The sequence below is a fragment of the Callorhinus ursinus genome, unplaced genomic scaffold (genome assembly GCF_003265705.2).
Source record: "Callorhinus ursinus isolate GAN/ISIS: 27379988/994484 unplaced genomic scaffold, GSC_fseal_2.0 scaffold54, whole genome shotgun sequence".
NCBI lineage: Eukaryota > Metazoa > Chordata > Mammalia > Carnivora > Otariidae > Callorhinus > Callorhinus ursinus.
In genome coordinates, this window is record NW_027397116.1 from 11,899,007 (window position 1) to 11,971,095 (window position 72,089).

A 72,089-nucleotide genomic window follows, 5' to 3' on the forward strand; every position below is an offset into this window, starting at 1 on the left:
AGCACTGGGTTTTATACGCAAACAATGAATCATGGAACACGAAACCAAAACTAATGATGTAATGTGTGGTGATTAATATAACATAATAAAATAAAATTTTAAAAAGAAAAAAAAATAAATCATTCAGTCCTTAAATAAATAAATAAATAAATGAGCATGGAGAATATTGCAGTGCTAGAAAGTGAAGAAGTGTTCAAAAATCTACAGTGATGGTGTATGTCAAAGGGTCACAGTCTGCAACTGAATGAGCTCCCAATGGCCAGAGCAGAAACAATTTGAGCAAAAAGTAAGTAACATAACTCAAAATACAAAATAACACATAACACAAATATATGCTTAGATAGATGATAGATGATAGATGATAGAAGATAGATGATAGAAGATGATGATAGATGGTAGATAGATAGACGATAGATAGATAGATAGAACATCTCCCATGCAGAATTCAAAATAATTTTGTAGATACTCAGCCTCAAAGAGGAGCAGCATAACTTCCTACCCCCTAAGTGTTGGTTTTGCATAGTGACTTCTTTCCAGAGAGTACAGTAATGAAAGGTAGGAAAAATAATAACTTTACAGTGGGAAATGTGATAAACACCAGCTCAACAAGGTGATCAAGGTTAACATGCAACGCGATATCATGTTGATACCATGTGCCCTTGATAAGACGTGATGAGAATGGTCTTCTATGTCCGTGATCTTCCTCCACAAAACCCATAACCCCTGGCTTAATTGTAAGAAACTCATCAAACAAATCCCAATCAACAGACATTATACAAAATACTGGAGCAGTGGTCTTCAAAACTGCTAGAGTCATCAAAAACTAGGAAAGGCTGAGAAACTGTCACAGTCTAGAGGAGCCTAAGTAGCCATGGGATTTTGTGGAAATAACATGCTGGTGTAGCGGAGCCCTAGTTTAGAAAGCTGTAAATACACAGAGCAGCTGATTCCAAGAGCTTAGGTAATGTCTGCACAGAGCTGGCAGCCACAGCAAAAAGACCAGGGGATTTTGGATAGGCATATAGTTAGTTATCCCATACAATTTGGGCTTATGTTTTTACCTCCAAAAACTTGATAAAGCCTTTCTTTTTCAGTCTCTCTTAAGCAGTGTTGAAAATAGCTGTCTTGTCCCTCTGTAAAGTTATTATGTAAACCAATTCAAATAATGTGTAATGTTTTGCATACATTAAACTGCTATGCAGATATGTCTTTTGATATAGCATTATTTTATTACTATTTTGTTTTGCTTATCAGAAACACTGACTGCTATCATCCTGATATCTTCCATATTTCCCCAAGATAATGTGATTCTGACTTCTGTTTTGCTGTTCTTGGGATAGATGTTTCTGTAAGTAACTATAAAGTTATTGCAGATGTATCTCTTATTGGATGTCCCTCCTTTCACTACTTTTATTACATCTTTATGACTATAACAAAGTATCAGAATAGGCTACTTTTGCTTATTAATAATTCCACCTTGAAAACTTTTTGGAATTTTACTAAATCCTTAATGTGAAAATATTTTTTTCCCATCACAAAATATGCACGGGCTTACTCTTCATATAATGATGATTATAAATACATTCCAAACTTTGATAGTTACAAAAATTATTTTGATATGCTATATGCCAGAATAATATTGACATGAATTTAAAATGTGTCCTTTAACTAGTAAATCACATTGAAGATTTTAAGAATCTGTAAAACTCTCACATAGATATACATTTTATAGGTCATCAAACTTGCATGGATGAAAGGGATATTCTCTTCTTGGTTTTTGTGTGACAAGTTGATGTACATTAATGAAATGTATTGGCTAAGAACCTGGGGCTCTCCAGCATTTGCCAGGTGATAACATTTTGAATATATGAATAAGGAATATGAAAACCTCCAAATACAGGGATAGGTATGCACGTGGGTAAATATATTTAGATATTTAAATACAGGAAGTTGAGAACTGTGGGCAAAATTTTAACTGTGAACAAAAAATGTGGAGATTTTAATATAGTATAAAGACAGCATGTTCTAGAGATTTATTCTCATCTCCATTCCCTATTTCACTTAGAAATTATTGAAAAATCAGTGCCCCCCCCAAATTCTAACTATCTTCTATTATGGGATCTTTTCACAGTGTAGTTATCAAGTGCTTACTATGTACAGACATGGAGTAACATTTTGTCGAAGAGAAAGTGGGGTCCTTTATTCCAGTATGGAAGCTGTGGTAGAGTAGGTACATGGCAACCAAAATCAAGACAATGTCTTTATAGTCTCTCTTCTTAAGAAGCACTGAATTTTTTTGCATATATGTACAAATCCAATATAACAAAGATGTCCTCATGCAAAAAACATTAAACAAATCTGAATATAAACACTCAGTAAAAAATTGGAATAAATTATATCCTCAATGTGTCTTTGTGGAAACTCTCAGACTGATCTCTCTGCTTTATGCTATTTTTGAAGGAGCGATTTGGTAACAGAAATAAACACTCAAACATGTATACAATCATAAATTATGACAACTTTTTTAAAGAAAAAATCCCAAATTTCTAGTTAACAAACTTTTAGATAATAAATATCATTTAAAGTGACCAAATTGTGATGATATTTATGTATAAATATATTTATATTTGTATAATATATGTATAAATATATTTATATACCATATATATTCCCCAAATATATATTTTTTTAAAACAAAAGGCCTGAACTTTATTAATTGTTCCACCAATACCCCTGACCAAGGCCCTCATGGAATATCCACCAAGGTCAGTACACCTCTGGGGCTGGGCATCCTGAAGTATCTCAGAAGCAGCTTGTGTTTCTCCAGGTCCTACCACCTGGAGCATGTAGGTGATGGGACATAGGGCTGATGCTGATGAAGTCTTCGTGCAGGCTGCCATCAGGGCGCTGGCACTGGGTCCAGAGGCACGAGAAGCGCTCCTTCGGGGCGTTCAGGTAGGACACTTCTTCATACATCTCTGATCCTGGGCTGGCAGAATTCACACACAACTCCCTGGTTGCTGAGGGCAGTGCATCAGCAGATGCAGCAATTGTGGCGAGGGCCAGGAGGCCGCCCACCGTTTGGATGAACTCCATCCTTGCAGAGCCTCTGGTTCCCGTGGGGCCCTTGCCCAGAAAGGGCTCGAAGAGGCCAGGAGCTGCCTGGCGTGTCCTGCACGTCCATGGGTAGGCTGTGGTCCAGCACGACGACGAGTGGTCCACATCCTTGGCAGATCAATGATCACATAAAGTCGCCCAGGCAGGTTGGGGTGGGGGGCTGTCCAATATGTGGGCCACTGTACCTGCCGGGCCTCTGTAGACGCGCACACAGTGCAGCAAGGTGTCACGTGGTTGGCCGCTGTGTGTATGTGCATATCTATATCTATATCTATCCCTATCTATCTATCATCTATCTATCTATCATCTATCTTCTCTCTATCTCATAATAAAATATCTCTCTCATTTTAAGTATAAGTTATTTCTTGACTTGTTTTGTTTAATATTAAAATAGCTTTCCAATTCTATAAGGCCACTGATTAATTCATGATTAATTCATTTAATTACTAATGTGGTTGGATTCCTGGTGCCACCTTGCTATTTGATTTGTCTTTTTTTTTCCTTAGATTTCTTCATTTTTCTTAAGAAAAAAAATTTTGTATGTATCCTTTTATTTTCATTTATTATTTACTTGGTTTTTTTTGGAGTTTTTTTCCTTAGTGGTTATTCTATAATTAAATATACATCTGAGCTTATTACAAACTGCTTTAGAATAAAACAGCATTAACTCTAGAAAGATACACCAAATTTAATAGAGTTCCATTTCTTCATCCCTCTTTTTTATTACTATCATATCTTTTACATCTTTGTTTTATTTTTATTTTTTAAAGATTTTATTTATTCATTTGAGAGAGATAAAATGAGAGAGAGAGCATGAGAGTGCAGAGGGTCAGAGGGAGAAGAAGACTCCCTGCTGAGCAGGGAGCCTGATGTGGGACTCAGTCCTGGGACGCCAGGATCATGACCTGAGCTGAAGGCAGACGCTTAACCTACTGAGCCACCCAGGTACACTATTTTATTTATATTTTTTTAGAGAGAAGGAGAATGTGCACCAGCAGGGAGGGGCAGAGAGAGAGAGAGCGAGAGAAACTCAAGCAGGCTCCATGCCCAGCGCAGAGCCCAACTTGGGGCTCCATCCCACCAACCCAAGATCACCACCCCAGCCAAAACCAAACGTCTCACACTCAACTGACTGAACCACCCAGGCGCCCCCAACTATATTTTATTTTATATTATTACAAACCCTGGTTACTGTGTAATAATTATTAGTTTAAACAATCCTAGTTTTAAAATACAGTTAGGTGGTCCTTATTCTTTCCTATAGATTTGAATTAGTGCCATTTTTGTCCAGGCTGAAGACTTCATTGTTTTTTTTTTAGGGCAGATCTGATACCAACGATTTCTCTCTCTCTCTCTCTCTCTCTCTCTCTCTCCTAATGAAAAAAGCTTCATTTCTCTCCCTCTCTCTCTTTCTCTTTTATTTTTTTTTCATTTCTTTTTCATTGGATATAGAATTCATGTTTTCTGTATCTAGCCAATGTTTCTTTCATGCATTTCCTTAAGAGAGTGAATGCTTCTTTTTTCTGAATATTTAATTATCCCTTACTCAGAATCTTAGAATTGCAGTGTGCTTTTTTTGTTTGTTTGTTTGCCTTTTACTTTGATTCGAGTTCCATTTCCTTTCCAATCTATTTTGGATATCTCTGGCTTTATCTTAAGTTTGGCCCACTTCTGCTCCATAGGAAATTTTCATACATCCTTTGTTCACAACCATTTCCCAGATCATAGCTTTTTGTTGTGTTGTGCCTTAATGCCACTTGTTGATTCATCCAGATTCTCTTTCTTTTCATGACTCAGACATCAGTTCATTAAATCCCTTAGGCTGTGGAATCATATTATGCTATCTAAGTGGCTTCACTAAAGCCCCGTCTATTCTGACTGAGAGGTGCACCAGTAAATACAAAATTGACTTACATTCTCTAACATTTCTCAGGTTTCTTTCCTGTTATTCATTAAGAACATATGCTCTGTAGAAGGCCATACTATTTAAGCCTAGTAATATCTTGACATTATCCCTGGCTTTACCCATATAAATTTATGCTTGTCAGCTATGTTGTATCTATTATAATTAATGTAACATAAAAGTATAGCACTGAAAAATTCTTATTTGCAATTTTGTAAAGATATATGAATGAGTGTGGTTGTTGTTTTTGGCTTCAAAATATGGGTTTTTTCAATCTACTTGCCAAGTTATCATTGCAAAAATGATAAAATTTATGCAGATATTGGCTGGTAAATTTAAGAGGTTAGAGGATTCATAGTTCCTGGCAAACTATCACTAATACCTAAGATACTTTAGTAGCAGGAAGACATTTAATCATTGTTTGAAATTAACTATGGAGGACATATTATGTTTGCTAGTTTCTTTTTAAAACTCATTTTAATTGTGTAATTTCCTTTTTGTTCTTAAATCAGATATATAAATATAATTTAATTTTTTATTTTCTAATTTTTAGATGACATTACTTCATCCATAGACCAAAAAAAAAAAAAAGTAAGTAATAATCATGGAGCAAAAATTGCATTTGGCATCATTGCTGACTAATTATGATGCAAACTGATTTGGAAATGGGATTGAAGCTAAAAGTAGCATTTGTCATGGCAGCCTTCATTTCTCCAGAGCTTTTAGCCAGAAGTTCATTTATTTAACAAAAATATATATTGCCAGGCACTGTGAATAATGGAAGAAAGAAGAGGAGGGCGTGGAGGAAGGACAGATGGGGGAGAAGAGAAAGGATGAAGAGGAGGAGGAAAAGAAGTGAATGTAATCTTCTACCCAAGAGCTTAAAATCTGACACATAAAGTAAAGAGAGGACATAATGGATAAACAGGAATGAATTAAAAGTCTTAATTATTATGCAAAATTTCTCTTTTTGTTGACCTCTAAATAAATAAATTTAATTGAATAACTTGTAATTAATTGTTGGTAGTAAATTATTCATGATTTGATTTACTGGCCTATTACTTTACTTCAGATGGCTTGTCAATTGTTTTAAATGATGAATTATTTTACAGTTACAGGTAGTTTTATTTGTTTATTTTTTAATTTTTTTATTATTTTACTTTTTTTTATTTTATTATGTTATGTTAATCACCATACATTACATCATTAGTTTTTGATGTAGTGTTCCATGATTCATTGTTTGTGCATAACACCCAGTGCTCCACACAGAATGTGCCCTCTTTAATACCCATCACCAGGCTAACCCATCCCCCCACCTCCCTCCCCTCTAGAACCCTCAGTTTGTTTCCAGAGTCCATCGTCTCTCATGGTTTGTCTCCCCCTCCAATTTGCCCCCCTTCATTTTTCCCTTCCTACTACCTTCTTTATTTTTAAACATATAATGTATTATTTGTTTCAGAGGTACAGATCTGTGATTCAACAGTCTTACACAATTCACAGTGCTCACCATAGGACATACCCTCCCCAATGTCTATCACCCAGCCACCCCAACGCTCCCACCCCCACCACTCCAGCAACACTCAGTTTGTTTCCTGAGATTAAGAATTCCTCATGTCAGTGAGACCATATGATACAATCTTTCTCTGATTGACTTATTTCGCTCAGCATAACACCCTCCAGTTCCATCCATGTCATTGCAAATGGCAAGATTTCATTCCTTTCAATGGCTGCATAATATTCCATTGTATATATGTACCACATCTTCTTTATCCATTGATCAGTCGATGGACATCTTGGCTCCTTCCACAGTTTGGCTATTGTGGACATTGCTGCTATAAACATTGGGGTGCATGTACCCCTTTGGATCACTACATTTGTATCTTTGGGGTAAATACCCAGTAGTGCAATTGCTGGGTCATAGGGCAGCTCTATTGTCAACTTTTTAAGGAACATGAATACTGTTTTCCAGAGTGGCTGCACCAGCTTGCATTCCCACCAACAGTGTTGGAGGGTTCCCCTTTCTCCGCATCCCTGCCAACATCTGTCATTTCCTGACTTGTTAATTTTAGCCATTCTGACTGGTGTGAGGTGATATCTCATTGAGGTTTTGATTTGGATTTCCCTGATGCCAAGCAATGTTGAACACTTTTTCATGTGTCTGTTGGCCATTTGGATGTCTTCTTTGGAAAAATGTCTGTTCATGTCTTAGGCATCTGAATCGGCAAAGAAAAAGTCAAACTCTCACTCTTTGCAGATGATATGATACTTTATGTGGAGAACCCAAAAGATTCCACCCCAAAACTGCTAGAACTCATTCAGGAATTCAGTAAAGTGACAGGATATAAAATCAATGTACAGAAATCAGTGGCATTCCTATACACCAACAACATGACAGAAGAAAGAATTTAAGGAGTCGATCCCATTTACAATTGCACCCAAAACCATAAGATACCTAGGAATAAATCTAACCAAAGAGGCAAAGGATCTGTACTCAGAAAACTATAAAATACTCATGAAAGAAATTGAGGAAGACACAAGAAATGGAAAAATGTTCCATGTTCATGGATTGGAAGAACAAACATTGTGAAGATGTCAATGCTACCTAGAGCAATCTACACATTCAATGCAATCCCTGTCAAAATACCATCCACTTTTTCAAAGAAATGGAACAAATAATCCTAAAATTTGCATGGAACCAGAAAAGACCCCGAATAGCCAGAGGAATGTTGAAAAAGAAAAGCAAAGCTGGCAGCATCACAATTCTGGACTTCAAGCTCTATTACAAAGCTGTCGTCATCAAGACAGTAATGTACTGGCACAAAAACAGACACATAGATCAATAGAACAGAATAGAGAGCCCAGAAATGGACCCTCAACTCTATGGTCAACTAATCTTCGACAAAGCAGGAAAGAATGTCCAATGGAAAAGAGACAGTTCTTCACGAATGGTGTTGGGAAAATTGGACAGCCACATGCAGAAGAATGAAACTGGACCATTTCCTTACACCACACACAAAAATAGACTCCAAATTGTTGAAAGACCTAAATGTGAGACAGGAGTTCATCAAAATCCTAAAGGAGAACACAGGCAGCAAACTCTTCGACCTCAGGCACAGCAACTTCTTCCTAGAAACTATGCAGGTAGTTTAAATTAATTAAACATGCAAATAATTTATAACACCAACTTTAGCCATAGTAATTCAACAAAATATTACATTTGGGACAATGTTGGAAATAATAAAATGCTAATTTATCCTTATTTCAAATTTGCAAACTTAAGGGGCATAGTATTTAAGATTTAGACGTATACATACATTTGTAAAATAATTACATATGGACCAATAATAACAACAGAGATTCAAGCAAAATATTTTGTCATCTCCTCTATTTAAACCAGTGTATACAATCTATTTTTCATTATGCTTATTAAAAAAATAAGTCAATAAAGAAAATATATGTGAGAGTCTTTAAATTATATATGCACCTATCTATATATATGTACTGAATTGATCACTATGTTTATGAATACAAACAATTAGTTTAATTTTTCATTGCTCCTCAACACTGTGTGCAGGAACACATTCTAAATGACTTCATATAGTTTCCATAATACTTCATTTTTCTGTAGACTGTAAGAGTTCCAAAATATGATTTTAAACCATATTTTTAAATTCAATCACAATACTTTATAAAGGCAACACTAAGTTTCAGCAAATGAAGTCTAGCAGAGAGTTACTGGATAATGCAGAGAACATTGATTTAACAAATTATATTCAAATTTAAAATATCCACCTTAAAATGTGTTAATCTATCTGTATTTCAAGGGCACAGATGTGTGGACTCTGAATGTCCCAGCTCAACATTAGCGTGATTCCTCTGGGAGATGGAAAGAGATATATCATTCTGATTGAGGTGGGGAGAAGAGGTGTTGGGATATGCTCATATGGTCTTTCTTGGACAGAGCCTACTGAAACTTATGCCACATGGTTACATGGGCTGGAAGAAGTAGCCAAATTCTGAAGACTGATGAGACAGAAAGTATTTGAAGTGGTGCATAAATGGTGGCCATGCCTTAAAATACTGATATGTGTGTGCAGTTTTTATGTTACCAATATATTAGTTTGGAGTCTCTATCTTATTGTGAGAAAAGGGTGTACTCACATATACCCGAAGATCAATGCTACAATTCTAATAAGTCAAAGTTTTCTTCAATTGTTGATGTCAATCTCTGACAAGATTTAAGGCAAGAGGATCAGTAACTTAAGCTATGGTCTGTGCTAATGTATGTTCTCCTAAAAGTGTAATAATCACTCATGATCTCCTTTGTTCACCCTCAATATAGATTATCTTCACTTTAGTCCCATTTCAGATGACCTGGCGGCTTGCTTCCTGAATGACCCAGATGTTATTAAGAGTTTCCTTCTTAATCACTGAGGTAAATCAGCACTCCATTGGATTCTAATTTGTTCACAACTCCCACAAGGCATTTGGGTTGTCCCTTCTTACAATGATTCTGGGCTTGACCACGTGACTTGCTTTCTCTGTGAGGACATGAAAAAATATGGCATAAGCAGAAACTTGAAATGAGCTTGAAAAGTGAGGCTTATCTTGAATGCTATTTAAGATATGGTGGACAGATTTTCTACGCAACGGACTTTTTCTGTCTTCATATTTTATGCTCTTGACCACCTTAGTTCATTTCTAAAAGGCCTTTTCTTTGTGAAAAGCTGAAAAATCAGCTGGTGGTTGGATGAGATAACATTGCCTTATTCATGTATCTGATGGTTGGATGGTTGCTGGCTGGGTGCTGGCTGGATCCCTTTAGTTCTTCTCAGAAAGTGACTCATGAACTTGAGCTTACTCTAATGGTAGCCTCAGGTTTTCAAGCAAAGCATTCAATGGAAAAATCGTAAATGAGCAAATCTAATAAATAGGAAAATGTAAATTTACTAACTAGCAGTTAATCAAATATGAATTAGTGTGGACATATGTATGGGGTTTCTTTATGCCCATTAAGATTAAATTAAAAACATGTGATAACACAAATATTGATATGGATGGGAAAGTGAGCACACTCACACAAAACTGGGGAAAATGCAAACAAATCATTTTGGAAAGCATTTTGCTAAATTCTATCAAAAATTCATATTCACTTCAAGAGTGGGTACATGAGAAAGGAAACTATCAGTTCTGCCTTATAAAACTTTGTATTATATTGCTTTATTTGTTTTGATAAATTTTATATTACTTATATTGAGATTCAGCATATAAAGGAATTTCAGGTTTTCCAAAGCAATACTTTTAGAAGAATATTTAAGTCTGAGGCAACAGTCATTATAGTAATTAAAAATTATTAGAATTAAATATGTTATTTATAATTTATTCACTGATTTAGTCATTCTTTTCACTTTCAGTTAAAGATAGAAGAATATAGTTCTAGAATATAATGTGAAGTACAATATGTGTTTCCTACCCTCACATGCTCTGTAGGTTAGTAGAAGAAAGAGAAATTAGTTAACAAATGCTATTTTGTGAGAAACATCATATGCTACGGGAGCACATGAAGACCATTTAATCCAGTTTTGGGGGTTAAGGATAGGGAATGCTTCCTAAGAAAATCACGACTAATTAAATCCTGAAAATGGCAATATTGGTGGAAAGAAAGAAGTGAAGCTGGAGGAAAAAAAGAGACTGTTTCTGGCAAAATGGACAGAATTTGAAATGATGTATGTGTGAGAGAGGCATAATACATTCAGAAATCTAAATGCAGCTAAGTGTATGGTATTAGGATGTGTACAGAGGTGTATCAAGTAGAATCAGGATGAAGGAATTTGTAAGTTATATAAAGCAGTTTAGACTGCATTCTCAAGATAATGGTTATAGAATTTGTGTAATAAATAATCTGATTGAAACATGAAATTTTGGGACAACAGGTTGGAAATCTTAGTTAAAATGAGGACAATCTTGGAAGGACAACTGTGGAAGAAAAGAGAAATTAAAAGACATTAAACTGTGGTTATTGTTGCGGTGCCTGGGTGGCTCAGTCAGTTAAGCGTCTGACTTTAGCTCAGGTCATGATCCCGGAGTCCCTGGATAGAGTCCCACATCAGGCTCCCCGCTCAGTGGGGAGTCGGCTTCTCCCTCTGCTTCTCTCATCTGCTCTCGTGCTCTCTCTCTCACTCTCTCTCAAATAAATAAATAAAATCTTAAAAAAACTGTGGTTATTGTTGACAAGATATTGCATATTTCCAGAAAGAACCACTATGAATGATAGGGAGGGCATTTCTAGTCTGTTAATTGATATTATATTACAGAATACCATTACAATCATTTTAAGTGAGTTTTTAGTTTCTAAATTTGTTTTAAATCTTGTAATCCTGTAATTACTATTTCTTTTTTTTTAAGATTATTTATTTATTTATATGACAGAGACAGCGAGAGCAGGAACACAAGCAGGGGGAGTGGGAGAGGGAGAAGCAGGCTTCCCGCTGAGCAGGGAGCCCGACGTGGGGCTCGATCCCAGGACCCTGGGATCATGACCTGAGCCGAAGGCAGCCGCTTAACTACTGAGCCACCCAGGCGCCCCACTTACTATTTCTTAAAATACTTTTGAATATTATCCCTTCTTTATGAAGTATGTATCTGTTTACATGGGCATAAGCATGTACATTTTGGAGTGGTTTACAACAATATTCTATCCTATGGTCTGGCAATTCTGATATACTGAAGCCAAATTTGCTGCATGTTCTGCACTTTCTCCTTTAAACTTACTGTATTCTAGTATCCAACATATTAGTTCCCTGTTTTGTTTTGTTTTGTTTTGTTTTTTCATATAAAATCAGAGAATGGTTACAGGAGAATCAAGATAGCTAATGCTTAAATTTTAAATTGAAGAAGGGGACCAAAAAAGTGGGGAATTTCTATCACATGGAGAAAGTTTCCTTGAAAATTAAGCTAACATAGAAGAAAGCAGAGCCAAGTAATCAAGAAGGAGGCAGACATAGCAAGACAAGTAAAGAGATTTAGAACCATCTACTTAGTTTGAATCTCTTGGTCAAGCCACATATCAAGCAGATTCCATGTGTTTACTTGATAGTAATGTAAGTCAACACTGTCTTTCATTCTGAAGTAATTTGTGGGACATTTCATTCATCACTAGCTTAAAGTATATAAATAAAATGCTTCAATATACATTTATTTAATATTCCTCATAATATACATCATATCTTCACTTATTCAAACTATGTATTCTGTTCATGTCTTGAACTTCTCTAATAATTACAATTACAATTAGTAATTGTAGCTTGAATTCAATTTTATCATTTAAACAAATTTTGAAAAAAATTATAATGTCAGTGCTCATCACCACATGTGCCCTCCTTAATACCCATCACCCGGTTACCCCAGCACTGGGTGTTATACGCAACTAATGAATCGTTGATCACTACATCAAAAACTAATGATGCATTATATGTTGGCTAATTGAACATAATAAAAAAGTAAAAATAAAAAATAAAGTATAAAAAATTATGAAGTCATCACAAATATTTATTTAAATAAATTTTTACTTAAGGGGTTATTAAGTACATACGTTTAATTTAGAAGAGAAAATCAGAAATGAATCACTGTACAGTTTAAGAAAGGCAAATCATTGAGTCTGTTTTCTTAGCAAAGTGAACTTGATGCAGTTGTTAAGCAACAGGGCCGACCTCTCAAGTATAGTGAGAGCACATGACATTGCCTGTTGTGATTAATGAATTATAGTAGGACACCCAAATCATTAGGATTCTCCATGAACAATCATCAGTGTGACATGGCAGACAGGAAATTGATAAAAAAATGTTAATATTCTTTATGTGGTGTTATTAACTGAAAGTATAAAGTCATCTGAACTTGGAAAATTTTATTGAAAATATTGTTCAGCAGTACTATAGACATAAATTCTCAATATGAGTGTATTGATAAGTGACACAAATTAAAGAGAAATAAATATAAAACTTTTAATTCTGGATTTTTATAATCAGTTTCCTACAAGGTAAAGATAAGCAAAACTAGTGGGCTTAACACTGAGTGAAATTCTATGTGTGTATAAAATTAACAAGCATGCATAAGAATGCATCTTGTATACCTTTTTTTGATAGTATTTCAGAGTTAAATTTTGATCATTTCAGTAAAAAAATATTATTTATTACCTACTCCGGTAGACACAAGGTATAAAAAATATTAATGGAAATTCTCTTAACCTGTAAGGATTTATAGAAAATCACCAGGTACAGTAATAGTGGTATGAACAAAGAGACACAGGTGCACTTATGAGGAACCCTCAGTTGTGTTAGTGGAGATATCACAGACCATGTATTTTTGAAAAGCAATCTGTAAGCCCATTAATCATGAGGGAAGGAGAGGGGCTTTCCAGAACGTCAAAATGAGCCAAGAAAGAAAACCAAATAACCAAAGGCATTCCACACAGTTGTAGCAAATATGCAGGGTGAGAAGTGAGTTGAGAAAAGGATGAATAGGGAGCTGGAGACCAAACCAGGAAGCCTGCTTTGTTTTCAGTGAGGAACTTGAGGTGTGTGCCATGGGCAATGGATATGTACGGTCACATAGCTCTTCTAAGCAGTGGTATGAAGGATGATGTCAGGGTCGTCTGCACTCCTAGCTGGCCGTGTGTACAACTTCCCATGGGGAAGTTGTAAAAAATGATTCCTAGCTTTTGACCCTCAAAGTGAGTTCAAGATGTTGAGTAGGGCTATGTCACATGTGTCAAACCTCCAGAGCTATATAATTCGTTGTGACCTAACAAGTGACTTATGCCTTAGGGGGTCATGCTATAACCTAGATAGTACACTTTTCTGAACCCAATTGTGTAGCACATAGGGAGTAAGAACAAAGGCACATGCCTAAAACTTTGAATCTCTGAATTACCTTTTGCCTCATCCATGGTACATGACACTTGTCCTTTCTAGGTTCAGCAAACATGGCCTTTCGGGGCTTAGGTTAGACTCTGGAATACTTTCAATCTCCTCTAACTTCTTGACTTATCCTGTGGATTCAGAGGACAGAGTCAGCATCTTTTTTTAGTTTTCTATTTTACCAGGACTTTATACATAAAAAATCATAATTAAAAAAAATTCAAATAAATAAATTTTAGGGGTGACTCTTCTATATTGTAAGCAGAAAGCATAGCCTATGGATATATTTGTTTACTTGTTTATTTTCCAACTTTTAAAACTTATTGAGATTTTCTTCAGGAAAACGTGCAGTCAATTTTGCAAAAATCAGTAAATGCAATGTGTATATAAAGTAATTTGTTTAAGTACACTATTTCACGTATTTCTATGTGAATGAATCCTTCCTTACTTTGGTTCTTTTGGGGTATATAAAGTAATTCTTGTTAATTTTGCTGTTCAAAACTTTCATAACTCACATCTCTTGATTTGAGTTTTAAAGTCATTAATTAATTCATATTGATATAAACATAAGTCAAACATATTTCTGTTTGTTTTATTTACATTCCGGTAGCATGACTAAAAGCCTTTAAGTAGATTTCAAAGCAAAGTCCAAAGGATTTATCATTTGCACAAATTGTGTGGGTTTCTTTACAGTGTGATTGGTTAATATTGTATGGTAATAGAACTATTTCAGTTGGATCTGAAGAATGAGTTGAAAGTAAGTAGGAAAATACATTAGATAGGCAGCATCCCCAGGAATCTGTCGTTGAAGTCATCAGCCTATGTTAAATCACATGTATTTTTAAACAAATCATGGCATTGTTTATTTAACTTCCCTTAGATCAAGTCATTCTTGCCTTTGACGCAAGGTCATTTCTCTAAATCACATCTGGCCGTTCCAACTCCGCAGCAGAGGGTGAACAAATTTGGAAGATTAACGATAGTGCCTAAATAGTGTCTGTCTTCCAGGAATTTTAAGTAGCTGATTTTGACTAGAAAAGATTCAATAGAAATTTATTATCTCTCTAAATTGCCATTTTAGATGAATTAAATGAATTTATGTTATTAGATGTGCTATTCTTAATGATAATACATAGAATTAAAAGTGTGAAGTTTCATTTAATTGGCAAAAATCATGTTTTAAAAACAATAAGGAAATGTTAATTTAATTATTTTAAAATATTATGAGAATATGAGTGTTGGAGTTTCCATTGTGATATATTTCTTGAGAGTTCAATGATTGGTACTTGTGATTGTTGCTCAGAGAAAACTAGTTGCTTATAGAGTAATAGGTATACCACCTGGTTGTGGAAGTTCTCGTGCAGGGGTGCCTGGGTGGCTCAGTTGGCAGGGTGTCTGCCTTTGGCTCAGGTCTTGATCCCCAGAGCCCTGGGATCAAGCCCCACGTTGGGCTCCTTGCTCAGCGAGAGTCTGCTTATCTCTCTCCCTCAGCCCCTCTTCCTCCTGCTTGTGCTCCTGCTCTCTCTCATAAATAAATAAAATCTTTAAAAAAATAAAAAAGAAGTTCTTGTGCATTTTTTATGTATATCAAAAATAACATCTCAAAAATTGTTTAATTACATGCTTAAGCTCCAGCTATATTTTCATTTTGATTAAGTTTTGCATTTTACTTATTAAAAAGAAAGTGTTGGTTTATATTTTGCTTGCCTGTAGTCACTATCAAATTGACTTGACATTCATATTCTTTAAATTGATATTGTCCAATGGAACTATCATCAATGAAGAAAATGTTGACTAATCTGTGCTGTCCAATATAGCAGCTACTAGCCTTTGGCTACTGAGCACTTGCAAAGTGGTCAAGTGTTCAGTGCAACTGGGAAGCATAATGTATCATTATATAAATTAATTTTTGGTCAAATAAAGAGTCTCAAGTGGCTAGTGGCTACCATGTTGAACAAGCACAGCTTTACATTGAAGACGAGATGTTTGGAATGCCAAGTAAAGTACACTCAAGAATACCTAGCTAATAATATATTGGAAATGGCATGTATAACAATATTAATGATCTACATATCATTGGAAAAACTATAGCAATAACATGAATGAGAACAAGATTATATTATGCTTTTCATTATGGGCTATATTTTCTGACTATAACAAAACATGATGTCATTACCTTTATGTTATAATAGTAACATGTAACCAGCATCAATAATTAAACCACAATGCTTGCTACAAGTACAATAAAATGCCATATGCATCATTTTTAAGAGGTACGGTTACTGTTTTAAAATGTATTCTCTTTCCAAACTCTTTTCATGCATTGTTCATTTCATAATGTTGGATTAGCAGTCACTCCAAATATAATAAAGTCATTAATGTACTTTAATGTGAGAAACAAAAAATCAAACTAACTTGTATATGTAGGCAGATACCCAACTGTTTGTTGGTCGTATTTAAATCAATGCTAATTTAGTCTTATGTTGTTAATACGCTCACAAACATCCACACATTTATTTTAGAGTACTACATTTTATTTTCTAAAGAAAAAACTTATTTGAATTCCAAATGTTGATCTCCTGACAGATTTATAGCTTGTGCTTATTTAATCATGTTTGATAATACCTAACTTTATTTACAGCACTTTCACCATAAAATTTTGTGAGGGATTTTTGTCACTAGAATGACTATTAAACAAAATTGAATTGAATGATTAAAAATTCAAAAACTCCCAACAAACAAAATGGTTAACTGAGACTGGAACCCTGCATTTTCTTACAGGAACTATTCTGTGTTTTCTACTGGGTCAGGGATATAGCAGGACTGTTTGGCCCCTGGTTTCCTAAGATGACACCCATTGAAAACATTCCAGTAATACTTCAATAAACCCACAGATGCATTTTTAATCTCATCATAGGTTACTGTATTTAGTAATATACTACAGTTGTGTTGAAAAAGGGATGGAAACGTAACAGCATAAATTATTTACCCAAAGTTTTCACTTTTTCTTTTGTTGCATTTTCAGAATGAGACCTGAAATTACTTTTATAGTTCACAGTTGCCATAAAGTATAACATGTAAGTATATAAATATAGTTATAATCTAAGTGTCTAGATCAGTACTGACACTTTAAGGTATTGATCAAGATGGTTCTCCTCATGGAGAATCATGCGTTGTGCTCTGTGCTCAGTGGGGAGTCTGCTTGAAAATTCCCTCCTTCTTCCTCTGCCCCTCCTGCTCTCTTTCTATCTCAAATAAATAAATAAATCTTAAAAAAAAAAGTTGGTTCTCCTCAATTTAACTGAATTTTATTTTTATTTTTTTTAGATAATTTTTTTAAAGATTTTATTTCTTTATTTGACAGAGAGAGACACAGCAAGAGAGGAAACACAAGCAGAGGGAGTAGCAGGCTTCCTGTGGAGCAGGGAGCCTGATGCGGGGCTCGATCCCAGGACCCTGGGATCATGACCTGAGCTGAAGGCAGACGCTTAACGACTGAGCCACCCAGGTGCCCTAACTGAATTTTAGATAGGTTTCTTCCTAACTATTGAAAACTGACCTTCTTTTCTTCAACATCTACTTTAGAAAACTGGCAATTGTAAATTCCTTCTCTGCACCTCTGAAATGTATGTATATCTTCTCCCCCTTCTTGTTAATTTTACAACTCAGGAAATGTATTTTTCAATAAACTGGAAGCCATCTCTTTGAAATGTAAACATCAAAAGAGATAGTGACTCTATCTTCCAGTATCTGTGGGAGGATAGCACACTAACTTTGTTGGGCACCAATTAGCAAACACAAATGGCTTAATCATGGAGAAAAACATTTGTAAATGGGAATAATTCACTATGATCCCTTAACACAGCCCATTGACCAAACTCCCTGCTAACATTCTCCAAAACTTTTCCACTAATTCATTCCAAAGCCTAAGATTCATCCTGCCTTTTGTTTCAGTAGAGATTTCAGTCTCTCTACCATCCTGCAATAGTCTTTTTTTGGAAAATGTTTTATTTATTTATTTTGAGAGAGAGCACACACAAGCAAGAGAGCACAAGCAGGGGGAGCAGCAGAGGGAGAGGGAGAAGCAGACTCCCCACTGAGCAGAGAGCCCAATGTGGGGCTTAATCTAGGACCCCGAGATCATGCCCTGAGCTGAAGGAAGCCGCTCAAACAACTGAGCCTCCCAGGTGCCCCCATACTGTAATAGTCTTAAATAAAGTCTTCTTTGTCCAATTAACTTTGCCTACTGAAATTTTTGCTTTGATAGTTTTTTTTATTCTTTGTTTCTTCATTCCATTTTTTATTCTTCTTCATTTTAAAATGTATGGAGTGTTTTTTTTTTTTTTTGTCATAAAGGAATACAGCGTACCCAGCTATTTTTTTCTATATAATGTAAACTACTTAACAACTACGGCATTCATCTAATATTGTACATACATGCGTTTCTGGATTTTAATGCTGACTTAACAAATCACAAATTTAGCAGCCTAAAAGAACACATTTTTGTTATCTCACAGTTCTGAAGTCATGAGTCCAAGTACACATAGCTGGGTCCTCAGGGTCTTACAAGGTGTCAACAAGATCATAGTCATTGCTGTAAACTTCAGGGAAGAATCTGATCCCAACCTCACAGGCTATAAACTGCCCATTTTCTTGCTAGCTGTGAGCCTCACAGCCAGGGGTCACCCTCCTCCTCCAGAGCCCGTCCACATTCCTTGGTTTCTAGTCCTTTTCTCCATTTCAAAGCCAATAACAATGAGTCAAGTCATCATACTTCAAATCTCTCTGACAGCCCGTGTGCCCCATCTTTCCTTTGGTTTCCACTCCCTCTGAACTCTGGCTAAGGGCTCAATTGATTATACATGGCTGACCTGGATCATCCTGGCTAATCTTCCTGAATTTAAAATTCACCTGATTAGTAACTTTAATTCCATCTGCCAAATCCTTCCACATCAGTGCCTGGATTAATTTTTAATTGAATAAGGAAGGGATAGGAATATTAAGAGAACACTTTTAGTTGCCCACAGATATTTCTAATATCCAGTCACAAGGGAAAGGGGGGATTTTATGTAAAAAATACTGAACATTGACTAACGTTGATTGCCTTGCACATTAAAAGAAAAACATAGCTAATGAGGGTTATTCTATCAAAAATGGTAATTCTTCATAAAGTCAGCAGATGCAACTAATTATTATGTCATATCACGGCATCCTTGATATAATTAGAAAAAGGACTATTTTACTCTGATTTGGAACAAGGATAGAATTTAATAACTTTGATTGTCATATAACTAGGGTTGATTATGTAATTTGTTATTTTTGAGGGCCACTCTGTATATGGCAATATGCTAATTTCTAGAGATAAATAATATACATCTCTACCCTCTAGGACCAGGCAAGTGACTTTATGTAAAGTTTTAAATGGTCATGTTTTATTGAATCAGGACACACTGCTTTATTGTGAATGACTTCAAACCGATATCTGTGGTTTCAAATATGCTATCTGCTTTCCTTAGAGCATATCTAATTGTCTTCATGTGGCAGAACTGGTCTTCACCATATGCTCAAATATACATTCTCCTTGATTTAAGTAAATAAATTCTAGCAAACCATTAGTTTTTTCCCCTGCATGTTTACAAAATTTGGAAATGTGATTTTTAAAAATGGCATAGTACAAGAGTTTTTAAGTCTCCTGAATCAAAAGAGTGAGGAACCATCTATCGTGTACACATAAGTGGATTATCTACTTATACACATACATAAATTTATACTTTCATGGCTTCTTTTTTCTTTTTTTAGGTATTGTACTGATGTTTTTATTTTATTTTTTTATTATTATGTTATGTTAATCACTATACATCATTAGTTTTTGATGTAGTGTTCCATGATTCATTGTTTGTGTATAACACCCAGTGCTCCATGCAGAACGTGCCCTCTTTAATACCCATCACTGGGCTAACCCATCCTCACACCACCCCCCCCAGAACCCTCAGTTTGTTTTTCAGGGTCCATTGTCTCTCATGGTTCATCTCCCCCTCCAATTTCATCCCCTTCATTCTTCCCCTCCTGGTATCTTCTTTTTTTTTTTTAACATATAATGTATTATTTTTCAGTTTTGTTTGAGGTGCTTGGCTCAAACCAAAGAAAAGATAAAAATTACTTTTGACAGAGAGAGACACACGAGAGAGGTAACACAGCAGGGGGAGTGGGAGAGGGAGAAGCAGGCTTCCCACGGAGCAGGGAGCCCAATGTGGGGCTCGATTCCAGGACCCTGGGATCATGACCTGAGTTGATGGCAGACGTTTAACGACTGAGCCATCCAGGCACCCCTAAAAATTACTTTTAACATGGGCTCTGAGATAAAGAAAATGTTATTGTAATACACTAGGTAATATGTATATCACTTGTTTTGATATTATTGTAGAGAGTGATATTACATAGTTAATTTTATATTTTCATTTTAATGAATGAAATTGAGGTAATGAGAATTTAATGTCAAGGGAATCATATATTAGAATTAAAATGTATTTTTAATTCTTTATCCTTACCCAATTATTTTTTCAATATATCTGACTTTAAATAGGCTTAAAATTAATCACTTGGCACTATATAATGAAAAACTTATTTATTATTTATTTATTTTATTATTGATACACTCTAGAAACTAAAATAAAATCTATGTATGATGGGATTAGAATACTATTTTTACAATTTTTACGAACTTAGTGACAGCTAAATTGTATAAGAATCTATAAGAATCTTTGGAGAAATAGCCTTAATAAACCAGAATAAAATATAAAACTTTTTCTTTTGTTTTCTCAACATATTATTCTCATTCATTTTCAATACCTTGCCAATATAGACTATGCTATATTGTTTATGGTTGGTAAAGATTGTACACTATGAATGCTAACTTTTTCTAAGTTCTCTAAGCATGTTTCACAGGTATTTAGGGAATAATTATAACTCTTTCTTATCCTTGATCATATAAAGGATTTTGATTTTGTAAGAGTAGTTCCACAGGCATTTTACTTTTGATGATCTGATAGAAATAGAAGGAGAAAAATTAATAGGGCATACTGAATGCAATAATTGGGTGTTGGACTACAAGTCCTAAACCTAAAAGGACAATATCCTTAACCTCTTAGATAATGTGTTGCATAAGAAAGGGGCCTTTTATCGAAGCAAGAAAGAGTAGGAAGAAAGAGCTTAATATTGAAATAGTATTTAAATTTTGCCAACCAGGGTTGTATGTCATCTGTGAGGTATCAAAGTTTGAGAGGCATGAACAGGGCTAAAGTGATAATGAATAATGAGTGGGAACTCAATGTAAAGAAATTTTCAAAATTCACTTTTAGTTGGGGCACCTGGGTGGCTCAGTTGGTTAAGCATCTGCCTTTGGCTGGGGTCATGATCCCAGGCTCCCGGGATCAAGCCCAACATTGGCTCCCTGCTTAGCAGGGAGCCTGCTTTTCCCTCTCCCTCTGTTCCTCTCCCCCTGCTCATGCTCACTCTCTCAAATAAATAAATAAAATCTTTCAAAAAATTCACTTTTAGCATCATCCTTGTCTCTTGAATTATACCTGTCATGGTTAATAGGTTTTAGAAAATTAGAATTATGCCAGAATACTTGCAATCTATTGGTCACTTTGAAGTGTTTGTTAAATTACAGTCCACATCCATAAAATAGTCATTGCCTGCTGACTGATGTTTATCTTTCTTTGTTTGACCAAATGGTTCTGAAGGAAAAACTATAGGAATTTAAGTCAGAGAACATTACCTAAAATATTTAAGGATCAAAATTTGCAGCTGGGTGTGCCAAAAACAGATGTATTTTCATTTGAAATAAGCACCAAACTTTGGAAGCAACCTGTAGATCCTTCCTTCTCCAAATTGCCATGCTGAGCAGCAATTGCATGAGCAGGTGGCAGAATTTCTAGAGACATGTTCCAAGATAAATGTGATATATGTAGAAGGTTATAAGGAAGTAAAGAGTACTGTCAGGTGTGCCCCAGGGAGAGACCCCTGGTAGTACCACCCCTCGGGAATAGAAATAAGGGTGTCATTTCGAACCATTTAAAAATCAATGTTTTATGAACTATCCAGAAGAGATAAGATCCTGATGAGGATGACAATGAATGTGCTGTCTCTCTGGTAGTTAGCAGCTGTAATTCACTGTAATTTACTTTGTAGAAATAAAAATAATATGACTAGTCTTGATCTTGAATGCTGTGGAGCAAGACATACGTGATGCATAACTAAGAAATGATTGTGATGCATTAGAGCCTAGAAACTAAAAGTTACTCCAACCATGTCTTATAGGTATTTTTGCTTTGTTTTATCTTGAACAGGGTGTCTATGTCATGTACAGCAGCCACCCCTTATCTGTGTTTCACTTTCCAAAATCGTAGTTACCCACAGTTCACTGCGGTCTGGAAGCAGATGATCTCCCTTCCAACATATTGTTAGAAGGTCAGTTAGAAGGTCAGTCTAACACTAGGTGCTAGTGTAACACTAAGTTACAATAGCAACATTATTAATCTCACTTCATCCTGTCACATAGGCATTTTATCGTCTCACATTATCACAAGAAGGGCAAGTACAATACAATAATTTGAGAAAGACTCATTCACATAACTTTTATTACAGTATATTGTTATAACTGGTCTATTTTTAGTTATTGTTTTTGATCTCCTACTGTGCTTAACTTATAAATGAAACTTCATCATATGTATGTGTATATATAGGAAAAAAACATAGTATAATAGAAGGTTTGGTACTATCTTTGATTTCAGGCATCTGCTGGGGGTCTTGGAACATATCCCCCATTGATTTGCAGGGACTACTGTAGTAAGTGCAATGCTGGTTTGCAACGCTATCTTTGTGATTTTTGACTATTTATTTCACTTCTCTGAACCTTATTTTTCTGAAAGAAAATAGGCTTTGGAGCTGAATATACCAGAATTTGAAATGAAGCTGTTTACCCTACTTGTTCAATAGTTTTAAATAAGTCTTATAAAATCTCTGGGCATCATTTCCCTCATCTGAGGAAAGCTAGCACCTAGCTCTCAAATATCTCAAGTATGCAGATCACAGATATGTAAGTTTCTTTGTAATGTTGTGGGTTCTTGGTCCTATACCCAAAATCTGGGTTAGTTTTTGAGTGCTTTCAACAACGGGTCAAAAAGGAGGGATGTTCTATGACTTCTTTTTGTTTGTTTGTTTGTTCCTTTTGTTCTGTGTGTGTGTGTGTTTTTGTTTGTTTTTTTTTTGTTGTTGTTGTTGTTCCTTTTTCATTGTTCTTTTTGGGTTTTTTTGTTTGTTTTGTTTTGTTTGTTTTTGTTCTGTGACTTCTGGGGCTACATCATAAATGACATGTAGCTTTCACATGGTTGCCTTGGTATTGTTATGCCCTGGAAGTTCCCTCTCTGAATATACCATCTCAGAACTCAGCAGCCATCCTGAGAAACATCCAAACCACATGAACCAGCAGCATGTGTACTCCAGACCAGAGTCCAGCTGAGCTGATTGTTCAGCAGTTCCAGCCCAACTGGCAGACTCCTGACTGGAAAACCTACCATCAAAGTGCATCAGCTAGTCTTGAGGATTTCAGCCCTCAGCCATTCGTTTCTTCCCAGGCGACCCATGGATTTTCTGAGCATAAATAAAATGGTTGTTTTTATGCTACTAAGATGTCACTAACTCAACATCATTATCATGAAAATACTAAATTTAAGGGAAAGTATTTAACAAATTAAAAACACATTACAAATGTATTATGAAAATAAAATACATAAAAATTTTATGAATCAACATAATGGAGTGGACAAATAAATATATTTTTAAGATATCCTAGTTGTGTTCATTATTTAATGATTGGATCATGACAGTTTAGAATATACCCTGTTATTCTGACCTGGGTATTATATTAGGCAGATTAGATTAACTTGTGCCAATTGCTTATTAGTACTATTTTCAGAAACAAATCCTAGACTGACGGGAGAATTAAACAATATAGAATGTGTAGTAACTGTGAATTGAGTTTCTCTCTTTATTCTGAATGTCATTTGTTTACCTCCTGGGGTGGGGTGGGGATAAAACTTAGCTCTTGTACTGAAAGTAGGCTAATATATTGAAAATAAAATTCAAGAACTAATGCTCAGGAACAAATTACATTCCACACTGAAAGTAAGGATGTAAGGTGTGCCAACAGAGAGCTGAGATGCATATTATTCAAGTGTGCAAAATGACTTCTTCATGAGGATTTTGTAAGAGATGAATACTAAATTGGCCAGACTACAAGAGGCAAATCGTATGTTTGATCAGAAGTAGACACTTTAGTTTCATGAGTCATTGGCTTGGAAAACTGTCTTAAAGGTATTAAGGAAGGAAAAGAAAAAGAAGAAAAAGCACAGTAAAAAATAGAATATCTATCACAAACTATGTCAGCAGGGGTGAAAAAAGAGCATGATGCATGGAATCATAGAAACAGAGAATCCAATTTATCAGGAAAAACTTCTCACACCTGGCACTTTTTTGACACAAAAAATTGCAATAACAACATTTTCTCCCTGAATTAAGATCCCACCATCTATGAAAGAAAACACAGTGATCAAACATTAGACATGAAATAGTTTTATATGATTAAACTGATATTTTAAAGTTAAAACTTTCCTACAAAAAGTTATTTATCAATTATGTGATTAATTTGTCAAGCATAATATATCAAAACAAAACATTTAAATATATATCATTGTATCAATGGTGGTAAAATTGGGTAATAAACTAACTGCGCAGCTTAACATATGCTTCTGCTAATTCGGTACAGTGTTCTGAAACATAACAAAATAAAAAATGCATATTAAAATCACTGTAAATATATATTTTTGTTACATTACAAATATATATCATGTAGAATACATACATACATGTCCATATCAACAAAGTTATAATGCTTTTCAAATTTGTTTTATCTTTTTCCAGCTTTATAGAGCTATAATTGAAAAATAAGCATACAACATTGTGTTTTGATATAAGTATATCTTATATGATTACCACCATCAAGCTCATTAACATACCATCATCTTACATATAATTACCATTTTGTGTGTGTTAGTGTGTGGTGATCTACTCTCTTAATATCTACTCTCTTAGCAAATTTTAAGTATAAAACGTATTATAGGAACTCTTATAACTCCATTGCAAAAACCAGACATTTCTCCAAAGAAAACATACAAATAACCAGCAGTGAGTGGGTGTTCAATATCACTAGTCATCAGGGAAATGCAAATGAAAACTACAATGGGATATCATTTAGCAAAGATGTAGAGAAAAGGGTACCCTTGTGCACTGTTTAGGAAATGTAAGTTGGTATAGCCATTAGGGAAAAAAGAGTGGAAATTCCTCAAAAAATTAAAAAAATAGAACTACCATATGATCTACAGTCCCACTTCTGGGTATACATCTAAAGGAAATAAAATCAGTATCTTGAAGTACATCTGTACCCCATGTTTATTGAAGCATTATTCACAATAACCAAGATATGGAAACAACCTAAGTTGTCCTGACAACTTAGTGTCCTAATTGGATGAATAAAGAAATTGTGGTATTTATTTATAAAGTTTGATTGTGAACAGTGAACTCACATGCAGATATCAAGGAATGTTTCTTAGAAGAATGTAGGTGCCTGAACAATTCCTTCCAGTGTGAAAAGAAGCTAAATGAAGACATTCTTAGGGCAGGAAGAGTTGCTGGCAGAATAAAAGGCATGTAAAGATAGATAGATAGAACTATAAGAGTCTTTGAGGAAACTAAATAATGGTATATATAAAATGTGAGGGACAAATTTCAGATAGGTCAGTGGAAAGAAACCACTTGAAAAAATTTTAGAGGCACACCATTATATGCTAAGTTAAAGAGATTAAGTGTAAAGATTTGGAAACTCTGAAGCTATGTGAAGAGATAAAAATAACAAGATGACACATGGTTAGAGTACTTGGACAGAATTTAGAAGAGAACTGCTCAGGTGGATGGCACTCCCCACAGTGAACTACACAAGAAAATCTACTGAGTAGAGAAAGAAAATAACATGACTACTGTTTACTTATATAAAAATAAAAGTGAAATAATATTTGCTATTTTTTTAAAGATTTTATTTATTTATTTGACAGAGAGAGACACAGCGAGACAGGGAACACAAGCAGGGGGAGTGGGAGAGGGAGGAGCAGGCTTCCCGCGGAGCAGGGAGCCCGATGAGAGGCTCCATCCCAGGACTCTGGGATCATGACCTGAGCCGAAGGCAGACGCTTAACGACTGAGCCACCCAGGCGCCCCAATATTTGCTATTTTTTAAATATGTTCATTCTAGTTCTCTAATGTGTCTTATGGGGATTGATTTTTCTTTAAACAAAACATTTACAATATTATTTTTTAACTAAAAAGAGGTAGAAGCTTTTTGGTATTTGCCCAAATGAGTTGAAAATCTATGTTCATTCAAAAACCTACACACAGATGTTGATAGCAGCTTTATTTATAATAGACAAAACTTGGAAGCAACCAAGATGCCCTTCATTAGACGAATGAATAAATAAATCATGATACATCCAGACAATGGAATATTATTCAGTGCTAAAATAGAAATGAGCCACCAAGCCATGAAAAGACAAAGAGGAAACAAATTTACATTACTAAAGTGGAAGAAGCCAGTCCAGAAAGACTACATCCCATATAATTCCAACTATATGACATTCTGGAAAAGTTAAAACTATGGAGACAGTAAAAAGATCAGTAATCTCAGGGGTTAGAGGCAGGGTATCGGGGAGAGAGGAATAGGCAGAGCACAGAGCATTTTCATGGCCGTGAAAATACTCTGTAATACACTATAAGGATGATACATGCTATTTTACATTTGTTCAAACCCCTGGGATGAACAACAAGAATGTATCCTAATGTAAATGTCCATTGACTATGGGTGATTATGCTGTCTACACGTAGGTTCATCAATTGTAACAAAACTCCTACTCTGGTGGGGGATGCTGATAATGGGGAAGGCTATATATATATATATATATATACCTGTGTGGGGTCAGGCAGTATATAGGAAATCTCTGTGCTTTCCTCTCAATTTTACTGTGAACCTAAAAATGCTCTTTTTTTTTTTTAAGACAGAAAGTAGATTAATTTTGCCTAGGGCAGAAATAGGAATGGGGATTTACTGCAAATGGGCACAGGAAATATCTTGGGGGTGATGGAAATGTTCTAAAACCGGATTGTGAGGATTGGTTGCACCACTCTAATTTTACTAAAAATTATTAAATTATACACATAGAATAGGTGAATTTATAGTGTGGAAATTATATCTTAAGAAAGCTTTTTTAATTTTTATTTTTTAAAGATTTTATTCATTTTATTTGAGAGAGAGAGAGAGAGAGAGAGCAATGGGGGGCAGTGGGAAAGAGAGAAAAGGAGAAGCAAACTTCCCACTGAGTGGGGAGCCCAGCACAGGGCTTGATCCCAGGACCCTGAGATCGTGACCTGAGCCAAAGGCAGATGACTAACCTACTGAGCCACCCAGTTGCTCTGAAAGCTTTTTAAAAAATAAAGTCTGACTGTTGGATCACAGACCTGTACCTCTGAAACAAATAATACATTATATGTTAAAAAAAAGAAAAAAAGAAGACAGTAGGAAGGGAAAAATGAAGGGGGGGGATCGGAGGGGGAGACAAACCATGAGAGACTATGGACTCTGAGAAACAAATTGAGGGTTCTAGAGGGGAGGGGGGTGGGGGGATGGATTAGCCTGGTGATGGGTATTAAAGAGGGCACGGTCTGCATGGAGCACTGGGTGTTATACACAAACAATGAATCATGGAACACTACATCAAAAACTAATGATGCAATGTATGGTGATTAACATAACATAATAAAATAAAATTTAAAAAATAATAAAGTCTGAAAAGAAGAGGTGGGAAAATCATGAAAGTTTTTTCATTGATCAGATGTTTACTAATTTTCTCTTTTCTTTTTAAAATAATTTTCTTGTTAAATGTTTCAAAGTATTTTGAAACTTAAAAATGTCATGCATTTTTTTTTCACAGATATATAAACGATTTCAAATTTCTTGGTCAGCACTTTGTTGTTGGCAAATAGCTCTCAATGTTGCGGTAACCTGCAATGATTTTTGAAAAGAGAACCATACTTAACCTGTCTCTTCAAGATAAAGATATTATTTAAAAAAAAATAATGGGTGATAAAGCATTTACCTAAAAAAAACCTGTTCTCTCAAGAGAACATTTTTAAAATGAGTGGAAATGTTTCAATATTATGTGATTTTCTTTCTAACAAGTATTAGCTGACATTTCACTAAACTTACAGAACTTGTTGACAAACTCAGTGGATTGAAAAATTCCCAAATTAGGAATATCAGCAGTTATTTAATAAACTTATTATAAATATTGTAACAACATTTTTTAAAAATTCAAGAACTAAATGATATCAGGAGAGAAGAGAACTTATTGCCTTAAAATAAATATAATCAGGCTAATAAGTGCAGTCAATGATGCATTTTTCAATGGTTTAACATCCAAATCTAGCTTTTTTGGATTTTTTTAGAGTCAGAGAGGTATTCTGTATGAGACTATAATAATGGATACATGACATTATGCATTTTGGATAAATGGGTTTATCCAAACCCACAAAATTTTAGAGCAACAAAGAGTGACCCTTAAGGATGCAAATTAAAAAAAAATGATTTAGGAGGTTGTAGATCTCGGGAAGAAAATAAAAAATGCTACAAAACAATCCAACTCTATTACATATATGAAATGGTTTCAATGAAGGGGGTGGGGGAAATGTGCTAACTAGAGTAACTTTGGAAATAAATGAAACCTGAAAGAGTTGAGGGAAAAGGAACTGATGCAAGCACTGTACTCTGATTTATAAGATTATCTTGGAAGGAGACATCCATTAACAACTAGAATGCAGATCCTACTGTACATTTATAATGTAAGTAAACGATTAAATAAATGGATGGCAGATGATAGGAGTCACTCTTCTCCCTGTTGGAGTGAAAATTTACATATAATCAGAGGGAGGGAGAAAAATTCCAAATAATTTATGTAGAAAACTTACTCTCTAGGAAGTGGAGCGTCACTCCTTACTCTTTAAGTGTAAGTGAAAGCTGCACATAGTGACTTCTTTCCAAAGAGAATGGAAATTAAAATAAATAAATAAATAAAATAAAACAGTACATTTCTACTGGACAAATTTGACAAACACTCTCTCAGCCAGGTGATCACTATGACATCAAAAGTATTAAGTAAAGCTGATACTATGAACTATTGATATGATGAAAATGAGACTTTATCTCTGTGGTCTTTCTCCCCAAAGCACATAACCCCAGTCTAATCATGAGAGGAGAAAAAAAAAGCCAAGGCAAATACCAATTGAGGAACATGCTACAGAATAGGTGACTAACACTCCTCGGAACTCTCATCAAGACAAGGGATTTCTGAGAAATATTTCCCAGCCAAGGGGAGCTTATGGAGACACAACTGCTAAATGTATGATGTTCTGTAACAGAACCTGGAATAGAAAGATTACAGTCGGTGAAAATAGACAATCTGGATACAGGATGAACTTCAGTTAATGATACTATATCAACATTGGTTCATTAATTGTAAAAATGTACCACCCTAATTTAAAATATTAATAGAGGAAACTGGGTGTACAGTATATGGAAACATTCTTTACTGTCTTTGGAATTTTTCTAAATCTAAACTTTTGCTAAAAGTAAAATTTCGTTTAAATACATCCATATGCGGGGTGTCTGGGTGGCTCAGTAGGTTAAGCATCTGCCTTCGGCTCAGGTCATGATCCTGGGGTCCTGAGATCAAGCCCCATGTCTGGCTCTATGCTCAGTGGGGAGTCTGCTTCTCCCTCTCCCTCTGTCCACCTCCCTCTCGTGCTCTCTATCTCTCACTCTCTCCTCTCAAATAAATAAATAAGACCTTAAAAAAAGTTAAAAAATAAAAAAAACACATCCATACACAACTAGATGAAAATAAAAATAGAAACAAAGTTCCATTTCTCATGAGTATATATTCTATTTTTGGAGACAGATTATAAACAGGTATATGCCAGATATATATGCATATATATTCATGCAATGATAAATATTACGAGAAAATTAACGGAAGTAAAAGAGAATAGCAAGGGTGCTATTTCAGATAGTTTGGTTAAAACAGACCACTTCAAAGAGGTAAAATCTAAATTAACTGAGTTGAAAATACTATCTCAGATATAAAGTAGGAAAGGAGAATGTCACAGTGGGAATGATCAATCCTGTCAAATGCCACTGAGAAATTTAGAAAGGTGAAAATTTAGTATCAACTTCAGATTTTTGACACTGTTGGATAAAACAGTCATGCCCGGGCTGGTGACCTTTGCATGGTTCCATAAGTGGGCCTTGGGCCGGAACATTTTTTAATGTGAAGATAAAAATCCTTCACAGCTTGTGCCAGGCATATTGCTTTGTTGGGAATCTCTTTCTGTGTTCTGGGTTTGATGTATACATCTTTGTTCTTCTTAAGGGTGTGTGTCCTAGGGCACCTGCCCAGCCTCAGTGCTATATATGTTCCCAGCAGAGAGGGAATGGGGTTCTTCACCTTCAGCACAACAGGTCACTGGGGACCAAGGCTTACTATTGAAGTTGAGCTTGATCTGTCTTCTCTATGCAAGTAAAACCTCGTTCCATCCAGTTCATGTCTTTTTGGTGACCTTGACATCTGCAAACCATACAATGGGTTGACATCTTAGAATGGCAGTTCCTACAGGTAGATATTGTTATGCTCTTTGCTATTCTTCACACAGTGGGGCGCCTCTGCTGGAGGTGGAAGCCAGTGCCACGGCTCGTCAGATGTAAACTTGTGACTCTGAAAAGAATGGTTAAAGCAGAGTTTTGGGGAAAATGACCCGTCTGGCAAAGGCTCAAGGCAGACCTGGAGGTGAAATGTGTGGAAAACAGTGATGGGATAAGCTAAATCATGTAAGGCCTACTCAATGAGGGCTGTGTTTTTAACACATTAACATCTTTTTATGTCATAAGGCATGCCTGTTTATAGCGTTGAATTTCAAGACACCAATGTGGGTATGTTGCAGCAGTGCTGTTAGGAATAAGAGTCTTTCTAAGTGTAATTGTAAGCCACTCTAATTTTATTTTTGTTTAAGAGTAATATTTATGACCTAATAATCCCAGGATGCAGAAAATGCATTTTGTGAGAAAAAAGTGGATGTTTGCTGACCTGCTGGCAAACTGTTGGATTGGTCAAAGAGAAGTGTCATTAGATCAGAGTATGGTGATATGAGTTGGGACATAGAAATATGAAGGGGACAGTAGCTCTTTGGAAACTAGAATGGCTGACAAACTGAAATGAAGAAGGTAGAAAAATAAATAATGATCCTTTGTTGCCAGGCCAGCATAAGATGACTCTTTTAGCACTCTGAAGTGTTATGAGTTATAGAGGGGAAACTCTTGTTCCACTTTAGGCATGTTTACCGTAAGTTTCCTTGGTAGCATCTAAATGAAGGAGAGTGGGCAGCTGAATGTATGGTTTTGGAATTCAGAAAAGAGGTCTGGACAGAGAGGTAGGTTTTTGAATGTTCAACTTATCAGTTGTCATTAATACATAGGGAAATGAGTTTGCCTCATAAAGGCAGTACGGTGGGAAGGGAAGATAGTTTGATATAGGGCCACCAAAACTGAGCCTTGGAAGAACAAGCGAGGTATTTTGGAGGAAGGCCACAAAGAATAGGATTTAAGTAGAGAAAATATGAGAAAAAGTGAGCAAGAGGACAGTCATGAAAAGTATTTTTCAAAGATCAAAAATAGTGCCAAAAAACTGTTTCTGTGACTTAAAAAGATAGAGGTCATTAATGTCTTTGGGAGAACTTGGGAGTGTGCCAAGATGTGGATTTACTCTGTGTGCGTGCCTATCTGTCTGTCTGTCTATCTGTCTGTCTATCTATCTACCTACCTACCTCTTCTATCTTAATCTATCACCTTTATGCTTGGGTTATAGTTGCAAATGCATGTTAGATTGACCTTCTCAGGGATCCAAATTATTAGCTTGCTAGAATCACCTGCCTGTCTATTCTTGTCTTCCTTGCACAGTTTATTAAAATCCATTTAAGAGCGATAACTGTATCTTTACAGTGTTGGTATCTGCTTTCCTTCCCACAACAATTTACATATAATTGGTGTTCAGAGCTCTGGCCTAGTTTTGTTCCTATGTACAGAAAGATTTAAAAACAGTATAGAGTGAAGCCATAATATCCTTATTAATAGTTTTATTATACTCGCTGGATTCAATTATTTTTATACCATTTATATTAACCAGATGATCTTCAGAACACTCTAGGTATTCATATATATGTCCAGACAACCTATGCACTGGAAGGTAAAATGAAACAGTTCATGCAAAACATACTGCAAATGCAAAATCCTTTAGATTATCAATAAGAAAATCAGTGAGCATTCTTTAATTTTTATTCCTTCTTATTTAGTATACTTATTGAATGTTTGCTATGCACTTTTAATGTTAACTTAGAGTTAATTTTGTTTTAAACGGATTATTTAATTATATGTTCATGCAAAACATATGATGTAGCTACTATTATTGCCACCACTTGACAGAAAAGAGAAAGAAAGTAGAATAAGATTAAACCAGATGCCAGTTACCCAGTCACACTTGGTGTCTCCTTCACACAAATTATGTTTTTTAAATTGCCATTCTTCTGGCCGTTTATTTCTGGTTCTTATATTGCAGTGCTTATTTTTTGAACAATTGAACATTTGGCTTTCTACATATATGCAGATAATTTGCAAAAATAACATCTTAATTGTCAGAGTGTATCTACAGCCTAAGTGTGTTCAAACAGAAAGATTTTATAAGGTTTGCCAATAGCATAATTGTAAATGTGTTGTGTATTATTTAAACAATCTTCCACATGATATGTGGATTTAATAATTTTATACATTCCCCCTCATTGTTTACAAATCATAAAAACATGCTATAAACCTGAAATGATCAATTTATCTTAGTTCTATTTCTTTTATATTCCATAGCAGAAAAATAGTCCTAAGCCATCTGTCTGCTCAAAGAAAGTGAAAACTTGCATTCTATTTTGTGTTCTCTTTTGATAGCAAGCTTTGTTTTTTGGTTTATGGAGCATATTGCAGAATTTCAAGCAATGGATAATTGCAAATCACTAGCAGCAGGTGCACAGACTATTTACTTACTAGTTTTATAATATAAAAAATACAGTAAGAAAATGGTGAATTTATTATCATTCACTATTCTCTCATATGAGTACTTAACATGACATTTTGTGAGAGATAAAAGTTTCATTTTTAACTTGTCATTTATTTAACAAGCCAAAATATCCCTGATGATTTCCAAGAATAAAGGAGATGACATATATGTATAGCGTTGTGCCTGGCATATAGTAAAAACTCTAAGGAATGGAAGCTGTTATATTTATGCTTATGGTTCAAATTAACAAGCTATATCTGTTAAATACTAAACACACGTACTATAATATACTTTAAACACTTACCTTTTTATTGGTTTCATCTCTTCCTGCCATCACCACAACTCATCAGGAAAAAGTTCATATCCTTTAAGATATATGCATGTCAACTTGAACTGAGAACAAATACCAAAATGCAAGAGTACTGTTTAGAATAGTAAACAACAGAGTAAAGCAAATTCTCAATGTTTTTACCCCCAATAATCAAAGTGAAAGTTGTATTCTAATGGGTTCAAGGATCTGAGTAAATTGGAGCACAAATCTGATTTGCGGGTGTGGGTGTCAGGGTTTCCCATCCCACCAAAAAGCACTTTTTTGACACTAGCAGTGTGTCTCAGAATTCCACTCAGTTTTGACACTATCTATGCAAAGATAACATCAGATTCCACAAGTAAAAAATCATTGCAACCAAACTGCCCCCCACCCCAACATGCTTCAGAAGCCAGTTCCAAGCCCAGGTTATTACCTTGATTTCGACTGTCTAGCTATAAATCAAAGGTTCCCACAAACCCCTCCGTTAATTCCATTAGTTTGCTAGAACAGCTCACAGAGCTCAGAGAAACATTTTACTTACTAGATCACTGGATATAATTCCTTTTAGAGGTGATAATTCAGGAACAGCTAAATGGAAGAGAGGCATAGGACAATGCATGAGAAAAAGGCATGGAGATCCACGCCCTCTCCATTCTCCCCGTATCTACATGTGTTCACCAATGTTGAAGCTCTCTTAACCCAGTCTTTTTGGGTTTTTATGGAGGCTTCATTACAGAGGCATGATGGAATAAATCATTGGCCATTAGCCATTGGCAACTGATTCGACTTCTGGACCTTCTCCCCTCACAGGAGATGGAGGGTGGGGATGAGACTGAGTGTTACAACCTTCTAATCGCGCAAGGTTGGTCTAATGGCGCAAGGTTGGTCTAATGGCGCAAGGTTGGTCTAATGGCGCAAGGTTGGCCTAATGGCGCAAGGCTGGCTCTCTTGGCAAACAGCTCATCTTTTAAGTGTTTCCAACATAAGGAAACAAACTTTATTAACCTAACAAAGGAGACCCTCTTAGCTCTAATCACTTAGGAAATTCCAAGGGTTTTAAGAGCTCAGTACCAGAAAGGAAACAAAGACCAAATATATACTTCTTATTATAAATTACAATTTCATATAGTATATCCAGATTAGTTGCAATTGCTAGTTTCCATCTACAAATTCATCTTTTTCTTCCAGTTTTATCACCAGCATGGTGCACATTCCATCCCTAGTACTTACAAATCTCATAACCGGAAGTTTGTACTTCTTTTTTTTGCTCCAACTCAATAAAGCATATCAAAATAGAAGTAAGAAAATTATATTAGAGAGATAACCCAGATATTCACTCCAATTTATTTTAATGTATCATCAAGTCTTTTATTCGAAGTTAATATTTTACTGCATTTCTTCTAATTTTGTAGCAAAATAAAACATAACATCAGTGCATTAACATGGTTAAATAATTTTTTAAAGTGTATAAATAATTTGAAGGTCAGGGATGAAATTAACACTTTTCTCATAAAAGATAACCCAAAACCTGCTTGATCCAAAAATCGCACCTCCTATTCTGTTAGGTTTATGTCATGCAGCACCACTTCAGTGATTTAATTTACTATATTTTCAAAATCATTATTGGTATGAGGTATAATAAGAACCTATCCTGTTCTTCTTCATCACATACTTCACTATCTCTTACCTTTTTTTCTTTCTAATATATTTGAGACTTACTTTTTGTCTAGTTCCACAAAAGCATGTTGAGGCTTTAATGAAAATTAAATTGAGCCGATAAATTAATTACTACTAATACCATAGGCCATTTTCATTGGACATTGTAATTATTTTAACAGACTTGTAACTAATCCTGTGTGTGTGTTTCCTTTCTTTCTCCGGTGGCTTCTCTTCGGATTCTGGAAAATAAAAATAGAAATCCTTAGGATGGTTTAAACTATCAAGTGGGTATCCAGGTCTGATTTTTCCTCTATTCCCTCTCTTGCTTACTCTGTTCCGGCCAAGAGAGTCTCCTTTGATGTTTAAATATGTCCCAATTCAGCAATGTTTACACTGCAGTATTTCTCTGCTTGCATTTTCTTACATACTGTAGTGACACTGAGGTTGTGTCCAATAATTGTAGTTAATAGTTCACCCATCTCTAACAGTATCTTTCCTACTATTCAGTTTTGGTTTCCCCCATGTAACACTAATATCGAATAAATATGTATTTTACTTATTAATATGCTTATTATCTGTCTTCACTAGAATGAAAATTACATGAGGGTAGCATTGTCTCTTTTATTCACCCGTGCTTATCACTGTATCCAACAGGTCGTAGGCACTCCCTAAGGGGTTCTTAAATGAATGCACACATGAAAGAATGAGAGTGAAAGCATGTCTGAATGAATGGATAGTGTCAGATTAAAAAAAAAGGTAACTAATACGTAATGTGCCAGCAAAATGTTTTGATTAAAGTAAGATTTAATATAAATTCCTTTGCATAAGAAGATTATTATATATGATCTATAAAAGTGCTTTTGAAAGATAAAAATATTTTGAAATAATTCAATTGTTGATTAATTTATCTGTAATATAGCAAATTTCAATGGACCATAAAAATTATATTTTCATCTGGAGGCAATAATATTTAAATAGCATATATTTAATACACAATTATACGTTAAACCTAGAACATTAGCCTATTTTTCAACATTAATGTAGGTCTAAGTTTCCATGACCAATAGACAAAACTAACTTCGTCTCTCTCTCTGTCATCACTAGCTGAAGTGAGTCCTGTTCTCAGTAGCTCTATGAAGAGGGCCTCTTGGGAAGAAACTGAGGTCTTTTCCTAAAATCCCAAGAGAAATAAGGAATCCAGGCCTTCAGCTAACAGCCATATGAGAGAATGAATGGTCACACTCTAACCCCAGTGAAGTCTTTGGATGACTCCCTAAAACTTTTGCACCAAAACCAACCAGCTAAACTACTCCACTTAAAAACTACATAAGATAATAAATTTTTTAAGCCACTAAACTTCAGTAATTTGTTATACAACAATGGATGATTAATAGACTCTCTTAAAGATAGAAGCAGTAGTATCCCCTTCTATAACAGGCTAAAGTTGAAAATACAATCTTTCCGGGATTGCGTATAATTGAAATAAATAAAAAATCACTTACATAAACTTATTTTTAGTTTTTATTAATAAGTGAAAAACAATTGTACTTATTTTGTCCCTATTTCTGTTTTACATGAAACATATTTATCAGTGGAATAATATACTTTCTCAGATGATTTTTGTAATGCTCTTCAGGGGCCTGGAGGGACAGATGAAAAAATTAAGTCATAAAAATGCAGGTGATCTTCCCTATTTGTGGATTATGTATTTGTGAATTCACTTACTTGCTAAAGTTTATTTTTAACCCCCAAATCAAAGCTTGTGGTATTTTTGTGGTCATTCAAGGACACGTTCAGATTGGTGAACTAAGAACTAAGGAGGAGAAAAAAAGGACAGAAATGAGATGGTTCAACTCAAGTTGGAGATTCTAAAACATTTCAAAATGATAAAGCTAAAGTATGACAAGTAGAGGGCGCCTGGGTGGCTCAGTCGTTAAGCGTCTGCCTTCCGCTCAGGAAGGATCCCAGGCTCCTGGGATCCAGCCCCGCGTTGGGTTCCCTGCTCCGCGGGAAGCCAGCTTCTCCCTCTGCCACTCCCCCTGCTTGTGTTCCCTCTCTCGCTGTGTCTCTCTCTGTCAAATAAATAAAATCTTAAAAAAAAAAAAAAGCATGACAAGTAAGTTTGGATTTTGAGTCTCCTAATTGTCTTGTGAAATCCTGGATCTGTCGCTTCTTTTGCAGTGAACTCAGTGTTCTGAATAGTAAGGTGGGGTTATATCTAGAGGACGGATTGCTGAGAGTATTCGATTAAGCTGACGCATGTACAGTGGTCGGCATAATTCCTGGCACATGGTTCAGTGAGTCAGTGTTGTTATTGTAGCTGTTAATATTATTATTATAATCTTCACTAAATTTATGATGTCTATAAGGACGACTTATTTCAAATGACAACTAGTACGGCCAAGTATACTCCACAGTATTTTAAAGCAGATAAACAAAAACACAACACAATTAGTTTTCAGGCCCGTCCTCAAGGAAAATTTATGTGACTCCTGTTTATCAGAACATTCCTAAGTATATGTTTATATTAAAAAATAGAGTAAAATTATTTGGGAGAAAACTAAGGTTTTTATACTTTTATTTAAATAGGCACCTCACAAATACACATTTCTATGACAACCAAACCCCTGAATTTTTCATACTGCGAAACACATACATGTTTCTCATATAATGAACTGATTGTGCTGTAGTTATATTTTCTATTATGGATATACCAGCATCAAATTATTTTAACAAAATAAGGAAAAAATAGAGAAACTGTGGAATTATGACTCATGGGATCACAGATTTAAACGGAAAAAAAACTTAGAAATTTAACTGAGAAATGAAAATCAGAGAGTGAGCTGGCATTTTTTCAAACTAACCCCATCCTTAATGCTAAAGCATCTTCGTCTTCCATAGTACATTCAGACAGTTTCATAAAAAAGCATTTCAATTTAATTTAAATTGGCTGAAACAATCAGATAGCTTTTTCTCTCCTAAATGACTTGCTTTTGCAACGGATGTAAAAGCTATTAGCTTTTCTTTCCTAAAAGTAGGTATGAGGTATGAGGATTTTGTCTCTTGAGATACACTCTGATTATTAATAAAGAGGTTGTGAAAACTGAACATGACTTTCAGCCAACACAGTAACACCGACTTTGTTAAGTGACAAGTGACATTAAGAGCCCTTGAGAGGCAGATTTCTGTCAGAGGAAGGAGATACATGTTAGTGTAAAGGGAATAAAATATTACCATTATAGAGAAGTTTAATTTCATTTCTTACCTGAGGATTAGAGTAAACTGAAGAGAACTTGTTGTTCAAGAGATTGTTACGACATCTGACTTTGTTAAACTCCTGTCTGACTGGTTGGTCATAAAGAACGCCATGATCCTTTTCCATTTTCTTCAAATTCTCAAGCTTCTTATTCACTTTCTGCCTCTAGTCTATGCCTTGTAATGGTGACATAAATATTTCCACATTGATTATCTATTTCCTCTCATTTATGGTGCTGCAAAATATTAAACTCCACAGTAATTTGATGGCATATTCAGGTGTCATGTCTTGGATCTTGGCATTGCTCAAAAGAGCTTTGTCTCTCAAATCTCTGGTTTAATCATAAACTTCCGTCTTTCAGTCTTTCTTATAACAGCTCCTTTCCTCTCTTCTCAAATGCCTGGTGTTTCTAATTGACACCAGTTTCTGTGATTATATAATCTCCAACTAAATTAAGGTAACATAGTAATTTCATAATGCATTGCTTCTGGAATTCTTTAATCCACCACAAATTCCCTGATATTTTTGCATCAGTAATTTTTAACAATCAGTATTCTGTATTGTTGGTTTTGAGTTTTAGGAGAAAGTAGAGAACTTGGTTAGTGGAACCTATTATTAATTTGACTTTTTTAAATTCTTTGAGCCCTTTCGTTCATTCAGGAATAGTTAAATAAAGTCATTCCTTATGTCTTATGTACATTGTCTGTTCTTTCTCTCGAGGTGATTCAATTCTCACTTCTGTGAAAATGGTCTAAAATTGACAGCTCTAATTTTAATTTTCTAATGAATTCCCTGTGTACTAGTTCTTTCTCTCTCTCTCTTCTCTCTAGATAGATAAATAGATAGATAGATAACCTGCTAATTGATTCATTAAATCCAAAAATTAAAAAACAAAACAAAACATCTACTCCCTTCTATAACCAATTTTTACTACACACAAACCAATATATTTTCTATATAACGTTTAGACAAAATAATCCATTGCTCCATCCACTTATTTGTTCATTTATGCCATTATTTCTTTATTCAAAAATATTAGCCACCCACCAGCCAGGCACTGCCCTTGATGATATGACAGCAAAATGAATAAGGCATAGTACCTGTATTAAATGACTTAATAGTCTAGAATAGAAGATCTAGAGATAGGTATTTAAAAAGCATCATAGCAAGTTTAGTAATAACGCCCCACCCAAGAATGTTGCATAATAAGAATAGAACATAGAATACAATTTATAGAATAGGGAATACAAAGTGAAAGTAAATAAAAGAACACAATCAGAGGTGTGGATGTAGATAATATTTGTAGAATCTATTTGTGGCGAATTGGCTACATGTTATCTAAGTGATCAATTACCCCAAATAGACTCAAAATGTTATTTATTTTTTCTTTCTTTTTTTTTTTTTTGCTGTCATCTCTTTCATATGGTTTGAGTCTTCTTGTATGTTCCTCTAGCACTTAGTATACATCTCTGTATCACATCTCACTGCAATTATAGATTTATTGTACATGTCATTGTCTTCCATGAACCAGGTTACTGATGTTAATAACATCATATTTTTCTTTATATCTCAGCATATAATTCAATGATTTGAACATATTTGACATTGTGTAAATGTTTGCTGAATGGAGCCATTAATCATCCAAGTTTCAATATCCTAAAGAACATGGCTTCTAAGGTCAAGGTCACAACACAAATGGTTGGATGTTAGACTCAGTTTATTTCTAGCACCATATACTTGAGCAATTATTTGAGCTCTCTTCCTCAGTTTCTTTACCTCTAGACTGGAAAATGACCTTCTTCAAGGATTATTGTGAAGATTAATTGATTTGAGCATTAACAGACCCTAACAATAGTCAGTGCTATATAAGATAGCTATTTTGTTATACACTTTCTTCCTCATTTTAAATAACTTCTACTCTTGTTCACACACACACAACACAATCTATTTTCCCTTACAATAGCTTTCAACTGGATTTTGTACCAGCACCTATCTCTTCTAATGTATTATTCACACTACTGTAAGAATTCATGACCTAAAACCAGATATAACCACATAATTTTCAGCATGTGAATTTATATTGACTACAAGTCCATCCCTTTCAATCTAGTACTCAAGCATCTCAAAGTATAACAAACTCTTTTTTCATGAATTATTATTTTTAACAAGTTTTATTGAATTTTAATGCACAGACCATATGATTCACATACTTGAACTGTACAGTTCGATGTGATTTTTAGTATATTCATAAACAAGTACAGCCATCAACAGAGTTAATTTTAGAACATTTTCAACACCTCAAAAAATAATCCTACATCCTTTAGGTATCTCTTCCCCACTATTCCTCGGTCCCTTCCCACCCAGCCATAAGCAAACACTAATCTACTTTCTATCCCCTATTCTTTCATATGAATGGAATCATATAGTATGTGGTATTTTATGACTGAGACTGACTTCTATCAGCAAACTGTTTTCAAGATTCATCCATTTTGTGGCATGTTGCAGTGCTTTGTTATTTTTTATGGCTGAATAGATTTTTATTGTAAAGATATACCACATTTTGTTTATCCATTTGTCCTTTGATTGACATTTTGGTTGTTTCTACCTTTTGGCTACTATGAGTAATGCTGCTATAAACATTTATGTACAAACTTCTGTATGGGAATATATTGTTAGTTCTCTTGGTGAAATCTCTAACAGTGGAATTGCTGGGTCATATGATAACTCTAAGTCTAAAAGTTTGAGGAACTGACAGACTGATTCCCAAAGCTGCTGCATCATTGTGCATTTCAACCATATATATGGGTTCTGATTTCTCTCATTCCTTGCCAACGCTTGTCGTTATCTGTTTTTTTTTTTATTCTAGTCATCCTACCAGATTTGAAGTGGTATCTCACTGTGGTTTTGATTTACATTTCCCTGATGACTAATGATGTTGAACATCTTCTCATGTACACACTGGCCATTTGTATATCTATCATCATCTTTAGAGAAATGTCTATTCAGAACATTTGCCCATTTTTATTTGGATAATTTTTTCTTTATTACTGAGTTAAAAAGTTTTTTTTTATATATTCTAGATACTAGTCTCTTATAGGATATATGATTAGCATATGTTTTCTCCAATTGTGTGGGTGGTCTTTTCACTTTCATTATGGTCCTTTGAAGCACAAACCAAAAACCAAAAGGTTAAAAACAATTTGAATCCAGTCCAATCTATTATTTTCACAGCCAGGTAAATTTACGTTAAAATAGAAAATTACTTTAATACAATAAGTTTTAAAACAATTAAAATTTAAACAAAAAGAGAAAAAAGCCTTTTGATCCCAGGGAATCCAAATGGGATAAATTTACAGAGGCATTTGAAATTCTCATAAAGAACAATTAAAAACAACAGCAATGTCCTTCTTATCTCTGATAGATAAGTGTGTTCCACTTGTGTTCCAGCTATCTGCTCATGTAGTAAGGGTGGAGCCGACAGCCCAACCCTGGACATTCCCACACAGAGAGCTGCCATATGAAAAGGGTGACCACAAGCAGTCAACACCTCTGTGACCCAGACAGATGTTTAAATGTTGTGAAGGGGAAATGCCAACAGTTCTTTCCAGATGCAACATAAAGATAAATAAGAAGATCTATGAGAAATATTCAAGAGATTTTGGGAATGCTAAAGATGTAATGTCTAAGGAAATTACACCAAAGCTTCCAAGAGTACTAAATCCAAACTTTGTTCAGCTGGCAGCCAACTGCAAAGTGGCTCCCCTAAAGTGCTAGAGCATTTATCTGTATGGGGTTTCCACTTGGGATTTTCCTCATAAAACTTCTCAAGTATGCTCACTCTCCTTTTATCCACAGGTTAAAGCCATCTTTGGTAAAGGTAAACAGGAAACACTACCTTATCCCTAAAACACACCAGACAATATGATGTTGGCATGGTGAGGGTAAAAGTCAAGACATAGTCAATGAATTGGCTACAAGCTTTGTAGGTAAATGTCTTCTAAGGTAGATGTAAAACTGACTTTATCTTTTAACTCACAAAGCTGAAGTAACAAAGAAAAAGGCAAAAGCATATTCCATCAGTTGACAAAGCTGATGATTAACCAAGAAAACCAACATTTTGGGGGAAAGACTTTATTTATTTATTTGAGTGAGAGAGCAAGCATTAGGGGGGGTGAGAGGGAGAAGCAGACTCTCCGCTGAGCAGGTAACCTGACATTGGGCTCCAATCCCAGGACCCTGAGATCATGATCCAAGCTGAAGGCAGATGCTTAACCTACTGAGCCACCCAGGCGCCCCTAGAATGCCAACTTTCATACTTTATATGCAGGAGCAAATAAACAGCACATCAAGTACAGACAGAGTAGAGTAAGTATGACATAGCCTACTATCATATTCCTTGGCTTTCCTTTCAGATTTACCATAAGTGCTAAACTGAAATTCAGGTCTTGGGTCTCTCCATGGAACAGTCATTTGCTTCCTCTAGTTCAGCTGCTAATCCAATGCCTGCTGGAATAAGGACTAGCAAATTCATCTTCTTTTCCAGAAGGACAAGTAATACAGCCACTGTGCAGCAGAGCCAAATCATCGCTTTGGTGGATATTCCAATCATGCTCTTGTTTTTCCTTCAGAAACTGATGTCATTTTTTAAATGCCAGGAAATCAAAAAGAAGATGAAATGCAGTAAACGAAGAAGGTTGAAGTTGGTGTCTGTAAAAATTCCTTTCACCTCTTCAGCAACTGTCTTTGAAAACCCAAACTACTGCAAGGAGAACATGGAATCTTGCTCAGGAATCCAGAAGGATATTCTCCCCAGTGAGATCTTTTTGTAGGACACTGTGAGAGGTAGCCCAGTAGTAGAATTATTTATGAATTTATGATCATCAAATCCTTCGCTTGATTGCTCTGCTGAACTATGAACAGAATAGGGAAGTAACATACATTTTTTTCTAACTTGATCATCTTAACTATCCAAGCACATGAACAGGAAGAGAGAACTCATCAAAAACAACGTCATCTGTCACCATATTTAGTTATTCTTGGCCTCCAGTGAAAAAATGGACTCATTCAAGGCATTTATCCACCTCTTTTCAGCTTCCATTTGTGATGTAACAGATTCCCCTGCAAGAAGATTGATTTCTTTGGGTTTTGTGACTATGTAGGAGATCAGAAGATTTATAAAAAGCACTTGTTTCCCATTACACCAAGGTAAATTTCCAGCATGATGGAGAAAAATGTAGGTATATAGCATCCCACTGTTTCTTGTTTTCCTTGGTTTGGAAACATTAACTGCCCTATCACATTTGTGATCCACATCAAAATCTTCATTTCAATACCAAATAGACACTGTTCGCAGCACCAAAGGTGAACCCTGTGATGGTATATACACTCAGCTGAAATTCAGGCTTCCTGGTCAGGTAGAGTTAAGATACAGTTCTCTTGCTGGCACATGGGACGCTGTAGACACAGCCATCCATAGGAACACACTGCTGAGCCATGAAGGAGCTGCGGTTGCTTCACAAGGTGCCTGTTGCACCCTCCTCACTCACATATACACTGTGACTGCCTCAGGAGAACCAAGAGCTTGGGTGCTGCTCTTGACCTCTCTGAGCCCTGAATGCTCCCACTTGCCTTGGGTTTCACCTAAGTGCTGCAGGTCTGCTTCTGGACATTCAAATTACCTATTTTATCTTTTGTTGCTGAACTTTTGTTGTCCTATTTAATAATTCTTTGTCAAACCTAACGTCATAAAGATTTACTTCTATATTTTTGAGAGTTGTATAGTTTTAGCTCTTATATTTAGGTCTTGGATCAATTTTGAGTAAATTCTTGTATATGTTGTAAGGTAAGAGTCCAGCTTCATTCTTTTATATATGCTGTTGGTCTCAGAATCGTTTGTTGAAGTCTATTCATTAAATGACCTTTACACTCTTGTGGGAAAACACTTGACTCTAGATGTAGTTTCTGGACTCTTCATTTCTAGTTCACTGATCTATATATGTACCCTCATGCGACACTGTTTTGGTTATCACTGCTTTGCAGTTGGTTTTGAAATGGAGGAGTTTGTGTCCTCCTACCTTGTTCTTTCTTTTTTCTTTTCTTCAAGATTGTTTTGCTATTTTGGGTCCCTTGCATTCCTATGTAAATTTTAAATCAGTTTGTTAATTTCTAAAAGAAGTTATCTGAGATTCTGACAGGAATTGCATTGAATCTCTGGGTCACTTTGAAGAGTATTACCAAAAGACTTATAAGAAAACATGGGATGTTTTTCTATTTATATTTATTCAGATCTTTAAAACAATTTCTAACAATGTGTTTTAGTTTCCAGAATGTAAGTTTTATACTTTGCTACATTTAATCCCATTTTATTATTTTTGATGCTTTTGTAAATAGAATTTCTTTACTAAATTTATTTTCAGATTGTTCATTCAAGTGTTTAGAAAAATAAATGGTTTTTCTGTACTGATCTGTATCTCATAACCTTACTGAATTATTATCTGTTCTAATAGTCTTCAGTGACTTCTTTAAGAATTTCTGTGTACAAGATCATCTGTGAATAGAGACAGTTTATTTCTTTTCCAATCAAAATACTTTCCATACCCCACTCCATCCCCACCCCTCCTTTCCTAATTTCTCTGGCTAGAACCTCCAGTACAATGATGAATAGAAGCAGTGGGACTGGATTTCCTTGTCTTCTTGATCATAAAGGAAACATAGCTAATCTTTCTCCATTAAGTCTGATACCAACTGTCAGTTTTCAAGTTTGGAAAGATTTTTCCCTTCCTAGTTTGTGTTAGTTTTTTTTTTTTTTTCAAATAATTATGCTACATGCATTGAGATGATCTTTGCAGGGTTTTTTTATTCTATCAATTTGAATGGTGTTACATTAATCGATTGTTGGATATGAAACAAGCCTTCCATCACTGGTGTCAATTCCACTTGGTCACAGTATGTATATATTTTTATATGTTGCTAGGATTAGTTTGCTAATATTTTGTTGAGGATTTTGTATCCATATTCATAAGAGATATTGGTACAGAATATTCCTTCCTTGTGATTTCTTTGTCTGGTTTTGATATAATACTGGCTTCATAAAATAAATTGAGAAGTGTTCTCTCCTCTTCTATTTGGTGGAAGTTTATAAAGAATTGGTATTCTTTGAACGTGTGGTAGAATTCAGGAGTGAAGTCATCTGGGCCTGGTGTTTGTTGGTAGTTTTTTTTTTATTTTTAACTGAGCAATTTTTGGCACTTGTTATAGTTCTAATAAGATTGTCTATTTCATCTTGAGTCAGTTTTGGTAGCTTATGTCATTCTAGGAATTTGTCCATTTTACCTAAGTCACCCAATTTGTTGGCATGCAGTTGTCCATAGTATGGCTTTACAACACTTTTTATTTCTGTAAGATTGGTAGCAACGTTCCCTCTTTCATTTCTGTTTCTAGCCATTTGAAACTTCTTTCTTTTTCCTTTGGTCAAACTAGTTAAAAGTTTGTCAATTTATTGGTCTTTTCAAAGAATTCTCTTTTGGTTTCATTGATTTTCTTTGTTTTCCTATTCTCTACTTCATTAATTTTTTCTTTGATTTTTCTTCTTTATTCTTGCTTTAGGTTTAGCTTGCTCTTCATTTCCTAGAGTGTTAGGTAGATTATGAGGTCATTGATTTGAGATTTTTCTTTTTACTTAATATAGGGCTTTACAGCTGTAATTTTTTTTTTCTAAGCACTGCTTTACTTGCATCCCATAAGTTTTCATGTATCTTTATTTTCATTCATCTAAAATTATTTTCTGATTTCCCTTTTGATTTTTTCTTTGACCCAGTGGTAACTTAGACATGTGTTTTTAAATTTCCACATAGTTGTGAGTTTCCTGAAATGTCAATTGTTGAGTTTTAATTTATTTCATTGTTTTCAGAGAACATATTTTATATTATTTCTATTTTTTTGAATTGAGATTTCTTTTATGACCTTAGTGTATGGTCCAACCTAGAATATTCTATATGTCCTTGAAAAAAAAGAATATTCTGTTGTTGTTGGGTCATATGTTCTATAGCTTTCTGTAAGATCTATGTAACTTATAGTATTGTTCAAGTCTTTTATTTCCTTGTTGATCTTTGGTCTAGTTCTATCCATTTGTGAAAGTGGATGTTATCGGTTGAATTGTGTCACTTTAAAAAGGATATATTGTGGTCTTAAGCCCCCAGTACCTGTGAATGTAATCATATTTGAAAACAGAGCTTTTGCATACTTAGTGAAGTTAAGATGAGGTCGTTAAGGTGGGTTTAATCCAGTAACCTAATACAGTATGACTAGTGTCCTAGTAAGGAAAGGAAACCTTGGACACAGTCACAGACACACAGGGAGAATGCAACTAAAAAACACAGAGAAACCCAGACAAAGAGGGAAGATAACCATGTGAAGATTGAGGTGGAAATCAGAATTATGCCCAGAGCTAAGGAACACCTGGGACTATCAAAGGTTAGAAGAGGCCATGAAGGATATTTCCCTGCGGATTTGGAGGAAACATGATCCTACCAACACTTTCGTTTTCAACTTCTACTGTCCGGAACTGTGAAACAACAGATATCTATTTTTTCAGCCACATCGTTTGGGACACTTTTTTTATGGCAGCCCTAGGAAATTAATACACTAGAACATTGAAGTCTCCAATGATTATTGTTGAATTGTCCATTTCTTTCTTCGTTGTGTTATTTTTGCTTCATGTATTTTGATGCTCTGTTATTAGGTGATATTTTATAATTATTATATACTTCTTATGAATTAACCCTTTTATTATTATAAAATATCTCTATCTCTAGTAACATTTTTTTTCTTTTAACATCTACATCACCTGTTATTCATATAGTCATTCCAAGTTTCTTGTGGTTGATATTTCAATAATGAAATTAAAATGCTAAATTAGAAAATATTCACTCAATGAAAAAGAAAGCAGTAAAAAATAGAAGAATATAAAAGATATGGGATATATAGTAAACAAAATGTAAAATGATAACTGCAATGTTGAATAACTATTTTTGAAATGTTTAAAATTAAGAAGTCTCAGCTCCTCAAAATTCTGAAAGATTTTGTGCACAACTGCAATTATTTATTCCTAAAAGTGTTTGGTAGAATGTTTGGTAGAGTTACCCTAGAATTCTCTAGGGAAATCATCTGGACCTAGAGTTCCTTTGGGCAATGTTTTTTAACTACAAAGCCAGTTTCTTTGATAGATTTTGGAATATTAAGTTATGTACTAATTATATTAACTCTGAGTAAGATACAGAGTTTGTGTCTTTTAAAGAATTCTTCTAGTTCATCTAAGTTGTTGACTATCAGAATGGAGTTGTTCATAATATTCCACAACAAAGTTTTAAATTTGTTTTTTGTTATTCTTGTTTTGTTTGTTTGTTTTTTAGAGGGTTTTATTTTTATTTTTATTTTAGGGGTGGGGCAGAGGGAGAGAGAGACTCACAAGCAGAATCCATGCCCAGCCTGTGAGCTTGACTCGGGCCTTGATCCCACAACCCTGAGATCATGACCTGGGCCAAAATCAAGAGTCAGACACTTAACCGACTGAGCCACCTAGGAGCCCCAAAACTTCTAATATTTGCAAACTGTATATTGATGCTCCCTCTCTCATTTCTGATATTGTTAATTTGTGTCTTTGCTCTTTTTTCTTCTTGCTTAGTATTCTTGGAGATTTAACAATTTTATTGTTGTTTTTTTTCCTAAAGATTTTATGTATTTATTTGAGACAGAGTGAGAAAAAGAGAGAGAGAGAGAGAGCATGAAAGAGGGGTGGGGCAGAGGAAAAGGGAGAAGCCGACTCCCTGCTGAGCAGGGAGCCTGATGTGGGGCTCTATCCCAGGACCCTGAGATCATGACCTGAACCGAAGGCAGATGCTTAACTGAGCCACCCAAGTGCCCCAACAATTTCATTGTTTTAAAGAACCAGCTTTTGGTTTCATTGATATATTTATTATTAAATTTTTTTCTGTATCATTGCTTTCCTGTCTGATATTTATTTCTTTTCTTCTTTTTTAATTTACTATTCTTTTCATAGTATCTAAAGTTGGAAACTGAGGTCATTGATTTGAGAACTTTCTTCATTTTTAATCTAGATATTTAGGGACTCTATAAAGTTTTTCTGTAAGGACTATTTTAGCTTCAACCCAATAAATTTGGATAAAATGTTGATTGTGTTAGAAAACCATTATTAAGAAAAGCTTTATAAGTTGTCTCACAATATGTTTTTCCCTGACAATTCTTACTTGTACTGCATTATGTCCAATGAAATTCTATCACACATATTTATTGAATAGTTCTCTCTAGTAGTTAATCACATACAACTTTTCATGCATTTTAATGTTTCTTATGTATAAAACTTTTATATTTGACAAAATTTTATCTATTTAAAAGTAGAGATTGTAGTTTGTTGGGGGTTTTTTTTGAGATTGTAGGGTTTTTTTTAATGTGTCCATAAAACATCTAAATTCATGGCTATGAAAGAGAATGGCTTAAATTAAATTGATTTCAATTAATTTGAATTGACACATGGTCTGAATTTGCAGTGAAAGAAAACATAGTTGGAAAAATATGATGAAAACAACCAGATATAGATATAAGAAGAAAAGTTTTTATTTTCTTCACCACAGACAGGACTGAATCAGGGAATTTGTTTCCTTCAAAATGAACACACTATTTTTAAATTTTTATCAATCTGAGATAAGAGGAGAGTTAGGAAATTGATGAGAAAATCCATAAACCTATGAAAGCCTGGAGTTTACCATACAGGTAAATCATTTTGGTCTACATAATATATTGTATCAATTAGTGTCACTTTCGTTTTATCTTGTAATCATTTGTTGTTGTTGTTTTAAACAGTTTTCCAACAGAATTTCAAAAAGCAAAACAAGTATGTCGATAATTTTTCAGTCATCAAAAATATAGTTAGGTATGCAATTATTTCCTATAATTTACTATTGTGCATCAAGTTGTATCAGTTTTATAGTGGTTTATATGTTTTTAAAACTCACAGCATATGTTTAGAAACTATAGAAAATTACAAAAGCACATTTCTTGGTTTTAGCTATTTCTGTCAATTATGGGGGAAAAAAATCCACTAAGTAAATGCCTTCCTAGTACAACTACAAATCATTTGGGAAATTTTAAAAAATGATTTAAAAATTTTCAATGCTGGAATTATTCAAGCATTGCTAACCTAATATAGATTCAACAATGACCTAAAATGGTGGTATTTTTCTGTTTTTTTCTAATATTGAGAATATCATTTTTTCTTGTTCTATTCAGTAGCATGCTATTGATTTTTTAGAAACAAGATATAGCTAGCGATCATGTGCATTTCTTCTTATAAATACTCATGTTTTAGAATTATTACTGTTAAAATTGATAAGTGTAAATAAATAATTGCATTAGGCAGATTAAAGAGTTTAGAGGACATTTAAAGATTGTGACTAAGTAAGATATCCACTGTTTTTAGCTCTGCAGTTATTTGCACTACAGTCCTTAGTGTTATCAGTTCCTGCAGAGACTTGGCCTCCTCAAATGTTCTCCATTGCTCTTCTTTTGCCCTACAGTTAAGATAAACCATAGACGATAAACAAGAAATAAGTTTAAATCACGATATTTATGGCATTTGGATCAATAACTAGCACTCTTAAGACAGAAAAATCAACTTTATAAAAGTCTTTCTAACAAGATTGCATGTTGTTCTTGAAAACATAGTTTTTGATACATTAGGGATGCAATTAATAATAACTGAAAGTTTAGTGTTTCAGAAAACCCCTACAGAATAACAACAAAATTCTATAACTTATGTGTTTCAAAGGGGGAAGATGAATTTGAGAAAGCCTATCAGTCAATCATGAGTTATTCTACTAACTTTGGATAATTTTGTGCCTATTTTTATTTAAGGCAGACACTACTGGTGGTGTTTTGATCCATATACCTGGATGAGTTTGAAAACGCCTATATGACTCTAGTAGCCACAGTTACATACCTAGGCAAAAAAATTGTAATAATATCGTTAATAGGTAAAGTTTCTCTTGATGCAATTTCCTTTGTTCTCCTCATCTCACTCATATTATAATCTTACCTTTCCCATTTCAACACATTTGGCAAACCAGTCCATTTTCCCTTGTCTTGTTCCTTAAATCAAAAAGGTTTTCCTATTCCCTATAACAAATTAAATGTAAGTCAGGGTGTTATGCTATTATTTCTCTCAGAAATATTTAATAAGTGTAATATTTCCTTAAGAAATGGCTAGCTTTCCTCCTGTTAAAAGACTTCCAGGTTAGAATGAAAGAAACGAGTATTTTGTGCACAATTATCATTGAGAGTAAATCTGAAACCATACCAACAAAAAAGCTATACCAAAGAATCCTTAGTGAAAAGCAACAACAAAAAATTACTTACATGGCATCTGAAAGACAAATCAACTAACTGGTTGGTTATGAAAACTTCTCTCTTATCCACTGGGTCAAGACTTGGCTTCTTTTATCTTTTCCCTTACCTTTCTTTCTTTTTGTCTGTGTAATTAAAACATTTAGTACTTTTTCCTCTGGGTAAGCAGTTTATTTCATTTTTATATACCTGACTCCTTTTCATTCATTACATTGTATCTTAATGGTGGACACTGTGAAATGTTGTTTCCCAATCACTCTGTTTGCATAGGGTGACTAAACATTTCTTTTGATTTTTGATTGACATTATCTTTATTAATTTAATTTTTTTACTTTCAGTTTTGCACTTACTTGTCATTTGTTTATTATAGTCTTTTCCTAATGGATGATGACTTTCACAAACAAATTTGTTTGTGTATACTACAAAGTCATCAGTGTATACTAGTTATGAGGAATTAAGGATGACTTGCCTTATTAGTTATTAAAGCATAACACATAAATTATCATACATGTATATGTGTGTGAGCTATGTGATACGTATATTAATATATATATACCATATGCATAAATGGTACATATACATATGTGTGTATAAATGCATGTGTGTGTGTATATATATATGGGTGAGTATATTTATGATGAAGACGGCCCCCCATTTCATTGAGAAAGGTGTTCAGAAAACAGGTGCTATAAAAATGTGTCTCTTCATTACATTATTAATTTACTATCCTAAGCTGGAAGAAGGAAATACAATAAAATACAATAAAAATATCCTTGTAATCTAGGAATGAGATGATACATTTGAAGCCCATTGTAAGAGATGTTAATCGATATGATTACATCAAAGTCAGGATTTAGTTAAATGAAAAACACAATAGACACAATTTCCAGTCAGAGAGCATAAGAGGGAAGGATACTGAAATATATAAAATCATCAAGGGAATAATGTTGGAAAATTAATAAGAATAAAGTTTTGTATTTCAATCTAATCTAACAAAAATATAAAGCTGAATAAAGTCAACTGTTGGTAAGATTGTAGAAAAAACTGACCATTGCCATATTGTTGATCTTTTAGATTTAGGCATTTGAATGAGTAAATAGTAGCTGTTAAAAAAAAAAAAACTGTTAGAAACGTCCAACATAACAACTATTCTATACATATCTGTGAATCTGTCAGCACTCAGGCAAATTAAGTATTCACATAATCCCAGTATTTCTATTCCTGAGTAGTAGATGTATCCCAGAAAGATTATCCTACTGTTCTCTGGGTTCTCTGTACAAGGATGCTCTTCCATTGTTACTAGTGACATCAGAGAGTCATCAGTAGTCTGGATTTCCATCTGTGCGGGAGTTAAAGTAAAATGTGGACACACACTATGAAGAGGAATGCGGCAGCAAGCATTAACAGACTCTACTAAAGCAAGCTGTTATGATATACAGATAGCTATTTAAGGAATAGTACCAGCCCAAATTATACATCCACTAGTGAATCAATAAACAAAATGTGGTATGTTCGCACAATGGAACACTATATAAAAGTACAAAGGAGTGAGTGCTGACACATTTAACAAAAGCCTCATGCTAAGTGAAAAATCCAGACACATGTAAGTATATATGATTCCAGAGGATATGAAATTGTGGGTGATAGAAGAGAATTGAATGGCAGTCTGAACACTTCTGAAAGAAATGGTGAGAGTCCTGTACTAGAAGATCTTATGTCTGGGGATGCTGGGAAGAAGGAAGGTATTTGTGATTTATCCCTGATGTCTTTTTAATGGCGCTTATTGACAGCTTCTGTATGTCAGGTGAAATGTTACTGCAGAGTTGCTGATGCAAACATAATTGTCTCCAGAGTTATAGCATATTGGCTCCTTTTGGTATTAAGAAATGAGATGTAATTTATTCTCAAGCTGGTACATTTTGGCTGCCTTCCACCTATTTCCAGAAGTAAGATGTGCCTAGTGAGTATGTACTGGTATCAATTATTGTCCTAAATGCATTAGAGATGTGATATCACTTCTTTCTCCCTGATCCAAGGGAATTCTCACTGTAGCTCTATAAAAATATTGGGAGTGGGTCATAGAGAAAACTCAGTGTGATATACAGCTTATATATTGAATTATTTGTCTATGATTCTGTTGATTCTTTTTAAGTGGTAGAACAGCACCAGTATACACTAATGGAGTGAACTTCACAATATATGTAAGTCAAGTCATTAAGCTGTACACCTTAAACATATGCAATGCTGTATGTCAATCATATCTCAATAAAACTGAAAAACAAAACCCACCAAAAATTGAATGGAATTAATAGATATATGGTGATATTCAATGTTTTAAAAATATGTTCATTAAATTGAAAAAATACAATGGCTTTATGATAATTGTTCTTAAATATTGTTCAGTTAATATTGGATAATAGAAATTATTGTAAGGATTTTTTTTCGAGTAAACATGTTCGCAATCCAGAATATGTTGAACCATTTTCCAAAATATAGCATGCTCAAAATCCTAGCATTTACATATATCTGGATATGTGAGAAAGTTTTCCTTACAAGTTTGCTCCATTCAAGCAGAACCATTTCCACCAGGAGGTAAGAGTCTCAATGAACTATTAGCTATGAGTGTCCCCAGAGCACTTAAAGATCCTTGAAGTCAGGAAATAGCAACTTGGAAGAGGAGTCAGCATTGTGACAGGGGCAACTGACTCTGATCATCAGGAGTTAAGAATGTTGTTAAGAAATGGGGAATGGAGGATTGTTTAGCTTGCAGGCTAATACCTGGGTACTTCTTGGTACTCCCTGGTCCAGTTTTTATTGTAAATGCACAAGCACAGCAACTCCAGATTAAGATGGTCATGGTGGTCAGGTGCTCAAACTCAGTGATGAAACTACAAGATAAATCTTGGGTGATTGTGCCTATTAATTTGGTTGGGAAAATACTGATGTTACTATGGCCACCCACTATATAAGATTGATGAAATTGCCTACATGCATTGTTTTTAAACTTCTGCTTAAACAGCATCATATAAAATACAAAAATGTTTATGCCTTTGTTTTTATAACTTTGCGTCTTAGCGTATTTTTTAAATTTGGCTGTAACTAAAAATCAGTCTAATTAATTCAGTGGCCTCAATTAATATCTGTAATCATGGTTCATTTATGTGAAATAATTTTGACCTTGGCAACAGATTTTCTTTAATTGTTTAAAGTAATTTTATATTCCTAAAAGAGATCAGTATTTTTATAAACTTTTCAAATTGTTTTGAGAACGATTGGTTTAGAAGATAAAGTTGTGCACACATATCTGTGACCCAGGGCAAAGTGCTGGTTACTTTATCTTAAAGAGAACATAAGTGAATCATGGATCATGAAACACTACATCAAAAACTAATGATGTAATGTATTGTGATTAACATAACATAATAAAAAAATTAAAAAAAAGACATCTGTAACTGAAGAAACTAGTTAAACGCCAGGCATATACAAATCAATCAGTAAAAACAAACAAAAAACCAAAAAACCAAAAAACATTGTGGCTCCTGAAAATGATTCAAAAATTCCCATTCTGATATTAATTAGGAGATAATTGCTTATGAAATACAACATATCTTTAAATCTAATATAAAGTACAAAGTTAACATTGTCATCAAGGGAAGTCACTTATCTATAAATGAAAAACATGAAATTTAGGTTTTTCTTTTAATAAAAATTTTCCGTGTTAAAAAAAAAAGAGAAAGGGCGGTGCCTGGGTGGCTAGATGGTTAAGCTTCTGCCTTCAGCTCAGCTCATGATCCCGGGGTCCTGGGATCGAGCCCCACATCGGGCTCCTGGCTCAGCGGGGAGCCTGCTTCTCCTTCTCCCTCTGCCTCTCTCCGTGCTCATGCTCTCGCTCTCTCTGTATCTGTGTGTCTCAAATGAATAAATAAAAAAAAATCTTTAAAAAAAAATGAGAGAGAGAGAACATATGTGATACAATGAAAGTTCAAAGAAAGTAGAGTTAGGTCATTCCCATGGCTGCCAATACTTCCAAGACCTTAAATAGATGCTAATCCGTCCTCCAAGGTTGCTGGCCACCTGTGCAAATCTCAGTATGGGCTTTTAAAACTTAATGCATTATACTGATCTCCCATTATAATTGAGAGTTTTGGAAGTTTCATTCTTTGAGGAAGTTTTCTCAGATTAATCCAGTAAATGTTTATTATTTACCTCTAATCATCCTATATAGAAACAAATTATTTCTGAGAAAAAAATTGACAAACCTCCAATTTTGTTTCTACATGTCCCTTTAGATATCACCTACAAATTATAATCAATGCCTTACTTTCCATTTGTAGTTATTTAAACCTTCTTTTAAAACTTAATTTATCCTTGTTCATTTGTGCTATTTATTATTGCCATAAATAGAAGCTCTAATGTAGAAAAACTGTCCATACATATCTAAAAATTTCATGATAAAATACTAGTACAGTGCTGTACATGATTATATATTTAATATACTATTTGGTTGAATGTAGCAATTAGCTTTTATCAAAGCATGTAAATATTGCATGTTTTACAGCCAAACCATAAATTGTTACAGCTATTTTAATGGATCAGGTCAATGATATTAAAAAGAAATCCATCACATCAAATGTCACTTGGAGAGAAAAAAAGTCCTGAAACACAGTTTGCATGCTTTATAGATCCTGCTACTTCTGTATTATTGGCAATTTTTGAGTTAACATCTCTTATAAAAGCTATATTCTGTCAATGAATTATGGTCTGAAGGAAACTTAGCTAATAGTTTTACTCTCCATCATAGTAAATTCTACCCGTAATAAAATAAATAAAGAAAACACATTCCTGGGGACAAGGTGTTATAGTTTATGACTAGGCAGCAAACTGTTTTACTTTGTCACCCAGAATGAAGGAAACATTTGAATATTTAAATCAATATTATTTATAGAAAAAATCAACCAATATAAATAATAAATTGAATAAATAAATTACCTCTCTATGAAAGACAATTTTTTATTTTTCTAATATTCTATGTAGGTTTTGTATTTCTTGTATTGTTCACCTGCGTGTCTTATAAATATTCCTGTTTAATGGTCTTTCATGATTCATGATCTGTCATGGATGAGATCACCTGAATATAGACTTGTTATTACTACTCATGCTTATCATAACAGGAAACTCATTCATCTAATAAAAATAATCTGCAATAACAAGATATTACCTTTTTCTCATTAAAACAATACAGAAAATAGAAATGTCATTTCTTAGCTATTCTGTTCATAATAAAAAATATGACAAATAATGAGACATGATTTCAGAAATATAAGAAGAGAGGCAGATCATGAAGAGCCCTGTATAATATACTAACGGCTTTGATTGTGTGAACTGGAAAGACACTGGAAAAGTATAACCATACAAGTGACAAAGGAAGATTTTTATTATTGCAGAATTACTCTGGATGCTGTGTTAACAATGAAGGACAGAGGAGCAAAGCAGAAGGAGAAAGATAATTTAGAAGGCTATTGACAAAATTCAAGGAGGTAATGGCATGGTCAAAGAAATGGCCACAGATTATAGTATTAGATGCCATTCATTCCAGGCATATGTTAAGGTTTAAAACCTGAGCATATGCCAGAGTAGAGTGGTCCCTAACATCAAAGAAGTCTTTTGAAGAAATTGTGTTATTGTTTCTGTTTTTCCTGTTTGTATGTTTGCTTTCTGGCAAGGGTGAGGAGGATATTAGGATCTCATATTTGAACATATTAGCTTGGAGGTGCATTTTAAACAACATTCAAGCAAACTACTTGGAAAAAATGAGTCTAGATTCAAGGGAGGGCTTCAGGCTGGATATGTGCTTTGGGAAGCATCAAAATAAGATAGTATTTTTAGTAATGAGACTGAATGAAATCACCTAGATGTCAATGTAGATTAAGAAATTGTTCAAGGAAGAAACCCTGGAGCATTCTTTAATAGCTTTCCTGAAATATTTTTGTCATATAAAACCTATATTTATGGTGTATAACTTGATGAGGTGATATATGTATATATTGTCAAACATTACTACAATCAAGCTAATTAACATATTTATCACTTTTACATAGTGCCCACTGTGTGTGTGTGGTGAGAAGACTTAAGATCTATCTTCTGAAATTTCAAGTACACAATATAGTGTTGTTAAATATCTTCATCATGCTATACTTTTGATTTCTAGAATTTACTCATCCAGCATAAGTGAACCTTTGTACACTTTAACCAACATCACCCCATTTTTCTTCCCTCCAGGCCCATTCTAACTCTATATTTCTATGAGTTTGATTATTTTAGATTCCATATGTGAGATCATGCAATATTTCTTTTTCTGTGTATATAAGTAATATTCCATTTAGCATAATGTCCTCCATTTCCCTCCATGTTATCTCAAAATGACAAAATTTCCTTTTTTATGTATGAAGAATAATCCATTGTGTGTATTATATTATATATATAATATATTACATATATATTATATATATATATATATAGAGAGAGAGAGAGAGGCATCTGTCTATCCATAAAACATTTTCTTTATTCATTCATCTGTCCAATAGCACAGGTTGTTTCTATATCTTGGCTATTGTGAATAATGCTGCAGTGAACATGAACAGACAGCTGTATCTTCACAATCCTGATTTCAGATGATCTGAATATATACCCAGAAATTGCATTTCTGGATCACATGGTAATTCTATTTTTAGTTACTTGAGGAACTGCCATACTGTTTTCTATAATGGCTGCGCTCATTTACATTCCAACCAGAAGTGTACAAAGGTTTCTTTTCTCCATATAGTCACCAGCACTTTTTATCCATTGTCTTTTTTATAATTACCATTCTAAGGTGACCTCCTATTGAGGTTTTAATTTGCATTTTCCTGTTGCTTAGAGATATTGAGCACTTTTTACATCTGTTAGTCAACTAAATTTTTTTTTAAGAACTTTCTATCTAGTGTCCTTTATCCATTTTATTAATTGGGTTATTTGTATTTTGGTATTGCACTGATATGAATTCATTATATATTTTATATGTTAACGCTATTGGATATATGGCTTCCAAATACTTTTCCCATTTTATAGATTCTCTTTCCATTCTGTTGATTATTTCCTTTGCTGTACAGTGGCTTTTTAGCTTAAAGTAATCCCGTTTGTCTATTTTTGCTTTTGTTCCTGTGCTTTGGGTCTCATATCCAAACAATTATTGCCGAAATTAGTGTCAAGGTTTTCCCTTTTGTTTTTTTTTCTGGGAGTTTTGTAGTTTCAGGTCTTACATATAAGTCTTTAATACATTTTGAGTTGATTTTGGTGTATGGTATGATAGTGGTTCCATTTCATTCTTTTGCGTGTAGATATTCAGTTTTCCCAACAGCATTTGTTGAAGGGACTATCTTTTCCTCATTGTTTGTTCTTGGCCCCCTTGTGAAAGATCAGCTGAGTAGAAACGTGTGGGCCTATTTCTGGGTTCTCTACACTGTTCCAGTGGCATATACATTTTTTTTTATGCTAGTATCATACTACTTTTATTACTATAGCTTTGTAATATAATTCGAAGTCAGGAAGTGTAATGCCTCCAGCTTTGTTTTCTTCTCAAGATTGTTTTGCTTATTCAGGGTTTTGGGGTTCTATTTATATTTTGAGGATTGTTTTTCCTATTTTTGTAAAAATTGTCATGGGGTTTTGAAAGGGGTGCATTAAATTTGTAGATCACTTCTAGTAGTATAAATATTTTTATTTATTTATTTATTTATTTATTTAAGATTTTATTTATTTATTTGAGAGGAGAATGAGAGAGAGAGAGAGCACATGAGAGGGGGGAGGGTCAGAGGGAGAAGCAGACTCGCCGCTGAGCGGGGAGCCTGATGTAGGACTCGATCCTGGGACTCCAGGATCATGACCTGAGCTGAAGGCAGTCGCTTAACCAACTGAGCCACCCAGGCGCCCCAAGTAGTATAAATATTTTAATAATATTAATTCTTCTAACCCATGAATGCATGATCTGTCCATTTATTTATGTCTTTTTAAATTTCCTTTATTAGCATTTTATAGTTTCATGCCCAAGTCTTTCATCCCTTTAGGTGAGTCAGTTCCTAAGTATTTTATTCTTTTTGTTGCTAATATTTATGTGACTTTAAAAAATTTTCCTATCAAATAGTCCACTGTTAGTTGAACACATTTTCTTATACTTATTGACCATTTATATGTCTCCTTTGGAAAAATGTCTATTCAGATCCTTTGCCCATATTAAAATTGGATTATTTGCTTTTTTGCTATTTAGTTGTATGAGTACGTCATATACTGTGTATATTAGCCCCTTATCAGGTATACGGTCTGCCAGTTTTTCTTCTATTTTGTAGGTTATCTTTTCAATGTATTTATTGTTTTCATTTCTGTGTAATAACAATTCTCTAGTATTTAAAAAAGTTTCCTATTAATACAGTAATACATATTTAATTTATAACAGCTATGATTTTTATTTATTTTTGCGTATAAAATTTTACATAATGTATATAACTTTATAAATTTAAAGATAACTATACACCCATGAAACCATCACCCCAATCTCTGCCATAAACCTATATGTCACCTCTGGAAGTTTCCTCTCATCCTTCTATAATTATGATTATGATTATTTATAATATGAATACTTAACATAAGATCCATCCTCTTAGAAAAATTTCAAAAATATAAAACAGTCTTGTTAACTGTATTCATTATACTGCACAATAGATATTTAGAATTTAGTCGTCTTGTATAACCAAACTTTGTGACCTTTGACTAATACCTCCTCTTTCCCCTTCTCCCAGCCCCTGGAAAACACCATTTTGCTGTCTACTTCTATACATTTGACTATTTTCAATTTTTTATGAATGCTATCATGTAGTATTTGTCCTTCTGTGTCTGACTTATTTCACTTAGCATAATGTCTAGGTTTATGCATACTGTCACAAATGGCAAGATTTCCTTTACTTTTAAGACTGAATAATATTCCATTTTATGTATACACCACATTTTCTTTATCCATCCACGTGTTAACTGACACTTGGTTTGTCCCCATGACTTGATTATTGTGGATTATTTTGCAGTGATATGAAGTGCAGATATTTCTTCCAGGTACTGATTTCAATTCCTTTGGGTGTGCACCCAGAAGTGGGATTGCTAGATCATATGGAAGTTCTATTTTTAATTTTTTGAGGAAACTCCATACTATTTTCCATAATGACTCTACCAATATATATTTCTTCCAACAGTGTATGCCTTTCCTTTTCTCCATATTCTCACCAACATTTGTTATCGTTTTTTTTTTTTTTTTTAGTAAAAGTCATCCTAACAGTATGAGATGATATCTCACTGTGGTTTTGATTTGCATTTCCCTTATGATTAGTTATGTTGAGCCTCTTTGTTCATATGTGTTAGTCACTGTATGTTTCTTGGGAGAAATATTTTTTCATTTCCTTTGCCTGTTTTTAAGTTGGATTACCTGGGTTTTTACATTGAGTGGTAGGAGTTTTTTACATATTTTGTATATTAACATTTTATTGGATATATAGATTTGCAAATATTTTCTCCCATTCTGTAGGTTGTCTTTTCATTTTGTTGATTGTTTCCTTTGTTGTGCAGAAACTTCTTAGTTTGATATAATCTCGCTTGTCTATATTTTCTTTTATTGCTTGTGTTTTTCATATCATGTTCAAGAAATCATTGCCTAGGCCAATGTCCGGAAGCTTTTTCACTATGTTGTCTTCTATGAGTTTTATGGTTTCAGATCTTACATTTAAGTCTTTAATCCATTAATGACTCTGACTTTTTATAGTGTTTCTTTTTCCATTCCTGGTATTAATTGAAGTGTTGCCAACTCAGAGTAAAGGTCATTTTAGTTCTTGTAACATGTTGAACAATTTATACCCATAGGCATTTTGAAATTAAGTGATATTCAAAGGTGAACATTTTGTAATAGATAGGACTGATATTAGTTCTTCATATTTTGCAAAACAATTTTACTAACTAAAATTAACACCTAATCCTCTTTTTTTAAAGTTTAAGAAAACCAGAACACTCCAACATTATTTGGTCATTTACTTATTCCGATAACTTTTAGAGCACCTAGAGTTTTATGAATATTTAATTTATGATGGTAATGAAACTGTTAGATAGAAAATCTTAATTTTAGTAGAAATATATGCAGGATCAATAATCTTAAATGTTAATAGTCTAACCTTGAACAGCATACACTATCAACAATCTAGACTTCTATTCAGATACAGATAACATCTTTTTGGCAAATTTTAATGGCTTGTTAGAGCAACATATATTGGTTAAATAAATATTTAGGTTCATTTTATTAGGTATTGAAGAGAAATTTTTAAGTAACTATAGCAAGGAATGATGAATATGTGCATAAACTTTCAGTTTGATGCTTCAGATTTTGGCATAGATTTTTTTCAGACTGCTCTGTTAAGTGATTGCTATATATATGTTAAGACTTACTGGAGAAATAAGTATTTCATAGGTATGTTATTGGTATTTTATAAACAATAATTAAATGTGTATATATTAGCAAGCAGGTCTTCTGGTAGTGACAAATGGTATAATGGAAACCAGAAATATAAGTTATTCCATCTTCCATTTTATATTCTCTCTATCCCACCTATAAAAAGTTTCTTTTTGGAGAGTAAAAAGAAGACTAGGGAGAATATAATCATTTATTGTGCAATTCTGAACCATTTTTATTTGTTCCATGTCATGATGAATATAAGAAAGCAAGATTCATAGAAGACAAAAGTAGCACAAATCAATATTCAAAGCATAATGATTCACTTTTAGTCCCTTTCACAGAGTAAATGCAGAGCAGAGTTGTATCTCCCACAATCATTTAAGGCTTAATTATTGTGTTTTACTTATTCTAGGAACTGGAAAGCAAATATATTTGCTAGAAATGAGGGTGTGTGTCATACATGAAGAAATTTTAGGGTTTTGCTATTAGGGTTTTTCTTTGGAGACAAAAAAAGATTATCAGTAGAAAATATAATACTTCTTAAACTGCAATTAAAATTTTTACAAATTAAAATTTATTACCTAAAATGGCATTACTGATTGTTATCACTGCTTGTATGTGTCTGTACATATATAGAAGATTAGTACTAGGGATACAGAAAAGAAAAGATAGGATTGACTCAGAGAGGTAATTGACTGGCTAAATCACAGCAAACATGGGTGTGTAAAGAGATGACAAATTACAAATAATTGGTTGGGATTGATTAATCTCACAGGAAAAGTGAAGTCCAGAGAGAGAGAATAACCCAGGCAAATAAGTTTTAATTAATCATGTCTGGTTCTGATAAGAAAGAGCAGTTGAGGGCTTTGAGGTAGTATGTACTATATACATAGTATATAGTACATACTATATGTAGTATATAGCATATATAGTATATAGGCATGCATTATATATAGTGTGGTTTATTTTTTTATTGGAAATTCTTGAGCTTGTGTTTTTGTTTGGTAATGGAAAATATAGGAGATATGTATTTCTTCTAAAATAGAAGAATCCTTAGTGTTGTGTTTTTAAGAAGTGCCCAAGTTTTCCAAAGTGAGTTTTGCACACAGAGCACTAGGTACATTGAAACTAGGTCTTTGGATAAATAACATCTATCATTAGACCTTTGTGCTTTTGAGATGGGTGCCATCTACATTTAATTCTGACACTTGCTTTCAGTAATTATTTTACTTAAATATATTTTTGTAAGAAATGGTAGAATTCATATAGAAACATCTGTAAATAAAGTAGAGATACGCTAAATTGCCAAATATATTTTTCAAAAGTGATTTATCAGTTTTGAAAATACATCTTCAGAAGAAAGCACCATCAAAGCACTGTAAGAAGGCAATTTTCTTTGAGTGGAGGTTACCAAATGAGTAATTGAAGAAATGGGTAAAACCAAAAGAAAATAGAACAGATGCAGGGGAAACAAGGGGGAAGAAATACACTCAAAAAGCAATTACAGGGCGCCTGGGTGGCTCAGATGGTTAAGCGTCTGCCTTCAGCTCAGGTCATGATCCCAGGCTCCTGGGATCAAGTCCTGCATCGGGCTCCCTCCTCCTTGGGAGCCTGCTTCTCTCTCTCTCTCTCTGTCTCTCATGAATAAATAAATAAAATCTTAAAAAAAAAAAGCAATTACAAAAATGAAAAACTACTGTCATTTGGCTTATTCACATTTTTTAAAACATTGCACATTCTACGTTCATTTTTGAAATAAAAGCCGTTAAAAGGTTTTTATTTAACTCCTCTTTAGCTCATCTCAGTTGTATGTGAGAAGATTTATCTAACTTTTACCTTTTCTTTTATGTGTGCACTTTCTGCAAAACATAAACTGCTTTGGCTTATGCATTATTCTTTTAGGGTATAAGGGGAGCATTGGTTTGACTTTTTGACATGCTGTTTGATTGGCTTGAAATAGTTCATGTGTTAACAATATAAGCAGAATGCGCCAGAAAGAGTCTGCCACAGAGCTGTCCTCCTTATGCGGCTCTGACAGACCCAGGCTTTAGTGAAGCAACTTGCTGCACAATGCTACAGCAGTCCTTAGACGCATTTCATTCAGTCAGTCAGAAAACACCCACTGAACACCTGCCACATCAGTGGGTATTTCTGTAAGCGAACAAAACTCCTTTCATGGACCTTATATTCTAGTGGTGACAAACAACCAAATTTTTCAAAGTTAATCTTACAATCACTTAGAAAGCAATATATGCTATGGAGAAAAACGTGACAGAGACCTAAGATAAATATCAGTAAAAGGGATGCACTTTTAAAAAGAGTGATCAGGGTAAGCCACTTGGAAGAGGTTGACCTTGAAGCAAAGACTGGAAGAGGGTGAAGAAGGAAGTGGTGTGGATATAGGAGGGTCGGGGTGGGGGGAGCACTCCCTTTAGAGAGAACTTGAAATGAAAAAGCTCTGAAGCAAGTAATTGGTATTGACACACCCTAAGTAGCTGTTAATCAACAAATAGGATAAATAACATGGACTGTCTATAAGAAATGGCCATGGTCAGGAGCCACATGTCCATGACAAAGGTGGATGAACAGATGCTTGTGAGAATGAATGAAGGTAACCCGACTTAAATTGGAGTCAGAAGCCAGAAAGGGAGAGCTCTCACACAAGTACCTCTTCTCTCAACTTACAAGACCAGCAAGAAGAAGAAAGATTTCCATGTGCTTCAGGGAAAAAGAGTTAAGTTAGTCTTTCCTAACAATGCCCTTTTTTTCCCCAATATTTACCATGATCTTTTTGTAGTTGCAATATAATGCCCCCAGATTTAGAAGAAATATAGCAAGGAGAAATTACACCAATTTTATATTGTGACTTTATAGGAGTGTCTCAGCATCTAAATATTTTCTTTGACCTCTTTATTTCAGGTACTTCACAGCAATGATCATCCGCCCCTCACTATACCAAAGCATGAAAACAGATTGCCTTAAATAGAAAGGTTGATTACTTCCTGGAGCCATTTCTCCCTAGGAGACATGTCCTTTGAAAATGTTCTGCATTAGAAAATATATTTCATCACATAGCATTCAGAATTGTTTTTTAAAATGAGTAAACAGGAAAACACTTTCATGAAGGAAAGAGAATTTGTTGAAATTATTGTAATCCCCAAGGCATTTTATACTCTTATTAAAAGCATGGCAATTTAATATGAAATTCTTTGAAAATATTATATCACTTTTGAAAGTAGGGGCAACAGAGTTTAAGGTTTAAGAAATGTCTTTTAGGGAGACAGAATTTATGTTGAATGTTGAAATGTTTACACCGTTCTGAGCTGTCTAAATACTCCTTAGTGAGCTTGCAACTTATGGTCCATCATTTAAGTCCTTTTTGTTCTTGATAACCATTTACTTGCTTTACTGTGCCATTATAGATTGAATTTTAACACTCACATTTTTACTTTTAGCACAATAGCTACTTAACGTCAGACACTAATTTCAGAACTTAAAAGCTATGGGATTTGGATCAATCTATTTAACTTCTTTATATGTAAATTTGAAGTAATAATATGTTTCTTAGAGGATAATGGAGATTTAATGAAAATTTTGCATAAAGAACTTATATATATTGTGTCTTACGTCCAATTGATGCTTGGTGAATATGCGTTCTAATAATATTTGTTGAATAAATGGATGCTTTCTGTGCTTCCCTATAGCTTTTCAGTCTTAGAAAACCTGGGCTGAATATGAAAATCTACTACATTATCTATGATATTAGACTGTCTCTACCATATGGTAGGGGTTACAAAGTAGAGTAACATGCCTTTCCAGAATCTTCACTGAGGTCACAAGTTCTGGTTTCTTGACTTTATCTGTCATACCTTAATATATAAATACCTTAAAATAAACCTATATTTACTACTACTTCCTGTTGTCCAAGTTCTATCTGATGTCATCAACTCAGGGATTCAGAATATTTTTTGGAATTGTGGAATCACTATGTTTTACTTCGTCTTACATTTAATGACAGAATAATAAAATGAATATAAGCATGTGGTAAGACTCTCAAGATGAACTGTGATCTCTAAAGGGTGAAACCAAACTTATTCCAATTTTATTTCTTTTTTTTTTAAAGATTTTTTATTCATTCATTTGAGAGAGAGAGAGAACAAGAGGGAAGGTCAGAGGGAGATGGAGAAGAAGATTGAGCCTGCCACAGGGCTCAATCCTAGGACCCCGGGATCATGACCTGAGCCAAAGGCAGACTTTTAACCAATTAAGCCACCCAGGCACTCCATCCAATTTTCTGCTATTGGGATAGAAGAGGTAGGGAGGGAACACTTTTGAATTCAATAGCTGCATGCCAGATGTGTTTGTTTTTGCAATGAGCCAATCATATAATGTGTTAGAATCACAGTCCCCAAATCTCTCAAGTTATATAGCAAAATGAAAAGATCAATACATGTGATAAGATTAAAATAAGATTTAAATTATTAAAGACAAAACGTATTTGGAACCATAAGACAGTTATAAATTACTGTGGAAAAATAAGATTTATAAAAGAAGGTAATGGTTCTTATAAAGACATAGTAATTAAAAGGCACTGGGAAATAAAAGAAAGCTTATTAAAGCTGGAGAAAACTTAGTGTACTAGAAGACAGAATTGAGGGAAGAAATAAAAACAAAATGTGGAGAAAATAGAGACAAAATGTGAAAGATAAGTCAAAAAGCATAGAATAGAGTGAGAACAGGGAACTAAAAATAAATTCAGAGAAATTAGTGTTTGAGAACTTTCCAGAACAGACTGGATGCATGAAGTAACTACCTAAACAAGGGAACAAAAATAAAACCATACTTGCTAATGTCTTATGAAACTGGTGAAAATAAAAGACTCAAGATACCCTAGAACAATTACATGGAAAAAGAACACTTACTCCTAAGAATGTTAATTAATCTGTAAGCAGTCCTCTCAAAAACAAAATAGAGGTCAAAAAATGGAAAATTATATTTAAATACTGAAAGTTTCATTTTCAATCACATGCACAATCATACTAGCTCTCAAAAATTATGAAACTTTCAACTGAAAACGAGAAGCACATACTATTAATACCAAACTAAATATTAAGGCAAGAAAAGCACCATATAAAAAGCAAATAAAATCACCAATTCAGAAGAATAAGAAATTTAACTATCTGTCATATAAACACAACAAAGTATGCTAATCATTCGTAAAATAATAGGTTAACATAAAAATGAGCCAGAAAATAGAAAATATGAACAAAAATTAAGTTTTTTTATAATAGAGAGTAAAACCTACGCCAAGAAATTAATAAGCATTTTTTCCATTCTTTATGTGTTAACCCAGAGAGAACACCTTAAACAAATATTAAAAATGTCTGAATTCAAGAAAGGAATACAATTAGAAATTAATAATGAAGAGAAACCTAGAAAATTCTTCCATATTTAAAAATAAAACATACACCTATACACGTATTCACAGGCACACAGATATTTCTGAAGGTATCTAACTGAACAGTAGAAAAAATTTAGAACTAAACAAAAAAAGAAGCCCATTTGAAATGTAATTTAAAGCATTAAAGAGAAAGCCATCATTGTAAAGGGATGGATTAAAAGAAGAAAATCAAAAACTTAATGACCTAAGCACCTAATTCATGAAATTAGGAAAAGAAAATGACACCTATGTAAAGAATTGGATGAACAGATATACAGGAAGCCATTAGTGTATATGAAGAAAACCAGGAAGCAATTGAGAGGATTAGCAAAGCCAGAAAATTTTCTTGAAAATATTAATAAAACCTACTCCTGTTTTCCTCAAACAGGGTACACATTGGAATCACATGGGAAATGGTCAAAACTCTTTATGCCAGGTCATAATCCATAATCCAGACTTCAGAATTCTCTTTTATCTCCTCAAGTGCTTCCAAAACATAACCAAGTGTGGAGCACACTGAAACAGACAGATCACTGAGTTTGGTGTTAAAGGAAAGACAGAAAAAAATAGCAGAGAGCAAGAGAGGATGGGATGACACAGGGCATCCTTTAAAATAAGTTTATAGAAGCCCTTCATTTGATTATGAATATAATGAATGATACAACAGTTTTAAAAACCCATCCATGCACACCAAAGAGATGATTTTATAGTTACCTTCACCATTCCCTCAAGGAAGAGGGAATCTAGAGAATGAAGGTAGAGAAAGAGAAAGGGAAGGGAAGGGAATGGGAGAAGGAAGAGATAGTGTCCACAACTTACTTTAAGAAGTTACATGTTAATGGCAAACATCAGTTAGGGGTGGCTTGAGAAAGAAGAAAAAGATTTGTTTAAGCACATAAATTCAGTAACAGTAAATCAAATATCAGTACATAGAATAATAAGCAAGAATGTTTTCCCTCAAAATGCAAAGAAGGATTAAAATATGAAAATCTAATGTAAGTTACAACTCTGCCAAAGCATTCAAGCTATTGGCTGGTATCTATTCTTCTACGTGACTAAACAAAACTTACTAGACAATGAGACCCACCCTTGCTACTAGATGTGTTCACATGAGTTAATTTTACTTTTTCTCTGCAATTAATTCTACTTTCTCTCTGTTTATTGGAGAGTTTAGGATTTATGTATTTAATTAATTGCATGTAGAACATTAAATAATTTTTTTCTGTTTTACCCTCAAAAATGTATTTACCCTCTCTGTACCCTGATTCTGGTTCTTTAGTAAAGAGTGCATAGTTGGTTTATGAAAAACAGAAAACAGAATCACTTAAAGAACATGAATTTTATTAACACATTTAAACTGAATTATTCTCAATTCAAAGAAAAATGTTCTCTCAATGCTTAAATGTACAAAACTTTTTACTAGCTGCTAAGCAAAGCACAAAGATGAGCAAAAGGACCCCCACCTTCAGGAAAGGGAGAGAGAAGCCATACATATGCCTAGTGAGAATGAAAAAAAAAAGTCATCAGTGCTCCTGGACCCTGGTAGTAATAGGTACCCCTACTTGTGGGGAGAGATGTCCTCATGGAGGAGATTTCTACTATAGTCCTTTAAAGATGAAATTGCCAAGTCTAATTTATGCACATTTTTCATGGAAATAGCTACACTATAACGTGTTTCTCTATAAAGATTATTTGCTCTGTCCATCAACACATTTATTGAGTTCCCTGCATGTGTCAGTAAGGGACTTTGCCCATGGCCCTCTTACTCAGGAAGGAATATCTTTACTGAAAACTTCTTTCTAAATAAATTAGTTATTATAGATGATATATCTACACACATCAACTAATCACGGAAAAGAAAGGAAACTTACTGTATGTTTAACTGGTTTCATAAATCAGGAAGCTTGAAACAGACATTTAAGTAATTTAAATAAAAGTATACATAAAATTGTATTTTCAAATAAATCCTATATTTTAATGATAATAGATGGTCTTGGTTTTATTTTACCTAAAGAGTTTTCTTTTTTAATATGAAAAAGTGATGCATTTATAGAGAATGATGCACTTAACTTATTCTGCAAAGTGCACTTTCCACTTGCTCAAGATATGCTACATGTTTCAGGACCTATTCTAGAAAAACTTGGAAAGACAGTTTGAATATTGCCTTTATTAATGTTCTGTGAGATTTGGGGAGCTTATATAGACATTTAAAAATTTGAGTTGGCTATCCTTAAGGAATAACAGATGTTTTGACATATGTCCAGATGAGTACTCTGAACTAGAAATTCAAATCTCCTTCTGGAAAACTTTTTGTGCTAACATATGGTTGACAATGAATCTTAAAAACCAGTGGCTATGGACTTGACAGCAAAATGGGATTAGTTACGATTTATTTACAGAGATTAATCAAATTGAGCACAGAAATGAATGGAATTGGCTATATTCCTCTGATTTTCACATGATTGGCAAAAATTCCTTCAATCTTTCCAAAAAATTCCTTAAACCCTCTGAAATTTACATGAAATATAATATTTCTAAACACATTTCCTGTCTTTGTTAAATCAGGTGGAAGTTTTCATGCCTACAATATCATTAACAGTTCTAAAAGGAATATAAATTTGTAGTCCCCAAATTGTAGAAATAAATGCTCAAATTTGAGTAATTTTACTCTTTTCTCTATTATCATAAAAAATGATGGATTCAAAGCATAACAATATCCATATTTAAATGGCATCAGGCAAAATCATATCCTTTTTCTGTTGCTGATGATAATTACATATGGAAATACCTCTCCATTCTTGTAGATTTACATTTATATAATTTAAAAGTTTAAAATAAGAAGTGCATATTTGTCAGTTATTATTTTAAACAAGCCCAAACTTATATAGAACATTTATGCATTTAAACAAGATGTAAGGCATGGTTTTTATTTTCTTTCTTGGAGATATGTCATGTATACATGATAAAAATAGCAATCTCCATGGTTCCTTCTGTTTAAATGACATTTTCTTTCTTTCTTCCTTCCTTCCTTCCCTCCCTCCCTCCTTCCTTTCTTCCTTCCCTTTTTTTTTTTAATATTTTGTCTTCTCACTGGACATTAAACCTGTTTTGTAAAGGATCAGAAATGCAGAATATATAAATTCAGAATATATGTAATTCAGAAAATTACAGCAGATTTAACTTTTAACAATTGCAACAATGGAAGTAATATAATAGATTTCTCATATACTTAGAAGTTGAATTTAAGGATAAAATGTGAGTAATCAGCTCTGTTTGGCTCATGTACTTATCGGAGAAAGGGTACCTCATGATAGTGACTAGTTTGGCAAGAACAATAATGAGCTTACATTATCCAAATTTCCATATGGTCCTAGAGTTAATCTTTTGGGGGGTACAGCTGAAAACTTAATTCCATTCTTCTCTACAAAGCATTAAAAAATTATATTCTATTCACACTTAGAATTAGGGAAAAGTGTATAAAACTATTTTAACTATATCCAGGGTCTTCTAAGAGATAACTGTAAAAAAGAATAATGTACTCATTAATGTTCTGTATATTTTAACCTAGATATTTTCTCCACAGACATATTTTTCTCTAGGCCAGGATTCTCAATTTTTAAAGAGTGTACACTCAGTGTTCCCTGTGCAGAATATGAAAATTACTTTGAAAGTTGTTTTTATCTAACTCTAATTGTTGTCTCGATCACAACTGCGAGCAAAGATGTGTTTCTTTTTTTACTGACCAATTGATCAATATGCCTAATCCACATAAGGTGGCAAGGCGTATTTATTCTGAATAAATATGCTGAGGTGGTTCTCAAATCTCTGTTGTTCCCTTGAGAATCACTTTTCTAGATACACACTATTAATCTTTAATAGTGTTTTCCTGTTTTTCAGCTGGTTATTGCCTATGACTAATCTTTGGACAAGCAGTAAACATTAGAATGTGTTTATGTTATTCACCTAATTATAAATTTGCCTTTCCAGGTATTTTGGGTAGTTTAGAGTTTCATAGACTTTAAATATACCTGCTAAATATGAATTTTCAAACTCTTTAAAATTGTGTGGGATAGTGAAAACAATGTTTAAGAAACACATCTAGATTGGAATGTAAAATCTACCTCTTTGTAACTATATTATCTTAGGTGACTTGATTAACCTCTCTGAACTCAGTTTCCTTATCTATAAAAGGGAGATAACATCAACCACTCTTCAATATTCAGAAGATATTGTTTTGTGTTCTGTTTCTGTTTCAGTCAATATCTCCTTAGAAATTGAAACACTAACCTTCTGACACTCTTGGTCTGAAAAAAAGTCTCTGGCATCCTGAACTAAGATCCATTCACATTGTTTTTTAATTATATACCTTGGGATTACACAAGTAATTTAGGGGCAATGTTAATGAGTTTTCACACAAGATAAATGATGCAAAAAGCTAGGTACCCAAGTCAGACAAATTGATGATCTGTAAAACTGCTTTAAAGATCTGAGTGAAAGGTACTTGAATCAATATGATACCAGATAGAAATCTGGATTTGCCCAATAAATAAAGATCTCTGGAAATGGTAAAAATGATAATTATAATAAATATGTGGAGTTTTTTTCTTATTTAGACTTGCTTTAAGAGAAATTTGACTCTCTAAAGAGAAAATAGTAAAAATAAATTGTGTTTAATAACATAAAATAAAAATACAGAATTGAAAGAACAGAGGATTGGAAAGAAGAATTAGACTTATTGTGTTAAAAAGTAATTTAACACTACTCTTTAAAACTATAAATAACAGATGAACAGTGAGGCAAAGAAAGCCAGAGTCACTATATTAGTATCAGAAAACATAAAATTCAGAACAAGGAATATGGCCAGAAATAAAGCGGTCAGTTAAGAGAAAAGACTAAAAAAAAATAAATAGAAAAATCCACAATTAGAATTGGACATATTAATACTCCTCTCTGTGAAATTATACAGTAAACAGAAGACCTGATAAATAGAAGCTGATCTAGTTTACATTTATAAATCCCCCCAAGAAACAAAAACAAAATGTACACTAAAAAAAACCCCCAAAAAACACTTTTGGAATATTTACCAAAATAGAACATTTTCTGGGCCATCAAATAAACATCAATAAATTTGAAAGAATTGAAGTCAAGGTATTTTCTGACCACAATGGAAAGTTTATATGGAAATAAACAACAGAAAGATATCTGGAAAATGCCAAATATTTGGAAATTAAACAAATATTTTT

At 34.0% G+C, this 72,089-nt stretch overlaps 1 pseudogene; it reads right to left on the reverse strand.

Moving 5' to 3' along the window:
• Window positions 1-9,443: 9,443 nt before the first annotated feature.
• Window positions 9,444-43,890, reverse strand: LOC112839321 (lipid scramblase CLPTM1L pseudogene; annotated as a pseudogene).
• Between the last annotated feature and the right edge of the window lie 28,199 nt (window positions 43,891-72,089).